General features: G+C 39.1%; 1 protein-coding gene across 1 annotated transcript; it reads left to right on the top strand.

The window, feature by feature from the left end:
- The first annotated feature begins 48154 nt into the window (after nucleotides 1-48154).
- On the top strand, nucleotides 48155-71866 carry Mtpn (myotrophin). Its single transcript, XM_090333367.1, has 4 exons — nucleotides 48155-48341; nucleotides 58518-58631; nucleotides 59412-59495; nucleotides 68729-71866. Exons 1-4 carry the CDS (start codon nucleotides 48270-48272, stop codon nucleotides 68813-68815), a joined length of 357 nt encoding a protein of 118 aa, XP_090189493.1. The 5' UTR covers nucleotides 48155-48269; the 3' UTR covers nucleotides 68816-71866.
- Nucleotides 71867-72089: the final 223 nt, after the last annotated feature.

Below are 72089 nucleotides of genomic sequence, written 5' to 3'. Positions count from 1 at the left end.
GGTGCTTCTGGGAGGAAGGCACTTTTATCTTGTGGAAAGCTATGCTCAAGAATGCTCTCCATTTCCATGTATCACCTGCTACCACTTCTGGAAATACATACTGTCACTGCCCACTGGGCCTGACCTTTGGAAAGAACCAAACGAAGAAGAAAAAATGTCCCTTCAATGATAAGTCAGGAGTTTAGCCTAGTGGTAGAGTGCTTACCTAGCATGCACGAAGACCCGGCTTTGATTCCTCAGAACCAAATGCATAGAAAAAAGCCAAAAATGGTGCTTTGGCTCAAGTGGTAGAGCTCTAGCCTTAAGAAAGCCCAAGAGCCCAAGGGCAGTGCCCAAGCACTGAGTTCAAGGCCCAGGACTGGCAAAAAAAAATGATGAGTCAAAGACAACAAAATCTTTGAATAACTACTAGTTAAGCATTCATAATCCAAAAACTAAAATCTGAAACTTGAAGCAATCCAAAGTCTAAAATGATTTTGGCACTGACTATGGCGTTCTGTGTTGTAGGTTTTTGCATGGATAGTCAAATGAAAAAAACCTATTCCAATATTCCAAAATCCGGACTGTTTCTGATCCCAAGCATTTCATGTAAATAATACTCTTACATATGGTTTGAATATAAAAACTTTATTGTTATCTGTCTTTTGTAACCCTCTTTTATACTTAGCTTCATACATTCTCAATATATACTTGCTGGTGGAATTATCTGGTAAAAGGCTCTATTATATTTTCTAGATATTCTACATATAATTCTAGAGAGATTATTCCTTTCCAAAGGAAAGAGATCCTGACAATAAACTGGGGAAGTGGTGAGTTTCATCGAAGTTGATCACCCAGTGTTTTTCCTTTGTTCTCAGATTTTTCCCCTCTGATCAATGCTTTATTAGAAGAGAACAGAGAAAAAACATGTTCTAGCTTCTGACCCTCGATGTTGAACCTCTCTTTCCTCAGGGGAAGTTAATTTCCTGCGTGGACACACTCTGCTGAGCCCTTTGCTTATGTGTAAAGCTCTCAGCATCCTGGGGATTGAATGAGATGAGAATAAGCCTTGGGCAAATGCCCTCCTAGAACAGTCCCTGAAAAAGAGCCATACCTGCATTGCAAATCCTCTTAGATTTTTTATGGGATCTGTCTTAAGGTTTGTTTGTAATTTATGAAGAATTGCAGAGCTTTCAAATTATGAAAAGCTACTGAAGTCATCTAGTTTGTCCCTTTTCAAATTGATACTAAGTCCTTTCCAGCTCATTGGGTACATTCAACAAATCAGATGTTTGTCTGGTCAGAGTTATGCATTGAATGTCTAGAAACTCATTACTACTTCTTTGAAATTTTTGCATGATCATCCTAAATGTGTGACATAACAATATGTGACAAGATTCACTGGGTTGTTTCCAGTGGTCTCTTCAATCATATCTCCAAACATTGTTTTTCCTGTGTATCTATTTTTTTTCTTTCTCTGTGTAAGTGGTTTTGCTGTTGTTGCTGCTGATGCTCCTGTTTGTTCATTGTTTGGTTTGGGTTTGCTTCAGGCTTACTTGGCAAGTATTCTACCTACCATTTGACCCATATCCACTCCTTCGTTCAGATAGGATTCCTTTCACTCCCAAAACATGGCATGGAAAGGATAAAACCTTCACCATCATCTCCTGCCTCATCTTCACCACCCAAGAGGCAGGAGACTAAAGGAGATGCCCCTTGAAAAACTAAGCACCATGGAAGAAACAGGATATCATAGCCAGAAGGTGAAAGTATCTTGATGAAGGATCCAGATGTCAACTTGGTAGTGAAGGCTATTATAAACAACCTCACCTACTCCCCAACACATTCATTCACAAAAATCTCACACATACATGTACATTTCCAATCAACTTCCAGTACATAACATCACTTGCATCCACAGTCAACAACTTAGAATTATGAGAGTATGAAAATAAAGCTTTCAACATAAATAGAACTTTGAAACCAATAGCCCCACTCTTGAAAGAAAATCTTAAAGAAATGTAGACAACTACATGACATTCAGGGCAAAAAAAAAAAGGAAAAAAAAACCTACAATTAATATCATAAGAGAGCGTATATAAAGCATCTGTAAAAAAAAGGAACAGGACGATAATTTCTTTAATCAAACAACAAGCAGGAACTCTTGACAAATTAAAAAGATGAAACACTTAATAAAGGGAATAGAAAATGAAGTTAAAAGAAATCTCCCCAAAAGTAAAGAGTCAGGAAACTGAAAACAGAAAATTAGAGAAACCATATAGATAAACAGCTCTTGGAACATCCAAAAAGCAGGCCCACTACCTGAGGTCTGGAGTTCTAAAAAGGAACAAAGAACTAGATGAGTGAATATTGTAATACAAGTAATATTAAAAGAAGGTTTGAACTGAATGCCAATGATTCACTCCCGTAATACTAGCTACTCAGGAGGTTGAGATCCGAGTATCTCAGTTGAAAGCCAATCTGAACAGGAGAATGAGCAAGAGCCTTATCTCTAATTAGCCAGCAAAAAATAAAAAGCCAAAGTGGAGCCCTGGCTCAAGTTGTAAAGCACTAGCCTTGAATACAGAAGCTCAGGACAGTGTCCAAGCCCTGAGTTCAAGGCCCAGCTCCCACCCTCCTCTTAAAAAAAAAAACTGTTTGCAAAATTTCAAGAGTCAAAGGTCCAGCACATACCCATTGCAATAAATTTTCTTTAAAGCTGCTAATCATATATAATCATGGAGATGAGACACTGGGTATTACAGGATATCACTTCATTCAGTAGAATAGCATGTGAAAAAAATTATAATCCTAGAATAGCATTGGGTTCAACTATAAACAAGGAAGATATCCTCATCATAATGTAAGTTCTAGCAACAGATTTAACCAAGCTTTGTAGCTACTTTTAAGAAGTAGTGGACTGTGGGAAATGGAGCAGAAGGAAGAGGTGGCTCTATCATCATAACAGGAAATCAACAACTACTGACTCAAACAATCACAAAGCAGCAGCAAAGACATATTGTTTAGATATGTGAAAAAAATATATCAAGGAATACCCTAAATTGCTGAAAGTAGATGCCTCTAGAACCATTATAATAACATATACACTGTATATTAATCTGGATTCTTTTCATGGCAAGACTCAGAAATGCCAAACTAGCTTGAGCAGAAAGAGGAATCCATTCATTTATGCAGCTTTAAAAAAAATAAACATAGGTCAAGAGATCTGCATTTGAATTTTTAAATAATATTCATGCAATGTCTACAACAAATTGTTTTCTTCCCTGAGTTGGCTTAATTTTTCAAGCAAGCTTGCCTGAGAAGAAGAAAGAACAATTCTGGTTTATAGACCTTGAGTACGCAGATTCTGAAGAAATGAGAACTTTTGATCCTGGTAGTTCCAATGAAAAAAATCCCAGCCCAGGCTCTCACTTATCTGTGATTAGTCATGTTTCTATTATAAAGGCAATCTTTTTGATTTTACAATTGGTCAGGTGTGCATCATTTTCTAATCCCTGGGGCCAGGAAGGCAGGAAGTACCAGCTCCATCTGAACAAAGTAAACTAAGTAGCTGGGTTCAACTTCTTTCATAAGGACGTTAAGGGTATGTGATAGCTTAGTTTCTATGTCAAGTTGGACAAGCCACAGAAACCAATGGTTCATTTAAATGTTATTCTAGCTGTTTTAGTAAAGGCACTTTTAAACACAAGATTAACAAGTAGATTACTCTCTATAAGCACAACTCATCAAATCAGTTGAAACCATTCTCTGCAGATTTTGGATTTACCAACCTTCACAATCACAGGAGCTAAATCCTCAAATCTCTCTCTCTCTTTCTGTCTCAGTATCTGTGACTGTCTCTTTGTGTGTGTGTGTGTGTGTGTGTGTGTGTGTGTGTGCGCGCGCGCGCGCGCGCATGTGAGCTTTGGACAGATTGATGATAAGAAAAAAGCCTTCCCATTGCTAGGTTCGTTAGGATAGTAGGTAAACAAGTCTAGTATCACTGCCTTCAGTGGGCCCAGGAGCCCATAAATTCTTAACAACAGATATTTATGCAAGGGCAAAAGCATGATTCATTTAAAGTAATTAAGTATTTAGCTTAGAAATGCCTGTTTTCTATTTTATTTCAAACATGGAAGATAAAGTCGATTGAGGGACTTTCACCAGACCAGGAAATAGACACACTAAAACATGACTCATGGATGACCAGAAGCCTATAAATAGCAAAGAACGGCAGCTTAGCGCAGCAAAGGCTGATGTCACTGTGGTTCCCCTTCGACTTCTCAGTCAGTGAGTAAGGCTGATGCAGAGGCTTCAGAGAACTCGCAACGACTGTGCTTTCCTTACTCTCTAGAACCTCGTTACTGTTGGGATTTCTTTGGCTTGGAAACAGGATCCTTTAAACCACCGTCTCCATCCTTGCAAGGAAGAGAACTGGAGGCATATTTCTCCCCACATCTTTGGGCAATACCCACTCCAATTTCAGTAGACAGCCTTAAAGCTCATCCCCATCTCTAATACAAGGGGTACACAATGAACTTGCTGTTGGAAAGATCATCAATCTCCTACTCACTATTTTTAAATTATCTTTAAGGAATTGTACAAAGGAATTGTATGTAATAAAGCAGTTTATAAACACAGTGCATCTCAATCCATGCCACCCCTTTCAACATTCTCACCCATCCCTCCTACCCCTTTTCTTAATTTTGTAGAATACACATTGGATTGTTGACTGCCATTCTCCCTCTTCTCCTCCTAATTTGTCTTCTGTCTACATATTCCCTTTACCCCACCCCTTTCAAGCATCTGCTTCCTGATGTTTATTTGGTTGAACTTTGACTTTGCCTTTCTAAGAAATTCCATGTGAATTCTCTTTTGAATGTGCCACATTTCAGTTAATACATGTGTGTACACTTGCATACCACCTAATGCATTCATTTATAAGTTTATAAGCAAATCATTGCTTCCACATATGAGGGAAAACATGCATCCTTTGTCTGGCCCTGACTTATTTTGCTCAACATAATTTTGTTCCAGGTCCTTCCATTTCTTTACAAATGATACAATCTTATTCTTTCACAATAATCTTAATACTATATACAAGCTGCCTTTTGCCAAGGCTCACAATTTGGGTAGAGAGAAGGGGCAATTTCAGACATTTTAAGCTACTGGATTTCTAGCCACTTCACCTTGCAGTCCAGTCCATATTTTAAAAAATAAAACAGTGTTGGGCTGGGAGTTTGGCCTAATGGTAGAGTGCTTGCCTACCATGCACAAAGACCCGGGTTCCATTCCTCAGTACCACATACATAGAAAAAAGCTGGAAGTGGTGCTGAGGCTCAAGTGGTAGAGCTCTAGGCTTGAGAAAGTCCAAGGACAGTGCTCAGGCCCTGAGTTCAAGCCCAGGACTGGCAAAAAAAAAAACAGTGTTGACAAACTTATGACATGCCAACCACACCCTCAACAGAGCTAGTTCCTCATAAAACTACTGTCCTCAAGAAAGAAGAGCATAAGCACTGGATATTTCAAACAATGCTTGAGTGAAACATGCTTCTTATAAATAAAGCATATATAAGGAGCTGAGAGAATGACAAGGCAGGTCATAAAAATTGGCACAACACACCTATCTAATTTGAAAGTCATTTTCCAATGCTGAACAAAAATGCAAAGGACTCACTTAAAATGCAGTTGCATTGTTTACAAAATCACTACTCATTCTAGTGATCAATTGGTCAAAATAAATAGATCATACTGTAAATTAAAATGTGAGCAAGAAAGATGCAAAATGAAGTATAGAATATTAAACAAAAGATAATAAATTGGTGAGCCAAGAGTCCTGAAAATAAACAATATCAAACAAAAGAACATCCTCCAAAAATTAAGCAGCAAAAGAACATAGATCAACAAAGGACAGTAAAACAAAGCATAATCAAATGAGACGTGCCTGTAGTCAAAAAAAAAAGTGTCAGATGCCAGCAGCTCATGCCTGCAATCCTAGTTATTCAGAAGGCTGAGATCTGAGGATCAGCTCATGAGACTCTTCAATTAATCAGCAAAAAGCTAGAAGTAGAGATGTTGCTCAAGTGGTAAAGTACCAGCTTTGAGTGAAGAGGCTCAAGGACAGCACTTAGGCTCTGAGTTCATTCCTCAGTACAACACAAAGAAAGTAAGGGAGGGAAAAGGAGAGGGGGAGAGAGAGAAAGGGAGGGAGAAAGGACAGAATGAAGGGAGGGAGAGAGGGAGATCAGAAAGAAAATAAAATTACAAAGAATTTTAATAATTCAGAAGTCCTATGAAGATAAGTAGGGTCCCTGAAGGTGTCTGCAACAGTTTCACAGGACTTGCTATTCCTATATAGGCACAATGGATTCTCTTTATTACAGGTTCCTTTTCTGTGATTCCAACTATCTGCAATCAACTATTAAATGGAAAATTCCAGAAACAAACATTTCCAGTAGTGTTTCCTTCTCGGTAGCATGCTGAGCCCTCGTGTAGTTCCACCCCATCCCTGCTGGATGTCAATCATCCCTCTGCCCAGCATGCCTACGCAGCCTGCACTCTCTGCACAGTGGTCCACTCAGCCGTCAGACCTGTGAGTACTACAGTGCTTGTGTACAGGCAATCCTATTGTACTTAATAATGTTCCCAAAACCCAAGAGTAATGCTGTTGGCAATTGGGATATCACTTTTAAATGCAATGATGAAAGTTACCAACCCAATAAAGAAATTGAAAAGATGAAGAGAGAAAAAAACAATACATGACTGGGAATTTGGCCTAGTGGTAGAGCGTTGTCTAGCATGCATAAAGACCTAGGTTTGATTCTACAGTACCACATACATAGAAAAGCTGGAAATGGTGCTGTGGCTGTGGTGGAGTCCTAGCAGTGAGGAAAAGCCCGAGGACAGTACTCAGGCCCTGAGTTCAAGCCCCAGGATTGGCAAAAAAAATAGAGGTTGCTATGATCTATGGGGAAAAAAATAAGAAAGCACAGCATACAGAATATTAAGCACTATCCACAGTCTCGGGCATTTGTTAAAGGACTCAGAACATAATCCTCTGTGGATAAAGGAGAAGTACTGCATTTCTAAACAGATGCAGGTGGTCCACAGAGTACCTAAAAGGAAAGACTGTATGGCCTCATCCCCTATTAATAGTCAGAATCAAAAACATCACCACATGAACAGCACATTGCACCAGAGCCAACGAACTTACCAGTAGACTGTTTAGAGAAGAAAATCAAGCCACTGGTAAGTGACTTGGCTAAAGTTCTAAGGCCCTTGAAGGCTAGGTTTTCAGCATGAAACAGTTTGAGAACAACAGGCAGAGAGAAATCTCCAGCCCTGTGGAATGTATGCTAACAGTGTCATCAGTCAGCCTTTCCTCTCAAAACACCTCACTAATTTGAGACTCTTTCTCAACATACATTCTAGACTACGTGGTATCTCAAGACAGAATCCATGCCCTTCCTGCCTAAATATGGTAGCCCAAGGTCATCCATCACACATTGCAGTAGACAAGAGCCAAGCCCAGCAGCATTAAGGTATTAAGCAGTGTTTTATAAACTTAAGTCTGTGGATTGCTTCCCTCAGAATCTCTAGGAATGCAAGCAAGATCATCATCTAATTCCTGGACCATATCACAAACCTAACAAGTCAGAATCTTTGAGATTTGGCCTAGCATGTCAGTTGTGGGGCTTAAACTTGGGGCCTGGGACCTGTCCCTGAGCTTTTGTGCCCAAGGCTAATAATGCTCTACCACTTCAGACACAGCACCAACACCACTCCTGGTTTTTTAGTAGTTAATTGGAGGTAAGAGTCTCACAGGGATTTTTCTACCCAGGCTAGCTAGCTTCAGAGTGTGATCCTCAGATCTCAGCCTCCTGAGTAGCTAGGATTCAAGGTGTGAGCCACCAGTGCCTGGCTGGAATTTGCTTTTTGGAACAAGCAATCCTTCCCTCATCTCAAGGGACCAGTCTGGTCACTAACACAAGAGATTTACTGATTTCCAAAGAGAATAAGGGTACATTGAGGTCAAACAGCTGAGAATGCCTACTCGAAGCAGGAACTGACAGTGGTAGAAAGCAAAGATAAAGCAATAGTGGAGCCACAAGAAAAACCACAGAACCACAGGAGCAATGCCTTGGATCTCTGTATTTGCTGTACTCAGGACAGAGTCTCCTCTTCCCCACAGTCATGATTCTACAGCTGTTAGAAGCACAGTATTGTGACAGGTTACTGGTCCTTGTTAATTGAATTGTAAATCCTGTTTCAACTGTTTAAAAAAAAAAATCAAGGGCACTAAAATGCAGGCATCTCTGAGGTAGAGCAGAGCAGCTGTCTTGATGTTGAAAGAACACAGCACCCCAACAGAGTCCACACAGAAGGAAAGCAAACAGTCTCCTGGAAGTAGAAAGGGGAGTCATTAGTCTGACAGAGTGCAGTTAACCTGCATGTACCCTTCAAGTTTCATCAGTGATCAGCGGTGGAAGACTACACAGAAGGCCACGCTGTCACAAATCTTCAATCCTGTGCTCAATTCTACGTTTCTCCTGAAGACCTGAGAGTCTCCCAAACTTTTTTTTTAAGAGAAAACTTACTTTTGCCATTTTATTATGAATGTTTTAATTGATAATCATAACGACCTATTTATGGGACACGGTAATATTTTGATATAGCCAAACTTTTTTTAATTAAAGAATTTAACATTGATTTTTACAGCGTATTTCAAATGTCATGTTTAACGAACAAGTATTCAAGAAGGGAATCTCTATATACAATCTCCGGCACATAAATTTTAGAACATAATTAAAATTAAGCTGAGGGTTTGTATGTCATAGATCCATACTAATATATGTAATAAAACATTATGTCTGAGGCCAGGAGTTTGGCCTAGTGGTTAAAGTGCTTGCCTAGCATGCATGAAGACCCAGATTCGATTCCTCGGTACCACATATAGAAAAAAGCCGGAAGTGGTGCTGAGGCTCAAGTGGTAGAGCTCTAGCCTTGAGAAAGTCCAAGGACAGTGCTCAGACCCTGAGCTCAAGCCCAGGACTGGCAAAAAAAAAAAAAAAAACCAACATTATGTCTATAGCGTATATAGCCCATCATAGATTTTTTTATGTCTATGTAGTTATGTTTATATCTCCAGGATCATGTCCATAACTTTGGGTACCTGAATATTGAATCATAACTCTTATATTGTTTGGATCTAATATCCACATATTAAGGATACCATGCACCTTTTGTTCTGTTCTTGACTTATCTCACACAACATGATTCTCTCTAATTTCATCCACTTCCCAGTGATTGCCATTATTTTCTCTTATCTGTGGGCTATGTAGAATTCCATTGCATATATAGATCACATTTTTTGTATCCATTCATTTGTAGTAGGGGTTGTTTTCATTGCTTGGCTACTGTGAATAGTGCAGAGGTGAACATGGCTGAGAAGGTGTCCTTTAAACCACAGCATTTGATTTTTTAAGCCCATTTATTGTCTTATTTCAAAAGAGGACAATTTTTAAGGTCACATCTCTAGAAGGCTTTTGAGAGTGTAACCTGTTATGCCTGTCCACAAAAACATACCTTTGCTTCGCATACCAATTCGTGTGAGGGATTCAAATAAAGAACAGTCACAAGGCTGACAAATGGTAGTCTCTTGCTAGTTAGTAAGGGGAACCTTCTTTAATCTTACTTTAAGTTTCCATGGGACCTCATCAGTATAACACACATGACCCTTCCCCACACACCCTCCCAGCAGGCAAAGAACTCTGAGCCTATCCTCCATCTTCCCAGTGCTACAGAAAGGGCTATAATTTAGTATTCCTGCCTAGAATAGGGCAGGAAAATCTCCAGAATTTTGAAGAAAAAAGCAGAAATAACAATATAATACTAATATAGAGCATTTGGGATACTATCTGCCAGATTCTTTTTTTTTTTTTTTTTTTTTTTTTTTTTTGGCCAGTCCTGGGCTTGAGCTCAGGGCCTGAGCACTGTCCTTGGATTTTTTTCAAGGACAGAACTCTACCACTTGAGTCTCAGCACCACTTCGGAGTTTTTTCTATGTATGTGGTGCCGAGGAACTGAAACCAGGTCTTTGTACATGCTAGGCAAGCACTCTACCACTAGGCCAAACTCCTGGCCCAGATTCTTTTGTTTGTTTGTTTTTGCCAGTCCTGGGCTTGGGCTCAGGGCCTTAGCACTGTCCTTGGGCTTTCTCAAAGCTAGAGCTCTACCACTTGAGCCACAGCACCACTTCTGGCTTTTTTCTATGTATGTGGTACCGAGGAATAGAACCTGGGTCTTCATACATGCTATCTGCCATATATTCTTTATCTCTGTTTTTTTTGTAAATTAAGTATATGAATAACACAGAGAGTATTTCACACATGCATACAAACTTTGATCAATCAAACCCCTCTGTGCTCTCCCTCTTCTCCATGCATCCTCTCCATATTTTCAACAGATATCAATGGGTGTCATTCTATCTTTATACACAGACACAATGCATTTCTTTATTACTCACTACCCGTCATTCTCTTTTTCTGTCTCTGTCATATGGGTAGGTAGGTAGGTAAGCAGACAGACAGATAGATAATATGACCTTTGTCCTAAACCTTGCTTACTTCATTTTAACTTGATAATCTCCAATTCCATCCATTTCCATATGAATAACATAATTTTATTTCATGATAGTGTAAGTATGTATATATGCATATATATACATGCTGTTTTCCCTATCTTTGTCTTAATTGGTTTAGAACTCTATAGAAAGGAAGCTGAATCTATTAGCTTCCCTTAATTCTCCAACATTAGATTTGTGTTTGGTTTAAGAAAGAGATGGTGCAAGTCCTGGTCATAGAAATTGAGGGCTCCTCTTAGCCCCCACTGATTAGGACTAAGGGGTAGAATAGCTTGCTAACATGGCTACTTTGTATTATTTCAGAGTGGTTATTTGTATGAAATGAAAAACAAAAATGTATAGTATTATTTTTAGGCATGTCTAACTGTGTGGGTCAGGCTTCTTACTGGATGTAGCCTCAGTTTGTGTTCTGAGTGACTGAAGAATGGATCTACCCTGCCAACCATGTCTTCAACGTTTGACATTTTCTCACCTACCACACCTCGCCCAGCCCCTTCGGACAAACTTCTCTTCTTTATCCTTCAAGACTAAATCCAAATTCCACTTTATCCTGATCTTTTCCCACAATATTAAATGCTTCTTTATGTGACTAGTATCTTATTTATTCTATTAATTCAATCATTAATTTTTTCCCATGTCATTCAACTTCTTGAACGCCACTCCCTTAGACTAAGAATCCTGGAAATCCTAGCTGCCTTCTTTGTAATACTCACCTTGTAACTTGTGATCAAGAATGAGAAATTGGTGACAGAAAGAGAGACCAATGAGAAGAAGAGTCCATTAGACTTAGGGACTGCAAGTCAGACAGAAGCAAGAAGAAGCAGAAAAAAAGAGAGGCTAGAAAAGAGAACAGAAGGGCAGAGAACAAGAAAGGAAGAAATAAGTAGCATAGGTGTTAATATGTGAATAAACCCTAACATGATTATAAATGAGTGGCTCTATTGTGCTGCAAGGAGCACAATGGCAAATGACACTGATTTAAGAAGCCAAGTTCTTATCTAGATTCTAAACAGAACTGCCTTCCTACTGCTAGTCAGGGTAAGGGGGGAGAGAGAATTTACATGTTGCAAGTAGTCATGAACCCTCTCCTGCTTGGAAGCTTTCTATTCTAATTGTGCTTTGAATAAATGACTTATCTGCTTTCTAATAGCTTTTCTCAGTCCTTCTAAAATTGTCCTATATTTTACGCAAATAAGAAAAGAATCTAAACAGAAACATTTTGAATGTGACCTCTAAACCAGATTGCTTGGCTGCCTGAATGTGGACCTTTAAGGAGAGAGTTTAAGCCTGGAAATGTGCACCATAAGGCACTTTGTCTGTAGGCATGCCATAAATCTGTAAGATGAACTGTGAGTCATCCCTGTAGGTGTTAGTATGTGATTATGTAAGCATCGCCGATAATGAAAAAATTACTAGAAGTGTGGCAATGAATAAATAAAAGCAGATCCATAAAAGTGTGTTATCTCTGAATTGTAATTAAAAATGGATTCTATATGTAGAAGCAATTTATAATGTTAACTTACTGCATCTTTCAGAGGGCCATCATGTGCCAACTTTGAGAAACATAAGGCAAAACATAGTCCTATAAATTGAAGTAGGTAAGTAGACATTCTCCTCTTTACAATATTTTCTATCAATGAATTGTATTGGTTCTCCACAATGACACAGAACTACACACACCGTTTGCCAAATTCATGGGTTGAAAATAAAAGAAGTCCCTGGAGCCTCTGTGGAAGCACTGCAGTGAGCTTGTACTTCAAACTTGAGTTCAAGGACGTCCTCACCAGCTTGACAGGGGTTCTTAGTTAAGGAGTCATGGATAGGCATTGTCAAGTCCACTAACACATAACACATGCATGGAAACATGTGTTCATAGCATGTAACATACATTTTTCCATGCAAGAATTGTGCAGCTTGTTTTAGATACACAAAGGAATCTGTAATCAAAAATGAAACTAGAAACCCCTGCTGTTTCCCTAAATATCATTACAAAAAAATTTTCTTTCACAAATTGAAGTATCCAAATTGAAGAGCTTGGCATCTCTGGTGAATATTATACTTCATAAAACAAAAGGATTAAAGATTTTAAGTTAATTAAAAAGAGTGGAGAAAAGAAATAGACAGAGAGAGAAAGGAAGGAAGGAAGGAAGGCGAGACCTTATAGCTACTGGCATAAAATTGTAGTATAGCCTAGGAAACAAAACAAGTTCTAATGATTACAACTCAACATAGGTTTGCTCTAACACCTGGGCTTGAAATTCATTATAAGTTCATGCCAGAGCAATGCATAACCATCTCCCTGCTATGTTTATTCTTTGGGAGAAAAATAAACAAAATTTTAGCCATTGAAAGGAAAAAAATCTATGAAACAGAGTTTTGTTAGTTCTGCAATAAATTCCAGGAAACATACTTTTCTTTTAAGGAAACATGCTAGCATCAGCCAAAAGACAATGTAAGGATAATTTTGCAGTAATTCTGGAATACTATTGCATAACACCAGTTTGATTTCAACCATTGCAGGTTTCAGGGACTGCTACAAATATACATTTACCAGCTGGGTGCTGATAGAACTGAGACACGTTAGAGCCCAGCCAGGAAGGCCTAGATCATGAACCCCTAGCTCCAGATCTGGGCAAGGTGGAAGCATAAAATGAAAGATGAGAAATGAAGGAGCCAAAATACGTATTAATTGACAGTTTATGTTATCATAAGACACATGTTCAACTGTAGGATCTTAGTGATGAACTTTTTTAAAGAGTCAAAAGTTACACACAGCTGGAAAGTGGTGGCTCACACCTGTAATTCTAGTTACTCAGGAGGCTAAGATTTAAAACTTATGGTTTGAAGTCAGCCTCGGCAAGAAAATCTATGACATTTTTTTTCTCCAATATACCACCAGCTAGAAGTAGAGCTGTGACTCAAGTGGTTAAGCACTAGCCTTGAGTAAAATAACCTCAGGGACAGACCGCTCCACAATTCTGAGTTCAAGTCCCAGCACACACACAAAAAGCAAAGTGACACAGATTTTTGATTCTGTGGTAGTTTGGCTTCCCTAACCCAACCCTGTGCTTTCTCATGGCCCAACTGTATACTTTAAGAACATACAAAAGTGTGCATTTCTTCCTTTCCCTTTATCTTCTCTATATCAATCTCATCATCAAATTTTTCACTCTAATCTTTTACAAAGTATTAGAACAATTGTGGCTTGAGATGTAACTCTGTGGCAGAAAACCTACGGAGCAAGGCCTTGGGTTTGACTGCCGGCATCACAGAAAAAGTAAAATAATTTTATGCTGCTTTTGGATCAATGTGATAATTGATTTTTATTACCCATTGCCATTCTCTCACAGATATAACTATTTTCGTAGATAATAAAAATTATAAGTACATTAAAGAATCTGGGATTTGGGGCTATATTGCTTCTTTGATTATTATAGGATTTTGTATGTAAATTTCTTTATTGCTGAAACTGAGACTGCACTTAAAAGTCAGCCAGAAGCTTTTATCTGACATTCTGAAAATGAGTGATAGACCATCACCAAATTGGTTATACTCATCACTTTCCAGTCAGCTTTGAAAATTCTCTGATGTAGTGTCAAAAACCTGGCATTTTCTGATATCTTTAATTACTTGACCTGGTGCAGTATATGCATTGGCATATGCATTCTTTCTTTGCCTCGCTGCCATACTATAGTGTCTGTGAATACAAATACTTCTGTTGGTATTTTACAATTACAATAAACTTAATAAAATGGTATCAGTATACCACACTACCAATGGTGCTAAGCCAACCAAGATGAACATTTAATATTCTGTGCCTGATCAAGTTGCACCATTCATTTGGGCCAACAAATAGCAACTTGTAAAGTTCCCTGGCTGGAACGTGCAAAAGCACTTGAAATACTTTAAACATTCCTGATTTCAGTAATGTCAATATTGCAACCACACCAATGTTCAGTTTTTCCTTAATGAGATATAGCATAATAAACTAACTTTAATAGATGTAGCATAATAGAATTCAGTGGTTTAATTTATTTAATCCAAATTCAAACATAAGCTATAGCTCTTGTGTCCATGATCTAAGTGAGGAAACTGAGGTGGTAATAGGATTTGGTTTTTTTTCCCCCCAAATGTACCTAGCTAAAAAACAACAGAGCCAGCATGTCACATGCCACAGGTGTCTCATGCCTGTAATCCTAGCTACACAGGAGGCTGAGATCTGAGGATCATGGTTCAAAGCCAGCCCTGGCAAAACAAAGCCAATACAAAGCCATGAGACTCTTATCTCCAATTAATCACTAGAAAAAGGGAAGTGCGGCTGTTGCTCAGGGTAGGGCAGCAGCCTTGAGCTGAGAGCGCCCAGGCCAGAGTTCAAGCCCCATGACCAAAAAGAAAAAAAAGAAAGAAAATCAACAGAGCCTGGTACATTCAAATGATTCTCTATTAATTGTCATATACATTAAGAATTGAGATATGATTCATTAATAGGAATGATTTATATATTATCATTTTTGCTGTTTAAGTGAATTTTTCCAACAATGTGTCACCAATATATAACATGTATATACTGTACAAGTCAAGATGACTTTTTTTGTGGGAGTCATGGAGCTTGAACTTGGCCTGGGTACTGTCAGCTCAAGGCTACCACCCTACCCTTGAACCACAGCCCCACTTCCCTTTTTTAGTGATTAATTGGAGATAAGAGTCTCGCGGCTTTGTATTGCCTTGGCTGGCTTTGAACCGTGATCCTCAGATCCTCAGATCTTCAGCTCAAGGCTACCGCCCTACCTTTGAGCCAAGCCCCACTTCTCATTTTCTAGAGGTTAAGTAGAGATAAGAGTCTCAGGTTCTTTTGTGCCCGGGCTGGCTTTGAACCTTGATCCTCAGATCTCAGCCTCCTGAGTAGATAGGATTACAGGCGTGAGCCAGGCTAAAGTTTTTTGTTGTTTTTGTTTTGTTTTGTTTTGCCAGTCCTGGGACTTGCTCAAGGCTAATGCTCTGCCATTTAAGCCTCATGGCCACTTTCAGCTTTTTCTGTTTATGTGGTATCAAAGAATCGAACCCAGGGCTTCATGCATGCTAGGTGAGCACTTTACCACTAGGCTCCACTCCCAGCATGTCCAGATGATTTCTGACCCAAAATTGGATAATGAAGAGGTGTGTCTGCTTGGTTTTCTCATTGTTAGGAAATGACCTCAAACAATGCAAGAGAAAAGAATGTGTGGTTAGGGTTCTATGAAGACCTTGGTCCATTTCCACTAGCCCAAAGGAGACTAGCTTCCCCAACCCAGATAGTGAGGCTTCTCTTTCCTTGCAGGCAGGATTTGGTGAACAGGACCTTATTATAATCATGGAGATATGCTGCTCTAGTATAGTGGTCGTTTTCACAGTTAAAGAAAGACACTTAAAAAAAAAAAAGTACCAGTCTGCCACTTTGTCGACATTTTTGAAAACCAGGTGATTCAATTCCATGTGAAAGACATTCTCCCTACACCATTTTCTTATCAAAAACAGGACATTGAGGCCAAGGAAAATGGGTACAAATAATGCTATTCATTATTATTGTACTAAAACTGATGCAAACAGGACATACTCTTGTCTTAATAACTTCTCTACCCTATTAGCTGCCCTAGGCCTTACTGTATTTCCATGATGTCCAAATAGGCAAATAAGCCATTGACTTTGTTTCTTTGGGTCTTCATTTCTTTATGAAGAAAAATGCCATATAGAATTTTTGTCAAGGTAATCTCTCTTATGTTAATCTAAAACTCAGGAGAGGTCTAACAGGAAGAAAGTAGACTTTACTCCCCTACCAGATATCACCAGGATCTAAACTCAAACATCACAACACTACTACTTCCCACTGTGGTTTATAGTTGTCTTTTACGTGCAAAGAGCAAACCTTTTGCCTATTGGATAACAGCAAATAAATCAAGCTCACAATTAATGTTCTAGTCACAGCATGAGGCTCAGAGCATTCAGTTCTCTGATCCCGAGGAACACAGCCAAAAGGCCTCTTTGCCTTTCCAAAGCCTGTGGTCATGTTTCTTTAATAGATTATTTAATGAATTGACCAAGAGCCCCATTATTATTGTTCAGAGAACTAACAGAAGATATGAAAACCTCTATTTGTGAGTGTTAACTGTGCCTGCCTTGTTTCTCATTCCTTCCATTATTTTCAGGCCCTGGTGTTCATCATGTGGCTTCTATATTAAAATCAGCCACTCTGGTTGATTTACCCTTTTCTTTCTCTCATTTATATTTTGGTTCATCTGCACTATAAACATTTATTGAGTTCCCAACTACAAACTAGGTCCTGCTAAGTATTTATGTGTTACTAACTCACTTTAAGCACTGAAATCATTTCAGAGAGACACTCATTTTATTGAAGAACAACCAAGACATTCAGTTCTGCTCATCCCCAGAATTCCAGTTGGCTTCTAAATTCCCTTTGGGGTATCTTTAGACTGCAGTCTAGATCTGACTCTCCTGAAGTCATTATCGCTGCTGTTCTTGCCTCTGCACTGGAGGATGATGGGTTCAGGCATTGGTCAAATCTGGTTCAAATTAGATTCAAACAACTCTTATATGTCCTCCTGTTCTCCATTTGTTCATTGATTAAGAATGGCACAATCATATCAACCTCATAAGGTTGTTGGAAGAAGCAAAGAGTTATTGTAGTACCAGCACATAAACAGGCAGTTGGTAAATATTAGGTAAATGTGAGTCCTTCCTTTCTTAGTTATGGGGTTCCCTGTTGTGTGTTCAATCACTGCCTGTTTAGGGATACCCGTAGGATGCCAGACCTGGTACTACACTGAGGACATGAAAAAGCACTGACGATGTGAACATCAAAATCACAGCAGACATCCCTCCTAGAGTTTCTACTGTCTACACAAATAAATATAAGGACATGAGGCATTTTTCACTGTTAGAGCAGAACAGAAAAGGTAGTTCCAAAATGTCTAAATAAGAAGGCAATGGGAATGGAATGGAAAGTTGCACCCAGGCTGCGTTTGCAAAGGAAGCTAGCTGTTTACGGAGAATGTGCGGAGGTGGAGAGCGAACTTGGATGTGTGGAGGAGGAGGAACTGTGACGCAAAGCCACGTCCCACATGCACACCAGCCATGTCTCTGCAGAGAATACCACCTTCTGCCTGCAACACCCCCTGTCGCCTATCAGAATGGGGAAGGCCATTGCAGCCCTTCTCCCTGACACTCCCTTCTTCCAGACTGACTCCCAGAAGGCAACTAATACCCTGCAGATGAAACTTCTTATCTCTGGAAGACAGGACTCCGAAAACAGCCTTTCTTCAGCTTGTTTTGTACAAGATTCTTTGCCTTCTACCCACATTTCCAGGGCTGCTCTAGCCCCCCATCTTCATTTTGTTTTGGTGACAAAAACATTCTTTTTTAGTTCTCTTTCTTTAAATTTTCCAGTTTAGAAGGGAATTAATTTAATGGAAATAACTGTATCTATTTACTTGGTTTCAGGTCCCCAAATACATTTCACACACTTTGTTTCATTGATAGCCTGATGATGTAGGGATTATTACTGTTAGTATATGATGGTTTAAAAATAATCTAATCTTAAGGCTGGGACATACCTCTGTAGCAAACTGCTTGCCTAGCAAGTGCAATGGCCTGGGTTCAATCCAGTGGGGGCGGGGTGGAATAAACATTAACATGTCAGAAATGTCTTTAACTCAAAATGCTTTTCCCATTAGCATGGGATTTTAGAATTATCACAAATATTCTGCAGATGAGTTCATAAATTTAATAGGACATCAGAACAAATGGTGCAGCTAGATGCTGGTGGCTGGCTCCTGTAATCCTCACTACCCAAGAGGCAGCTCTAAAGACTGTGGTTTAAAGCCAGCCAAGGCAGAAAAGTCCCTATGAGATTCTTATCTCCAATTAACCACCCAAAAACTACAAGTGGTAATATAGCTAGAATTCTAGCCTTGAGCATGAAGAAGTTCGGGGACAGTACCCAGACCCTGAGTTCAAGCCCCACAACCAACCAAAAAAAAAAAAGATGGAACTGTAAAGAACAATAAAACAAAACCAAACCAAAGCATAATAAAATGAAATGTGCCTGAGTTTTAAAATAAATAGAAATTATATTGAAAGAATATCACAATCAGATGTCTCATGGCTCATACCTGTAATCCTAGCTACTCAGGGGGCTTAGATCTGAGGATTATGATTTGAAGCCCACCTTGGCAGAAAAATATGTAAGACTCTTACCTTCAATTAACCAACAAACAGCTAGAAATGGAGCAGTGGCTCAAGTAATTGAGTGCTAGCCTTTAGCAAAACAAGAGCTAAGGGAAAACACCCAGGCAATTAGTTCAACTCCTAGAACTGGCACAAAAATAAAATAAAATAAAGCATGCAGCTAAGTGCTTGTCTTAACTACTTAGGAGACTGAGACATGAGCATCTCAGCTGGAAGCCAGCCCAATCAAGAAAGGCATTCTTATCTCCAGCTAACCCCCAGAAAACTGTAAGTGGGGCTATGGCTAAAAGTAGAGGAGCACTAGCCTGAGGGAAAAAGCTCAGGGGCAGTGCCCAGGCTCTGAGTCAAGCCCCACAACCAAAAAATGCAAAAATAAAACAACATACAATTGCTTGGCCATCACATGCACTGGAATTGCCTTTCTTTGTCTTTTATTTGATGCTTATTCTTAAATTATGCATCTTCTCATCTACAAAAGCAGTGGAGTCCATTTTGAAAAGTAGCATCTCAACTAATTTGTTCTGTTCAATGGAGCTGGCTGTTTAGTCATATATTTTCTTCTTCCCTTCCATCCTCAAAGAACTAAGGAATGAACCCAGGGCCACTCTCATGCCAGGCACCATTCTACCACTCAAGTCACTCCATCAGCCCTTAGCCATATATTTTCTTAAACATGAGTAGGTCAGAGGACAAAAGTAATATAATTCAATTATTACTGTATACATCAACTTTTTGTGTCTGCACTGTATTTTTTTTTTACTGACAAAGCCTTTTTCCCCTGGTGTCAGCATCCTTTGTGTGATATAGCTTTAGAAGAGAATTGTATTCTCCTCTGACTCATATATCACAAAATTACTAGCAAAGATCCAATTCTCAATTACAAGCACAAAAATAGCCCCACATTTTAGCATATAGAGAGCCCATCCATTTCCAATAACTATTCTCCAACGCTGATGTGCTTCATCAAAACAAAGCATTAAAAAACACTGCAAGTTCCCCCGACATCATATTTAAGAGGTACTATTTTTCATTTAGATCTTGAATTTATGCCTCCTACCATAAAAATCAATAGTTATCCGTTTTTAAAGCCATTTTTTAAACTTTTATCTGCATTTATTTGATGGCAAATTTAGTTGTGTGCTCTAAGTTTTTGTGTCTTTTCTTCTAGGATACTGCTTCCTTCTGCATAGCTTCCTCTTGTAGTTTTTGAACAGTATGTGCCTTTTCCTTGAAGATGAACTCAGTGTGGCAGGGGGATCTCACATGCAAACTCATCTGACCCCAAGCCAGCAGATGGCACAGTTTGTGCACCTAAATATATTGTTCCCCAAATGCATTTGATGACTACACAATCTACATCTAACCCCAGAAGTTCAGTATTACTCTGTATTGGGGAACATGTGCTGGAAAAAAAAAACTTAAAAAATCATTCCTTTGGGGCCAACAATCTTGAATCCAAGTCCTACTGTCTGATCGAGGCACAACAACCAGCTCCACCATTGTAATCCTAGAGTAGCAAAGTATCCCAGTAGTAGAAGTAGTAGTAGTAGTAGATATTAATCATACAAGCAGAGACTTGAACTGTCTATACACGTATCCAGTGTACCCCATGAGCCTCACTCTAGCACTCTCTTTTTCCCATCTTCCCTTCTAAAACAATTTCCATAGGTTTTATTGTTCTGTTTTGTTACATGCGAACAGACTATTTCAATCATATTCGTCTCTGTTGACGTTCTCTGATTTCCTGCTCCTCTTCCTGTTGGTACTCACTCACCCCCAACAGAGCTTGTTTTACTTTCCTGACGTTCTTTGTTTTTAGTAGGTATTACTTACATCAGGGGTTTCAGATGTGCATATATTACATTTCAATCAGGATAGTCCACTGTATTCTTTTCTCTTTCCCACCTCAAACCACTATTGATCAACAGCTTTCATTGTTTCCTCACACCACATATTATTGCAATGTATTTTTGAAATTACTCAACCACCACCTTTATTTTTCCTTTTCTTGGTTTCATCCCTCTAAACAGCCCCATAGTGAGAATCATGATATGTATATGTGTGTATGTATATATGTATATAAATGTGGGTATACATGCTAATTTCAAAGGCATTCATTCTTTAAAAAGGGTCTTCTTTGTGAATTGAGCTAAAGAAACAGAAAGAAAACTCAAATCAATAAATTAGAGACGAAAAGAGAATATCACAGCAAATACCAAAGAAATTCAAAGGCTCATGAGGGCTTCAACACAGGAATGGATAAGACACAGTCAACCCATAATAGTGCCCGAGTCACCCATTCTACAAATCTATCTACAAAGCTTTAAATCTGTAATATTTGCTTTTGTGAGTTCAGGTTGTGTTCAAGCTAAGGTAAGTAACTCTGAGACTTCAACAGAATATTTTGTTCATCACAGTAATAGCTACCCATAGGAGATTATACCTGGGTAAAAGTAAGTTTCTGTTTTACTACTATAGCTAAAGTCTAAGTGACAAGGGGGACATATAGATACAAGGAAGTCTGTATTGGAACAATGCTACTCAACCCTTAATATCAGAAATTATACTTCAGACTGACTTTCCCTTTGTGGTCACAGGTGTTTCTGGAGATTAAATAAAAAGAATTCACCAGCTGCCAGTGGCTCATGCCTGTAATCCTAGCTACTCAAGAGGCTGAAATCTGTAGATATTAGTTCAAAGCCAGCCCAAGCACTAAAAACTAAAGTCCCTAAAGCCTTTGAGACTCTTATCTCCAATTAATCACCAGAAGACTGGAAGTGGCACTGTGGTTCAAGGGATAAAGCGCTAGCCTAGAGCTAAAGAGCTCAGGGACAGCACCCAGGCCCAGAGTTGAAGTCCCACAACTGACAATAAATAAATAAATAAATAATAGAATTCCCTGAGACAAAACTTATCTTTAGCCAGGAACTGGTGGTTCATGTTTGTAATCCTACTCAGGAGGCTAAGATCTGAGGATCAAAGTTTGAAGCCAGCCTGGGCAGAAAATCTGTGAGACTCTTATTTCCAATAAACCACCAAAAGGCTGGAAGTAGAGCTGTGGCTCAGATGGTAGAGAATGAACGTTGTGCATAAAATCTCGAAGACAGTATCCAGGCCCTATGTTCAAGCCCCAAAACTTGCACCAACAAACAATAATACTAAGATTTGTCTACATCTCTGGGTAAGTTAAATTAGGTTTTCTCTCTTTCATGTTCCCTTAAACCATTTGAGCTTCTAAGTTTTCATAAATTCCTTTGTCATTGAGTTTCTCACTATAATATTTTTTCGCCATTCCTGGGGCTTGAACTCAGGGCCTGAGCACTGTCCTTGGGCTTTATCCTCAAAGCTAGCACTCTACCACTTGAGCCACAGCACCACTTCTGGCTTTTTCTATGTATGTGGTACCAAGGAATCAAACCCAGGTCTTCGTGCGTGCTAGGCAAGCACTCTACCACTAGGCCAAACTCGTCACCCTCTTACTATAATTTTAACTTTGTAGTTTAATGAACTGACTGATACCTAGGTTCTAAAGATGTAAATATCTCAGTATTGATCCCCTCTTAGCATGCTGTCTTCCCATTTCCTACCTACCTAGTATTTGTCCTGACAATTACATTATTAAGTCAAAGTTCCAGGAGAGGATACTATTTAATTCCACTGATGTTTGTGACTTGAAACAAATGCAGTAATTGGCTTAATAGAGAAGCAGTAGCCAATTATATTATTCATATATAATATTGTCAAAATGTATACTATATCAACTGCTTCATTAACATGCCAGTTTCTACATTGTAAGTGTTCATGTTTACATGTCCTTTCAATCATACATCTGTTTTACACTCTTTTTAGAAATGATTTGTTTAATTGATTTCCTGTATTCTATTGAACTAGACTGAACACATCAGCAGAAAGCTCACAGGAACTGTTCTGATACCTGAGGTTAAGGAAACTGGAAGAACTGTACTTCTGATGTTTATTAAAAAACAGTTTTCATATGAATTTTAAAGAGAATTATCTGAAGAGCTGCAGAAGTTTCGTTTCTGGGGGAATGAGGCCTTATTAAAAGAAGGAAGCGAGTGACAGAGTCGTGAAGAAACCATTTAAAAGGACCTCTGAATTAAAATGCAATTGAGGTCACAGCAGACTTCAGATCGCTGTCCAAGTGTTTCTTGTAACCGTGTCATCCCCTCTCGGGCCCCTCAGCTCCGCTTGTTCTCCTTTGTGAAGTTGCTCAGAGGTAAATCCATCTTCACATCTCACTAAAATGTGGGTATCAAGAAACACCCAAGTATTTCAGTATTTTTCTTTCTTTGTGCTTAAAAAGCTTTACTATTTTTTTTTCTTTTTTCTGATCCTGGGCTTAAACTCTGAGCCTAGGCACTGTCTCTGAGCTCCTTTTTGTTCAAGGCTAGGACCCCACCACTAAGAGCCATAGCACCACTTCTGGTTTTTCCTGTGATTAATCGAAGGTAAGAGTCTCATGGACTTCCCTGTCCTTGCTGGCTTCAAAGAGCTTTACTTTAAAAAAAATTACAGGCAAATCAGGTGTTGATGGCTCACGCCTGGAATCCTAGCTACTCAGGAGGCTGAAATGGTAGGAACACGATTCAAAGCCAGCCCAAGCAGGAAATTCTGTGAGACTCTATCTCCAGTTAATCACAGAAAAAGCCAGAAGTAGCATTGGGCTCAAGTGGTAGAGTGCAAGCCTTAAGCAAAAGGAGCCCAGGGACTGCACCCAGGCCCAGAGTTCAAGCCCCAGAACCAGAATAAACAAATAAATAAATATTATATGCAACACTTAACACTTAAGAAAGAGGAAATACAAAACCTTGATTACCAAATAGAAAGAGAAAAAGGAAACAAGCTCACTCACAGGGCTTGCACATAACAAGTTGGTCCTAGCATCAGTACTCCTCATGTTAACAACCAATGTTGTTTTTCCTGTACCTATCATTTATTCGAGGACATCTCAGGCGTGGGATTTGTTTTTGTTGTTTTATTATATATATATTTCATTTTTGTGCAGGTCCTACAGCTTGAACTCAGGGTATAATCATTGTTCCTGAGCTATTTTTACTCTACCATTTGAGCCACATCTCCATTTCTGTTTTTTTGGTTGGTTTGGTTTGGTTTGGTTGCTAACGAACAGGAGATAAGAGTTTCACGGACTTTCCTGACCCAGCTAGCTTCAAATCACAATCCTTAGATGTCAGCCTCCTGAGTAGCTAGGATGACAACTGTGAGCCACTGGCACCTAAGTACTGTGCAGTTATTTAATCTGCATGGACAACTGGAGATAAGAACGGGTGGGAAATGAAGTCATAATGTAAAATTAATAAAATTGAGGGCCGGGAGTTTGGCCTAGTGGTAGAGTGCTTGCCTAGCATGCACAAAGACCTGGGTTTGATTCCTCAGTACCACATACATTAAAAAAAAAAAGCCAGAAGTAGTGCTGTGGCTCAAGTGGTAGAGCTCTGGCACTGAGAAAACCCAAGGACAGTGCTCAGACCCTGAGTGCAAGCTCCAGGACTGGTTAAAAAAAAAAAAATGAGGGAAGGAGTTGGGTTGAGAGGGATGGCGAAAATACAATGACATCAGTAATAAAATGATTTGTTGAATGCTGACTCCTTTGTACAACTACATAAAGATAATAAAAGTATAATTTAAGAAGAAAACTCCAGGAGTGAAAATTAAAAATGATTTCCAAGTTCTAAAATAGCAATTCCAAGTTAAACGAGGGAAAAAAGTAATACCAAATAATTGTCATGAAACAATTATTATTTCCCTAATTGTTATCTATCACAAGAATTTTTCTGCTACGTAAACTTATGCACATATGTATTTATAAATATATATGATTAATAAATTTCAGTTGACAGTGATGTTCTGTTAACTTCTGTTCATATTTATAGTTCAGTGTTCAATGAGGTTATGCGCTAACAACTTAGAGAATTAGTAGAAGTGTTATAAATACATCTATAATGATGTGTAGTACTAGTGTCCAAATATAGGGCAAGTTACAGGCTTGTGATATTTAGAATTTTCAATGCATGGGGTTCCATTTTGACCTTTACTGTTTGATTATAACCTACCCAACTAATTCCAGCTGGGTACTCCAGTGTCTCTGACTCCTCACAACGCTTACCACATCCCTCTGATAACACATGGTCTAATCTAAGAAGAGGAATATTCATTGAAATATTTTTAGAATACTGTACATAGCTATAGCTTTGGGTACATAATATCCATTCTTCCAGCAGGGGGCTCTCTCACTTTAGAAGTATCAGATGGGAAAAGTTTCTATGGGTTGTTCATTCATTCATTATTCATTCACCAAAATATTCCTGTGTTCCCTGAGAAATCGTATATCATTTTCTGGGGGTGCAATATACAAGTCTGTTCTCTCAGAAATTAGGATCTAGTGTCTGATTTTTTTTTTTACAATCTTCACTGAAATCTTCATTTTTTTTCTAAGCAAAGTTGTGATTACTAGGACATTAATTAGTAGCGGAATAATTTGGGTTGCTGAGGAAGCAAATACTTTGGCAAAGGCTTTGAGCCTTTGAGTTCTGTTCTCTGGGCTCTGAGAAATATATTCCGTTCTGCAACTAGAAGAGAAATTGTCTCAGTTCCTTCTGCAGCCTCTCCTGAGCTCCAGCTAATGCTAGATTCCAAGAAGAATGATTAAACAAGAGCTGGAGCTTTCTGTACCAATGGTTTCAAGTTTCTAGGCTTAGAATCTGTTCAGGGAAGAGCAATGGAGAAATTTGAAGCAATATTCAAAATGTAGAAACTAAAATCACCCCTAGTGCAATGGTGGTACAAGAATAAATTCTAAGGTGACATTGTCTAAGAAGCATTGTAGTCATTATATGACTTACAGGATTAGAACCCCTTTGTACAACTCCTTAATAATAATTTTAGAGGGAAACAAGAATAACTTCCAGACAAATCAGAACTTTTCAGATCCCATAGGTTTCCTCCCAAATGAAAATGTTGTCACTGTGATGTACATTCTCAAAACATGTAGTGCCTTCTTCCACAAATGTTAAATGTCAGTGAGATGTTTTACAGAGCCCTGAAGCATTGACATTTGGATATATTTAAAAGGTAAAAATGTGACAGGAAATTCCAGTCTTCCCTTTTATTTTCCAGCTCAGACAAGGGCCCCATCCCATGATGCCTACGACTGAGGGGATACCCAACAATCTCATTTCACTGACTAGATGCCTACAGCCCAGGCAGAGGAACTTGAGCTTCTCCACATCACACAGAACTTCTCGAGGCATCTTTCATTTTTTTCTTTAGTATTCATTCATTTGTTGGTTTGCTTGGCAGGCTTATTTCTTACATGGTGCAAAATACTAGCATCTTGGAATTAAAATGAATCCTTGGAAATCATCAATCCAATCTTCTTCCCAAAGTGAAGTCCACTTCAATTAGCACCCCTAAAAGAACAGCATCAAAGCAATGGCAGAATGACTGCCCCTATCCCTCAAAGGCTTCTACTTCTACAAGCTGTTGTCAACATTATTTTTTTTAAAAATCTGTAGTACGGGGGCTGGGAGTTTGCCCTAGTGGTAGCGTGCTTGCCTAGCATGCACGAAGACCCGGATTAGATTCCTTGGTACCACATACATAGAAAACGCCAGAAATGGTGCTGAGGCTCAAGTGGTAGAGCTCTAGCCTTGAGAAAGTCCAAGGACAGTGCTCAGGCCCTGAGCTCAAGCCCAGGACTGGCAAAAAAAAATCTGTAGTAGGCCCAGAGATAGCTTCTCATTGCTTCTGGTTCCATTGTCTGTATCTATATAGAGTTGTACTGCAATCATTTTAGGAGAATCATCACAAATCCCAATAGTCTCACCAGGGAATAGTGGTACATTCTTATATTCTTAAAAGTGAGGAGGCTCACTGTATGGAAAGATCATAGGTTTTAGACCAGCAGAGGTTACATAGTGAGATGCTGCCTCAGGAATAAAAAAGAATAAATAGAAATAAAATAGAAAACAATTTTAAAAAGAAATAAAACAGGAACCAAAGTAAATCCTAGTTTTCCTTGCCAAGCTGAACATCTTCCATTTTTCATCCATTCTGCTAGTACTATACATGATTTTTCTTGGTATCTACAATTACTGTCTATCCCTACATTAAATACAGTGCCAGATGTGGTGTTTTCACAGGTTCATCTGGCCAACATTGAGTGCAGTGGGATATACCAATAGAGTAAATTGCGTCTATTCCTCAGAAAACAAATTTTACCTCTGCATAAGAAAACAAACTATTCTACTCATGAGAAACTAAAATCAAAATAGCCTCTCTTGCCCTTTCAATCTGTGGAAGGCTTTTTCCAAATTAAGCAATGGTCAGATCTAGACAATAAGGATAGTATTTCAAAACTATAAGACTTGAAAACAAATCAGGACAATTCATTTATATGATAACAATACTAAACAGCCCAGAAATTTCAAAGCTCTAGGTACTGTCTCCAGGTTTACTAGATCTGTATACTCAGAGATTCCATGCTTTCCAAGATTCCTCACAGCCAGAAAGCATATACACTACAGAACCTAAAGATACAGCCATAAGGGATCTTTGCACTCCAAGCAAGAGCATACTAAGGTATCTACCAACAAATCAACAAATGTTAATCACCTCAATTGAAAACTGTATGGATGTCTCTATGGAAATTAATTCATTTTTCTTTTTCCTTTTTTATTGTTGCTCTTGTTATCCTTCTGGGCACTGTTTCTGAGCATTTTTTGCTCAAAGCTGGTGCTCTACCACTTAAACCACAGCTCTACTTCTGGCTTTTTGGTAATTTGTTTGAGATAACAATCTCACACTTTCCTGCCCAAGCTGGCTTCAAACTACCATCCTCAGATCTCATCCCTCTGAGTAGATAGGATTACAGGCACGAGCCAATTTGGCTGCAAAACAATTCTTTAAAAATACCCATCATGGGCCGGGAGTTCGGCCTAGTGGTAGAGTACTTGCCGAGCATGCACAAAGACCCTGGTTCAATTCCTCCGTACCACATATATAGAAAGAAGCCAGAAATGGTGCTGTGGCTCAAGTGGTAGAGCTCTATCCTTGAGAAAAGCCCAAGTACAGCAGTCAGGCCCTGAGTTCAAGCCCCAGGACTGGCAAAAAATAAATAAATAAATAAATAAATACCCAGCACAACAATTTCCACATAATGTCCAGCTCCTAAAATGATTAGCCAATGAACCTAGGTGAAAAAACTAACCAATTGATTAATTTTGAGGACCAACTGATTGATGGCTAATTAAATAGCTCATCAGTCACTCAAAACAGCTTCAAATTGTAAAGCAAAAAGTCAAGCTCTTCAAATCCTTAGAATAAAACATCATTTCCTAACAACATACACTGACATTCTTCAGCAAAATTTCAGCCAGAAACCAGGCCCATGACCACTTCTTGTCAGCTTATCAGTGAAGTCTTAAACATTTACAACAATTATATTTACTAGGTCGCAAGTAAGTTGATTTACTGAAATACGACTTGAATCAGTATCCTAAGAAAATTTAGAAAGCACATATACTAAATCGTATATCACTTTGGTTTTAAACTTGTTCAGTGTACTAAAATCCTCTCTTAATGCAAAAACCATTAAAACGTTGTGTGCACACTCAATTTACTTTCTTTGAAGGCATATACTTCATGCAACCTGTTAGGTAATTCATATCCATTGTCTTCTTTTGCCTTCATCCTCCAAATCTTTTCATGTAGGCACTTTATATTCATCTGCATTATGAAAATGAGGAAACGGTAATTTTTTTTTGCCAGTCCTAAGGCTTGAACTCAAGGCCTGGGCACTGTCCTTAGGCTTTTTCCTCAAGGTTAGCGCTCTGCCACTTGAGCCACAGCACCATTTCCAGCTTTTCTATGTATGTGGTACTGAGGAATCAAGCCCAGGTCTTCGAGCATGCTAAGCAAGCACTCTACCATTAGGCTAAACTGTATTTTAGAAAACAAATGTACTTTTTCCTAGTTCATTTAGTTAGGAGATGGCATACCTGGGATTTGAGCCCAAGACTGCATCCAACATTTATACTAAGCGCTCTGCTCTAGAAGATCCAGATTATGCTGTGCCTTCTACTCTGAAGGTTAAAAACATCTAGCCATGAGCTGGGTGTGGGTGCAGTGGCTCAAACCTGTCATCCTAGCTACTCAGGAGGCTGAGATCTTAGAATCCCAGTTCAAAGCCAGCCCATGCATGAAAGTCAGTGAGACTCTAATCTCCAATTGACCACCAGAAAACTGGAGGCAATGCTCTGGCTTAAAGTGATTGAGCACTAACTAGCCTTGAGCAAAAGAGCTCAGGTACAGCACTCAGGTCCTGAGTTCAAGCCCCATGTCTGACCCCCCAAAAAAGACGAAGTCTAGCCTGGGAGGGACACCCTTTGACAATTTCTCCTCAAACTCGATTCAAATCTATTCACTTTCCTGAACAAAGCCAGAAAAACTTTTGTACATTCAGTTAAAAGAAAACTGATTCTAAACAGTTTCACCAGTACTATTACAGGTGTGAAACTCTTATCGACTCTCCTCTGGAATGAAACTAATAACAGTATCACTTACCAGTGTTGTTCCAACTATTGAACAAAAATAGTATGTGGGAAAAAATGGTGTACAATCCTATACAAATGTTATTATGTTTTCCATTTATTTATGGCATTTTGTGTTTATCTAATAAGATGTAAGTAACCATGTAGAATATATTTCATATTACCACTTCTATTTTTTTATTTTGGCTAAGCCTTAAACATCCAGTTTTAACAGTGACAGAATTTTCAAATGCTAATTTTCATCGTTTTCTGAACATACAATAAAACTGTTTAGACTGTATTGCTTCCACCATTATATTATACTTATTCCAACAAGTAGAGAGACAATGAATTTAGCTAAGACTGATTTCAGATTAACCTCTCTAACATAAAGCACTTCATTTTTATAATGTATGCAGACCAGGTAATAAGCGTGGAAGGATGTAATTGCATTTTAAGATATATTTGTTTTCAATTGAGATTTCAGAGTAATGGGGAAGACTAAATTGTATTATTTCAAATGACTTCAATCAAGTTAAACTCTCAGCCTCAGTAATAGATTAGGAAATAGACGTGTAGTCACAGAAAGTGAAAAATGAATTTTTTAGAAGCATTGGACCTTAAACTCCTATCATTGCTCTTTAAGCCATAATGGAAACAACTTGCTTATTACTGAAAGATCATCAATCATATTTTATAGTATTTTATATATAATTAGATGTGCTATTATTATAGTAATTTTAAACATAAGTTTTAATTCAGTTTTCTTTTTTTACAGGAAAAAATAAAATACATGTATTCATATAGATGCTAGCTTAGAATGGAATTTCTTCCATCCTATAACTTATTATCATCATATTTGAAAAACATACATGTTGGGCAAACACTTTAATTTAGACCTGCAAAACCTACTGGGACCCTACAAACTCTGACCCACAGGTATGCCTCACCCACCTCTTTTGACTGAACCATAACTTTGGACTTTCCTTTGTCCACAATCTGCCTTTATTTATGGCTCCACCCCCACATTTCCCCATTCCTACATTCCTCTTCAACTCTAGCTTCATGTCAGTTGTTCAACTTGTACATCCACTTAAGTAGTTATAGAGCAAACACCTTCCTTCATGGAATGGAGAAAACCAGCCGATGGGGTATTAGACATCTTTTTTTTTTTCAAAAGAAACACTTTGTCTTTGACAATATTGTCAAACCCAACACTACTGGCTATGACAATAAATAGTCTTTGACTACTTCTTGTCCAAAAGCAGAGATACCAGGTGGTTCAACTTGTACATTCACTTAAGTATCTATAGAGCAAACACCTTCCTTCATGGAATGGAGAAAACTGGCTGATGGGGTATTAGACATTTTTTTTTTCAAAAGAAACACTTCGTCTTTGACAATATTGTCAAACCCAACACTATTGGCTATGACAATAGTCTTTGACTATTTCCTGTCCAAAAGCAGAGATACCAGGTGGTCTTAGAGAAATGATTTGTACATGTGTTCATTCATTCAGAGGTGATGTAGCCAAGTTCACCACTGTAACCTGGCAGAAAGAAAGTAGATTCTAGAGCAACATTCTATTCCTAACTCTGCTCTCACATCAGGATTAGATGTGGAAATTTAGGTGACTTACTTAATTTCTAGGCCTGTTTCTACATCTTCAAAATATGGAGAATCATCACACCTATCTTGTAGAATTATCGTGAGAAGTCATTGAATTAGCATGCCTGAAGTATTTAAAGAGTCCCTGGCAAATTGTGTTTGTCCAGTATGTTTCCTGTTATTATTACTGACATTTGTTTGGTTTTCATTCACTAACATCTCACTGATCTCTGCAAGTATTGTTACGTATGGCATTATAGTACAACACTGAGAAAAGTAAACAACAAATAACCAGACTTTGTAGAACCCTCAGAGATAACCACTAATAAAACAATCCCACAAATACATTTAAATATATGTATACATACAAATGATACAGATACATAAGTGATAACTAAACCCCTAAAAATCTTGGACCTAGCCACTAAGTTTCTGCATGCCTGCACTTCCTCCCCTTTTCCCAGACAGGAAGGAACGAACTGGATTACGTGGCCATGATTATGTAATCTTGTTATGACTATGTAAACTAGTCTTGACTTGCTCATCTGAGGTGTCTGCACCCTATTTCCAAGCCAAGGCCTTAACACCCACAATTCCTCAGTGTTGCTTCTGAACTGTTCTTTTGACCATCAAATCCCATTCCTAATTTGAGCATGGGAGCACCACTCCTTGAAGGCCCTTCCTCTCTCCAGATTGATTTGAACTAGCAATCCCGGCGGCTTCTGTTACTTGGGTAGCAATTGAATCCTGGCATATTGGTCCAGTTTCCTCTTCCGTGCTTGCTCCTGTAGTTCTCCTCTATTTTAGGATACATACTAACTGTTTCTGGTCCAATACTTAAATGCAACCTCTCCTACTTGCCTCCATATGGGCTTTTCCAAGTGCTCCATCTCTCCTAATCTTTGTTATACCATCTGTAAAGTGGGAACAAAAATGTCTATGCCACAAAGCCAACCAGCACTCAGTAAATAAATTCAGGCCAAATGCATTGGCTCATACCTGTAATCCTAGCTACATATGTGTTAGATCACAATTCAAGGCTATCCTGGACATAAAAAATGGTAAGACTCTTTCTGAAAAAAAAACAAACTGGACTGGAAGTGGTAGAATATATACTTCACAAGTACAAGGCCCTGAGTCCAGACACCAGTGTCACACACATACACACACACACACACACACACACACACACACCCTCACTCAATATGCCAGGTATCATTGCTTACACAGCTGTAATCACAGCTCCTTGGAAAATACAGATCAGAGAATTGGAATTTGAGGCCAGCCTGGCCAAGTTAGTAGAATCCTATCTCAAAGAACAAATGTGGCATGGTAGCACATGTCTATAATCCAAGCTGTGTTAGAGGTATAAATAAGAGGCTCGAAGTCCAAGACTGGCCCAGGCAAAAACATGAGGCCCTATCTGAAAAATAGCTAGCACAAAAGGGCTAGAAGTATGGCTCAAATGGCAGAGAATTGCCTAGAAAATGCAAAGCCCTGGGCTCAATTTTCATATACTGCCAAAAAAAATAAATGAATAACAATAATAAATGCATCATCTACTGATTCAATGATTCATTAACAATATTTATCCTCAAATATGAAAGATACTTCTTCATCAAGTGCTGATCTCTAAACACTGGGGGTGAAGGTACATAAATTATGTCTTCATTTGTATATCTTATGTTCTACTGACAAAGACAACTAAGAAATAAAATAGTACAAACTACAATGAGAACTCCAGAGGAAACAATCAAATTCTGGAGGTAGAACAACATCAGGGACTTGTAGTTAGAGTAATCAAGAAAGAAAGAGAAAATGGGGCTGCCGGAAAGACAAACATGAGCAAAGGTCCTGAAAAACCTGTAGAGTCAGAGCCTGGCAAGCCCAGGGGTAAGGAGACATCAGATAAGATTGAGAGGTAAACTTTGGGGTATCCTAGTGAATGGTTTAGAATTTGCTCTTTAATTCCTCCTTCCCCAACTCCCACTTCCAGGCACTAGTTTTGTGTTTAGAATATTAGACCACTGCTGCTGGTGCATAACAATCTCATAGATGTCATGCTGGAAATTATCTTATTGTTACTAACCTTGTTGTTTCTGTAATAATGTTAAGAGACAGATGGGTTCTACATCATTCATACTCTGATTTCTTCCTTCTCTTTCAATATTGACAACTCCCAGGGCTTTCCCTAGAGAAGTCCTTCAGTCCTAAGGATAGATGTGGCATTTGTATAATAATATGTTCTAGATTTAATCTCTGGTTCTGATCTTACTGAGTTCCTGGATAAGTAGGATACCTGCTTTGCCTATCACATAGGTGTCTAATGGGTGTCTTGAATGTTACACAACAGGAAGCAAACCGTTCATTTTTGCCTCACCCACAACTTGTTCTTTCTCCAGTTTTTCCTACTCTTACCACCATACAACCTTGTCTTGTCAATAATACAGCAAAGCCAGGACCCCTATCTGTCTACTGAAACGAGCTCTTAAATAATCTACCCATTTTCCTAAAAAGCAATTATTTTCATTAAAGCATCCTTACTAATTCAAATGAACTGGGGATAGTGTGAAGATGGATCACACTGTGTGATTCTGCTACATGCAGAAATTGTGGAAACTGGCTTGTCACAAGACATACATGATCATCCAAGCCCCTCACCTTCGCCCCCACCCAGCTCCTTCACTTCCCCCTCCGACTCCACATTCTCTCTGGATGACTCAACTCCAGCCACAATGACTTGGACCACAGCACAAGTCTCCACTTCCTATCTGCATGCATTGTGCTCCCTCATTAAGCATGCACCAGCCCCAGGTCCTCATAGACCTGAAATTCCCGGCTCCCCTCCCCCTGCTCTTGCTTTCATATACTTCCCCATCAGAGAAAACTTTCTCTCTCTCCCTCTCTCTCCCTCTCTCTGTCTCTCTCTCCAGTATTTCCTACCTGGTTGGCACTCTACCAGCTGGGTCATGACTCCAGCCTGGCTTCCTGCTGATTAATAGATAAGAATCTAGAGGGCTTCCCTCACCCCCAATAATGGCTTCAAAGCGTAAGCTTCCAAACTCAGCCTCCTGAGTGGCTAGGGTTATAGGTGTGAGCCACCAGTGCCCAGCCTAACTTATTTTTTAATATTTTTTTATTTCAATGTATAGAGGGGTTACAGTTATATTCACCAGATAGAAGGTGCATTACTTCTCAGATATCCCTTCTTACGTTTTTGTCTCCATTTTCCTCCCCTTACCCCCTCCCCTTATTTTTCTCCCTCTTCAAATAAACAAGTAAACATCTATATCATATACCAGGTAACAAAGTGGGATACTGTAACAATATGAGATTAACCAAAGGGCAACACAAGAAAAGAGGAAAACAAAATACATTAAGAATAACAGTCACTTAAAATTAAGCTCTTGTTTCCATGTCCTGGAGGTCCATTAATTTGGCCTCACCCTATATGGCCTTATGTATTTAGGGTTTGAGCTATTGTAATCCTCTGTTAGGAGAGTTCTAGATGTGTACTAATTATTACAGATGAGAGAAACCATTGAGCCTATGTTCCTTGGGGTCTGGCTTACTTCACTTAATATGATTTTTTTCCAAGTCTTTCCTAACTTCTCATTTTAAAGGAGCCTTTCCAACGCCCATCATTCTCTTCAGTTACCACTGCCCCAGGAGACCATCCCAGGATGACAGAAATATCCTATCATCAGTACTCCTCCACACAGTTGCCACATGTGGCAACTCAGGTCTCAAAATGTGACTACTCCAGCTGAGGAACTGAGTTCTTATTCCTCAATTTAGTTAATTTTTAAATTTGAATACCTATATATAGAGAACAGAATGTCTCTACGGCAATACTGTATTTTATTCTCCTCAGAATACATACGATCCCCTAAAGTCATCACATCCATTTCTGGCATAAGTCCCATATGGACAGGGATTTGGTCTATAGGCCTACTGGCCTCATAGGAAGTATTGCTTAGATTATTCATTTCCACATAATGAATAATGACTACAAACTTAGTAGCACATTTCTCTTACTTCACAGTTGCTGTGGGAAGGAACCCTGAGCATCGCTTAGCAGGGCTTAGCTTCAGTGGGTCTCACAGGCCTGCAATCAAGCCAAAGCTGGATTCTCATCTGGAAGCTTGACAGGGGAAGGCTCAGCTTCCAAGCTCATGTGGTTGTTGGCTGAGTTCTTCAAGGGCTATCAGAACCATGGTCTTCCATTCCTTCCTGACCATTGGCCAGAAGCTGCTTTTGGTTTCTTGCCTCTCCAATATGGTAGCTCCTTGTATGGTAGCTTGCTTTATCAAAATGTACCAGACAACAAGGAAATAGTTTGTTAGCCAGATAAAACTTATAGCCTTGTATAAACTAATCGCAAAAGCACATAACCTTTGCCTCATTCTATTGGTTCAAATAAGTCACTAGGCCAGCTCATGTTGCAAATGGCAATCAGGCATAGTTCAAGGGCATGAATATAAGGAAGCAGAGATCGTGAGAGGTTATTTTATTTTATTTTTTATGGAATAACTTGTTTTATTGTAATGTATAGAGGGGTGATAGTTAAATTCGTCAGGTAGTAGGTACATTACTTCTCACACATTGATACCCCTTCCCAGGTGAGAGGTTATTTTTAAGAGCCTGCCTGTCATGGGATCTTCTCACATGTGCTGCATAAGTGAATGAAGACCCTGCTCTACCCTGGCTGAGAAGTTATGCCTATGTAGTGTCTTTATTTCTCACTATGGAAGGTTAAAGTTTCTTTTGTCAAAATTATGAAGGAATAAATAGAGAATATATCCCAACAGAATCTAAAATATTACGAGAACAATTCATAAATGTGTCCTAGCAAACTAGGCAATTATTTACTGGATATATAACTATTCTTTGAAATCGAGATGCCCAAATTCAGCCCCCAGCTCGGCAGTTTTGCCAGGCATGTACTAAAGAAGTTAACACGTGGTGTGACCATAGACACTGAGCCTGGCATAAGCGATTATTGCTATTATTTCTCCTTTTTGATGAAATTTAGTGTTAGAAAACTTTTTTTTTGCTTCTATTGCTGTTCATCATTCTGACAAATAATTTTGTCACTCTGAGTTTGTAGTTAAAGACAACTAACTCCAATTGGCTCATACTGAAAATGGAATGTATTAAAAAATAAAAAGGGAGGTGGATCCCCAAACCACTGATGGAGGCTGCTGCGATGCTGATAACGATTCCCAAAACCAGCAGGAAGGATCCCCTGATCTACCATTGCCACCATCTCCTCTGAACCCCAGACACTACGGCTTGTTCCAGCAACACCCCGGTCCCCGCTACTGCTCATGGCCGGCCATCCTAAACAAGTCTCTTTCTACCTCCCCTTCAAAATGAAGTTCTCACAACCTCTGTGTTCTAGATTCTCACATGGCTCCATTAGACTACTGGAATCTAGGTGTCAGACAACTTAAACCAGAGAAGCAAGTATTATGTTACTGTATTCTCCCTGTGGCTGCAGATAGCCTTTCTTCCTTCCAAGATTCTTTAGAAGAGAAATTTCAATATCATCAGATGGCAAATGTCCACTGCAGTAGCCTGTCATGATTTTGCCTTGAGGAACATGTTATGTTTTCAAATCCACATATTAAAAATTCAGTAACTTCTTGCAGAGAAGTTCTCGCAAGTATTTGCATGCTTTCTTATATTCCTCCCAAGGAACAAATGGTAATTTTGGAGCTGAAATAAAAGAACAGACAAAATAGCCGGGTGCTGGTAGCTCATGCCTGCACCAGAGGTTGAAATCTGAAGACTACGGTTCAAAGCCAGCCCTGGCTTCCAGAAAACTGGAAGTAGCACTGTGGCTCAAGAATGCTAGCCTTCAGCTGAAGAGCTCTGGGACAGTACCCACTCCTAGAGTTCAAGCCCCACAACTGACAAAAATAAAAACAAAAAGTAGTTGAAATACTGTTTGACTGATTTATTTGGTATTCTTTTTTTCACTAATGTATTTTCCTTCACCAGCATGTAAATCATTGTTTATTACATTCATTACATTTTCCTACCAAGCCTCATTCCTGCTAGCAGTCACAAACCTTTCACTCTTCATTCGTGTTTTAAACACTTGTACAGATGAGTGTTCAGACACAAGTATATGTTTTTATTGGTATAATTACTCTTGGTGTTGAGATTTTAAATCCTCTCGTTACTTTGAAAGAAAGTTGTTTCTATCTGTGACATCTTTAGAAAAGGTCCAGATTCCTGCTGTTTGTGATATTTAAAGTTTGTTTTTCTAGGAGGCACTCCTGAGAGTATCTCAGAAACTTCAGAATGTGTAACTCTGACCTTTGTGATTAGAACTCGTGAGTTTCATACAGAATCACAGCTCCCTCACACACCAGAGAAGGAGCCTCTGACACCAAGGTCAAGGCCAAATGGTTCAACAAGCAAATCATATCATTTTACATGCCTACCAAAGCTACATTTATTGTAAAAGTTGAAAACTCAACAGATTCCTGCTCTGAGTAAGACTCTACTGCCAGTATTGCAAGAATGTGGATTTTTTTTCTCCAAAATCTTTTCCTTTGAGACCATAATTTCCCTTTTATTTTTTCCTGATACAAGCATACATGACCACATTAGTTTTTAAAAACATGTTCTCCTTCAGCTTCCACATACATAGATGCAACCAACCCTTGATTAACAATACTCAAAATTTATACTGGAAAACGAGCTCACATCTAAAATCCCTAGCGACTCAGGAGGCTGAAAACTGCGTGCTACAGTTCAAAGTCCACTTGGGCAGGACAGCCTCTGAGATTCTTATCTCCAAAAGCCAGAAATGGAGCTTTGGATCAGGTAGTAGAGCACTGTCCTTGTTCAAAAGTTCAAGGACAGCTCCCAGAACCTGAATTCAAGCCCCAGGACTATCATATTAAAAACAAACAAACAAACAAACCCTGTTTCTGTACTAAATATGTACAGACGTTTTGTTATTTCGGAAATAATACAGATGAACAATTATATAGCCATGCTATTTCCCAGAATTGATTGGAGCATCCATGCAGAGTCCTGAAAGTAATCACCAACAAATACTGACAGACAACTGCACGTCCTAACAGTGTGAGGAGACATTTTTGAGATACGATCTATAAACAGGTAGACAAACTTGAAGCACTCACTGTTGGTGACAGAATTCAGTTTGGTTTACCTTAAACCATGGTTCTCAACAATTGTCTGACCTTGGCGGGGGCGGGGGATTGGCCATGGCCTGAGACTCCTGCAGCTGACATGACTGGAGGTGGAGAAGGCAGCATTCCAGGTGGTTACAGGGCCAGGGAATTATCAAATGCCTGAGCAGAGGCATGACAATTCCCCACAAGTAAAACTTATCACACAGCAAATAATCATACTAGGATTGAAAGCTCCCTCCAGCTTTCCTTTCTCATTCCAAAGTCCCTTCCCTTCTTGATCTAAAAACATCCTTTCTGGCTCTCAGGTCTTTAATGAAACAAGATTCTATCTGTGTAGATACCCAGAACTCATCCTCAGGCTTGGCCTAAGTGATTAACCCTGACTTTTGAAACACCTGTTATTTTTGCCAGTTCTGGGGTTTGAACTCAGGGTCTGAGCTCTGTCCTTGGGCTTTCTCAGGGCTAGAGCTCTACCACTTGAGCCACAGCACCACTTCCTGCTTTTTCTAAGTATGTGGTACCAGGGAATTGAACAGGGATCTTCATGCATGCTAGGCAAGCACTCTACCACAAGGCCAAACTCCCAGCCCCTGAAACACATTTATTCAATGGCGTGCTCTGGAATCTGGAAGCTTAGCAAACTTTTAACTCCTATTCTCACCACACCATGCAAAACTGCCCCTTTTCTACACAGTATCATCCCAAAGACAAGATAGTCATTTAACATGTTCACCTCCAGCATATGTGGCCTTAGAAAGTCCAGAACCCTCCCTGCTTCATATCTACATCTGCAAAATGACAAATCAACCTCAAAGGAAAGGATTGTTGTTCAGACAAAATCATACAAGAAAATGCAATCATCTATAAAACAATACACTTGTTTTTATCATTATTCTTACACACACACACACCATCACCACCATTTTCTTTCCACTGTGGTTAATATACCTATGTTTCTGTTGATAAACATGTAAGTTAAATATTGTTATTGGCTCCAGAATCAGTACTTTGTAACTTCATTATGTACTGTTCATGTTATATAATCCCATCCACATACACAGCAAATGTCCAACTGACTAGAAAGTTATTACAGTACAATTACACACTCCCCACATGTATCAGTGAAAAAAAAAGTAGGAAGTTCATAATTTATCTATTTAGTATGGAGAGAGAAAAACAAAATGAATCATTGTAAAAAATTATATTTTCTCAAAAGAACAACATCATGATTTGTAGCTGAGCCAAAATTTTACCTCAAATAAATCAGAGAAGAACAAACAAAACAGAGCAAACTTCTCTAATCTTTAAAGCAAACATTTTGTTTCATTCTGGTTATGCATAATCAATATAAATGTAGAGTACACATTGATGCACATTTTTGTGAGGCTTAACATTTATAAGATATTTTGATTAATGACTTGGATAATTTGTGTCTGAAAAGAAAACAATTCTTGGAAGCCTGAATTACCATCTCGGTTTTCTCATAATGAATTTCTTTTAAACTGAAAGATGTAGTCAAACTCAGCCAAGCTCGGTGGCTCACGCCTGTAATCCCAGCTACTCAGGAGCTGAGATCTGAGGATCAAGGTTCAAAACCAACCCGGGCACAAAAGGACCTGAAACTCTTACCTCCAATTAACCTCTAGAAAATGGAGAAGTGGAGCTTGGCTCACAAGTAGGGCAATAGCCTTGAGCTGAAGAGCTCAGGGACAGCGCCCAGGCTGAGTTCAAGCCCTAAGACCTACAAAAGGAAGAAGGAGGAGGAGGAGAAGGAGGAAGAGGAGGAGGAGGAGGAGGAGGAGGAGGAGGAGGAGCAGGAGGAGGAGGAGCAGGAGGAGGAGGAGAAGTCAAATTCTCACTATACAGTGAAACCCAAACTCTTCCAGCATAGGGTTCACTTGTAGAATAGAAACATAATTGAGTTTTCTCAAGGAAATCTACTTCCCCATTGCTCTTGTATTCCAGCACCACACAGGAAAACAAACCACAAAAGGATGGATATGGGGAAGTGAATGGCATAAATAACAATCACAGTCCTTTGGTTTTGTATATAGAAGGTATGAGTTGACTGTTGATGAAGAAACAGGCCATGATCAAGTCTGCTCTTCACCCCATATTGATCGCCTCAGCTTCTTCTCAGCCAGTAAGTAACACAAAACACTGCTTCAAAGACTACGGGATGAATTCATCCATTTGAACAAAATGCATTAACTCCTCCATTATACACATTAGTGTCTATGTTTGTTTATGCTTCCTTATAACCCATCTATTGATTTTTCTAGTATGTGGTTCCTTTGCCCTGGATCTATTCAATAAGTAAATAAGAAGGAAATCTACTCCAAATTATCATGGTCAAAAATGTGTACTGGTGAAAAGATTTTGATGAGTGAACCTTGAATGGAAAAATTCCTTTTTCTCCAGCTACAAGCACGTGTTTGAAAATCATTCCTGTAACCCCTCTGTACATCACCCTGACAATAAAATTAAATTTTAAATAAATAAAAAGTAGATTTGCTGGAACTCCACTAGGAAATATCTTGAACTATACAAGGAAGGAAGGAAGGAAGGAAGGAAGGAAGGAAGGAAGGAAGGAAGGAAGGAAGGAAGGAAGGAAGGAAGGAAGGAACAAATTTGTAGAGCTTCAATTGGACTATCGTTCATAAAAGATACACAGAATACTCTGAAAGGCTCTATGCATCAAAGCCATGATGTTTCATCATCCATAACTCAAAAATCTCACCAGAATTGCATGACTTTTGATCAGGGCATTCTTTGCAGAGAAAACAAATGGTAAGATTTTTCAGTATGAAAGCTGATGTTCTCTGCTCTTGTTTTATAATCCTTGGATTTGCAAACACTAGCCACTCTTTGTAGTGCCCAGCACTCTACAAACGTTGAGGAATTTCTCAGTGATAAGTACTGATTACATTTCTTTTTTTAAATTTTTTATTGTCAGGGTAATGTCTAGAGGGGTTACAGTTACATTTGCCAGACAGTAGATATATTACTTCTCACTCATAGATACCCCTTCTCATGTGAGTACATTTCTTGTTGGACATTGTTATCACCTCCATGTTTTTCTCCCACTTTCCCTCCCCAACAATTCTACTTTTTAGAAGCTACGTTAAGAAACGGCTATTTCTTTGTGTCCAGGTGTATTTAACTTGCTTCCAGGTGTAGCAAATCTCAAGGGAGTTCAAATGTTTAGTTAGCTACTCAAGCGTATGTATCATTAAAAATTGAATATTGATTCGTTTTATTTATGTTTTGGACTGGTTTTGCTGTTGTGAACAGGAAAAAAATAGTAAAAATAAATAACATAGCAAAAGTTTTAACGAACAAGATTCTAAATATAACATCTTCTCAATATAATTTTAGTTGAATATATTCTAAAATGTAAAGGATTTTCTGTCACCATGAAACTTAATTTAGGGGAGAACATGTTTTATAAAGAAAAGGTTTAAATTTGCATAATTCTAAACCATGAATTGTGATTGTTGAATTCTTTTGTTCACCGTGATAGTAGTTTGCAATTGTTGTGGAAAATAAATAGGGAAATTACAGCCAAAAAAAAGAAAGAAAGAAAGAAAGAAAGAAAGAAAGAAAGAAAGAAAGAAAGAAAGAAAGTCCTTCCTTGGGACTTGTCAATTTGTTTGAGAGGTCTTTGGTTTTGCTACAGACCTAACTCAATATGGCAGGCTTTACCAGCTACCTCTTCATCCTCATTCCATCAGTTTGATGTTTCTAAGGGTCCATTTCAGCAGTGGCTGTCATCTGTAGCAACTCAACATTTGCCCTTTCAATTATAAGTTCAAGAATGTGAAGATTAAAATTTCAGAAATTGCTCATCTCAATTTAAGAAAATGGAAGTCTTTGAAAAAAATACATTAAGTGAAGTAAATCAGACCCAGAGAAACAAAAGTTGCATCGTTTCCATTATTTGTGGTAGCTAAAATGAGTCTATAAACCTATAAGTAAGCAAGTCAGGTTACAAATGGATAAATGGAAGTATAGTAGACTCTATGGAGAGCTCAAACAGTGTAATTTTGTAGAGAGAGTCAAAGTCCAGCAAAATAAGCATCAGGAATGGGTACTTGTGGGGAATGGGTAAGAAGAAAAAGACAGATGAATGGGGTGGAGGGAGAAGAACTCATGCTATCTACCACAAAGGTAAAAAAAAGAGAAAGAAACTCTGAGTTAAAGAGGGATAACAATATTGAGGGGATAAAGTTGATCAACATACATTGTATTCATAATCTGCTTTGTTATATGGCACCTCCTTTGTAAAACTAAAGATAATAAAAATTAAAAAATAAAATGTGATATTATTCTTGAAAAATCAACTAAATAGAAATAAATTTCCTTTAAAAAAATAATAAAAAGTGAGGCACTGGCGGCTCACTTATGTAATCCTAGCTACTCAGTAGGCTGAGGTCTGTCTGAGGATCATGGTTCAAAGTCAGGCCAGTCTGGAAAGTCTGTGAGACTCATATCTCTAATTAACCACCAGAAAACTGGTAGTGGTGCTGTGTGGCTCAAAGTGGTAGAGAGTTAGCTTTGAGTGAAAAAGCTCAGGGACATTGTGTAGGCCCTGAATTCAGGCCCCACAACTGAAAAAAAAAAAAAAAGAGAGAATTGCCTTTAATTCAGGTACTGACAATGGTGAATAATATCCAACTTTTTGCTTATTGTTTTGTAGATGCAATCTCAGAGATTTTTTTTCTGCCCAGAGTGGCATTAAACTACAATCCTCTAGATCTCAGACTCCTGAGAGGCTAGGATTATAAGTGTAAGCAACCAGTGTTCTGCTAAGAACTTATTCTTAATAATTACATTTTTCTCAAATCTTAAACCATCATCAGACTTGAATAAAAGTCACTGAAATGTTTTCTATAAAGTTATATTACACTGACCAATTAGTACAGCTATGTCTTCCTCATTATTCTTTTACTCTTTAACTTCCAATTGAATTGACCACACATATGTGTATGTGTGGGGGTATAATTAGAATTTGTTTAGAACCGTATAAGAGAATTTCAAAAAGTACAGGGAAGAAAGCAAGAAATCAACTTCAATCTCACAGTAGAGAACATCATGATGAATATTTGATGAATTTTGATCCCTTCCAGTATTCTTCTAAGTGTCTATGTACATGTAAGACACTCATAAAATTGTTATTTTATGTTTTTCTGTCAGTAGTTACCTAAGGAAAGGGAAGGAAGTGCAAGGAGATCACCTTTTACTTTTTATTCTATGTGCAATGATGTTTTCTGAAAACATTAAACACGAGCATGCACTCATATTCATCTTATAAAAGGAAACTAGAAGGACAGGGTACTAGCTAAAACTATTGTGGTTATCTTTATAGTTATTCTTGTTGTATAGTTGGATACATCTCAAAATTCCTCCCTTTTGATGAATATTTTGAATATGATTTAGTTGATGCCTTGACCCACAGTTGTGCTAAGGTAAGGTGACTTGTCCATTCAAAAATGACTTGATAAGGCAAAAAGTGAAAACTCACTATCCACTCAGTAACTCAGTATTTACTGAGTACTTACTATGAGCCAGATATCACAATAAATATTGAATGTGTATTTTATAGCAAAATGGGCATTATTTTTTCCATACCGAGGCCATATTACAGAATGTTTATATTCCCCAAATTCATCTGTTGAAACCTCAGTCCCCAATGTGCTAGTGTTTGACGATGTGATTCTGGATGGCAGTTAGGTCAAGAGGTAGAATAGCTCATGATGGTATCGATGATAAAATAGACGTGGCTGTATGTGATGGCGTACATAGTTAATATCAGCCAAGTAAAGGCAGAAGGACTGGGCTACTGTAGCCGGGGCTACAAAGGGAAATCCTGTGGAAGAAAAGAAAAAGAAAGGCAGGAAAAAAAAGAAGAGAGGAAGGGAGAAAGTTAAGAAGAGAAGATGGGAGGACGAAGGGAAGAAGAGGAAGAAATACAACAGAACTTTCGCTCTCGTTTTCTCTCTCACTCTCTCCCTCTGTGTCTACTTCCTTCCCCTACCTGGCCCTACTCACCTTCTCTTTGTCTCTCCTCTGTACCATGCAAGAAAATCTCACCAGAATTCAACCATTCTAAAACCAGATGGCTTCCCAGTCTACAAAACTGTAATAAATAAATTGCTATGTGGGCCACGCAATCTGTGATATTCTTGTAAATAAAATACTACATATGTGTATAAACCATAGTCTGCCATCCAACTTTTTAATACAAGAGGAAGACAATAAGCAGTTTTATTAGTCAGGACTGGCTGGGTTATTCCATTAAACACAAGACCCCCCCTCTAATTTTAGGGTGTTAAATACAAGACTATATAATTTAATAGTAGACTAGGGACCACTGTCACTCAAAGTGTAGAAGAATGGGACAGAGGCAAAAATCATTAGTCCATAACAATTCAGGAATGCTGTCCAGACAGGCATTATGTGGACCTTCTCCATGAGACTGGAGAATATCCCTTGATCAGGCCCCAGTGCTGGTCCACAGTTCTCTCTATTGCTTTACAAGATTCTTTATTACCACCCTACTTGTTCTGATTGGCGTTCAAACCACTTTCTCAGGTGACTTCCTATCTCCAGAAGAAAGAGGCCCAAGGTCATTTCAAGTCTTTCTATAGTTTTATCTAAATATGGCTGATAGATATTTCATGCTCACTGTCAGAAGTTTAGTCAGCTTCTTCCACTTCTAGTTCAAGCTGGCTCCATGTGCCATAATCCCAGCAATGGCCATTTCTTTTTCTCCATATATTTTTATTGTAATTAATAGAAGGGTTACATTATATTCACAAGATAGAAGGTGCAGTCTTAGTCCCTATTTCCCTCCCCCCACCCCCGCCCCTCATCTTGTTTTCCCCCCTTCCCTATCCGATTTCAAATAACCAAATACTCGTATACACAATATATCAGATAACAAGGTAAAATACTGTAACAATATGAGATAACCAAGAAACAACAAAAGAGATAAGAGATAACATAGTACATTAAGGACAACAATCACTCATTATATGGCTTTTGTTTCTATATCCTAGAGGTCCTTTCATTTAGCATCATACTATATGGCCTTATGTATGTAGGTTTTGCTCTATTGCAAATCTCTGCTAGGAGAGCCCAAGGTTTCTACTGATCATGACAAATGAGGGAAACCATTGAGCCTATGTTCCTTTGAGTCTGGCTTACTTCACTTAATATGATTTTTTTCTAAGTCTTTCCATTTCCTTACAAATGGGGTGATGTTTTTCTTTCTGACAGCAGCATAGAATTCCAATGGGTCTTGTTGAGCCACTCATCAACTGAGGGGCATCTGGGTTGGCTCCATATCTTTGCTATGTAAATAGTGCTGCAATGAACATCATTGTGCTAGTGGATTTAGTATGTCCTTGTTTCTGGACCATTGGGTAAATGCCAAGTAGTGGAATTTCTGGGTCATAGGGGAGTTCTATGTTTAGTCCTTTGAGGAACTGCTATACTGCTTTCCATAGTGGTTGAATGAGTTTGCACTCCCACAACAGTGTAGTAGTGATCCCTCCTGGCCACATCCCCTCCAGCACCTGTTGTCATTAGATTTCTTGACCATGGCTATTCTAACTAGAGTGAGGTGGAATGTTAGCTTTGTTTTGATTTGCATTTCTTTTATGGCCAGAGATGTTGAGAAGTTGTTCATGTGTCTATAGGCCATTCTTATTTCTTCTTCAGAGAAGACTCTCTTTAAGTCTTTGGGCCATCTTTTAATGGGAATGGTTATTTCTTTGGAGATTGGTTTGGATTGATTCAATTTTTTTTGAGCTGTTGATATATTTTAGATGAGGCCTTTGTTGTATGGTTAGTGAAGATCTTCTCCCACTCTGTAGGCTTTCTAGTTAGTTTGCTAGCTATGTCCTTTGCCATACAAAAGCTCTGCAGTTTAATGCAGCCCACTTATCCAGCCTTTCTCTGATTTCTTTTGTTTCTGGGTCCTTATTAAGAAAGTTTCGACCTATGCCAAGGAGACCTAGTGTATCTCCTATTCCTTCTTGTAAAGTTTTCAGTGTATTTGCTTTTACATCCAGGTCTTTGATAGTGATGGCAATTTCTAAAACAAAACTGCCTTCTTCCTCCTTCTTTCCCTCCCTTCTTCCCTTTCTCCATTTCTTTTCTTTCTTCTCTTCCTTCCTTTCTTTATTCCTTCCCTTCTCCTTCTCCTTCTCCTTCCTCCCTTCTTTCCTTCCTTCCTTTGAACTTATCAGTTTTTGTCATGGGAAAAACTACTTTCTCTGATAGTTTTGACTGAACACCACTTGAATGTAAGGGTTTGTTCCTTCCCCAAGGTCTGAGGTTCTTGTAGCAGAGGAAAAACACAAGCTTGGAAGGGTCTTTCATTAACAAGCCCCAGCAGGACTCATAATAGTGCTCATAACTAGCAGGCCAAAATTAGTTACATGAAGTTACCCAACAACCAGGAAGCCACTGTAATGTTAAAACAATTAAAGTATTTGTGACTGTTGCTGGGAGGGGGAAAATAAGCTGTAAATTCCGATTGGAAAACCTCAAGTGGGTAGTCTTGGCCTTCTCTAAGAAGAGGTAACATTTCAAAGGTCAGAACGAATGGGCAAAAATGAAAGAACAGCTATGTGGGTGTGGTGACATAAGCCTGTAATCTCAGCACTGGGGAGGTTGAGGTAGTAGACTTCTGAGTCTGAGGCCAACCTGGGCTGTCCTTCATATCTTACTTCAAAAAACTAAGGTATGTGGGGTATGGCTCAGCCTGGTTGGCTAGCATGTGCAAGGCCCTGGGTTTGATTCTAAGCACTGAAAAACAAAAACTTTTTAAGAGTATTCTGGACAGGAAATAATCGTTAGGTAAGGATCCTAAAGTGATGTTTGCACAGTTTTTCTGAAACTGAAAGAAGGCAAGCTACCTAAGAACTAAAGAAAGTAGATCACAGCAAACAGGATTTTATCCTAAGTAAGTCAGTGGTATGTCTCAGCACAAGACATGCAGATTTATGTTTTAAAAGGGTAACTCTCTACGTGGGGAATTACCTGGAAAATAAAAGAAAGGCTAGCCAGACAGAGTTGAGCGAGGCATGTGAGGATGTGTAAAGTGTGGGCAGTATTAAAGACCACAGAAGTGAACCAAGTGAAGACGCATTTCAAATGACTTACTGATGGATTGGGGAAAATTTTTCAAAGGTCAAGAATGGCAGGATCTATTAGGACTCCATGTTTCTTGTTTTAATGACAGGGTGGCCATGATGTCATCTTAGAGAACAGGGACATAGAAGGAATCCACTTGCTTTAAAATCTGCAGAAGACAAGGTTCTTCTTTGAATGCATGACGTTCAAGACATTCCCATGGGTAAATATAGCCAAACCTGGTACAATTTCAATTTTTTTTAACAATTTTGAGACTGAAATTTTTAAAATGGATTGAAAAGGGAGGCAGGGCAGTAAGTAATGTAAAGCAAATACTTCTGGATATTTTTAGGTAGATTTTGTTTTACATTTTCCCATCCTTAGTGGTGTAAAACCACCCAGGTCCCACTTGACATACCCTTCTATCTCCCTAAACCCGCCCCCGGCCTCTCCTAACTCCCCTCCCACCTCCTGTCACTCTGCCAGGGGGTCCCGCCCACTCCTCCCCCTCTACCCTAGTTTGGGCCCTCTCAGCCACTGCACATGCGCACAAGTGCCGTTCACGGGCCCTGGCATGGGGGGGCGGGGCTGGAAGGAAGAGGAAGTCGGGGGCGGGCCCTAGCTGGGAGTGAACCGGAAGTGTAAGCATTCCAGCTTCTCCTCTGCCAGGCGGAACCTGCTGTGCTGGGCCCGGTGGCAGCAAAAGAACTTTCCGTTTCCTGCCCCGACGGCCGCCGCCGCCGCCGCCTCCGCCCGTTCTCCCGCTGGTAGCTTCTCCCACCGAGTCTTCTTCTCCTCCTCCTCCTGCCGGCCTTGCGGCCCCGGCCTCCCGCTCGCCCGGCGGAATCCGCTCGCTTCCTCCACCGCCTCCTCATTTTCAGCCGGGCCTACTGTGTCCGCCCCGCCGCGGCGATGTGCGACAAGGAGTTCATGTGGGCCCTGAAGAACGGGGACTTGGACGAGGTGAAGGACTACGTGGCCAAGGTGAGCGGGGGAGGCGGGGGTGGGCGCGGGGGCGGGTGGAGACGCGGGGGGAGGGGCGGGCGCGGGGTGGGGGTGGGGCGGTGGGGGGTGAGCCGGGACGGGGCTGCGGGACGGGAGTGGGGGGGGGATGGGAACTGGGACGGAGGGCGGGGCGGGTGGGGGCCCCAGCTGGGGGTCCTCCTGTCTGGGGGCGACCCTGGTGACCCCACGGACAGAGAGCAGGACGCGCGGGGCCGCTGGGCCCCGTCGTGCGGCGCCGTCCGGCCTTCCCTGAGCCCCCCGCCCCCGCGGGAGAGGTGCCGGCCCCGGCGCCGTGGAGAGTTTCCCCGTGGACCCCTGACGGTCGGCATCCTGGGCCCTCGTCCTCGCCAAGAGTGGCAGCAATCTTGTCGTCGAATGAACCGTGTGACTCCATCTCGGGCTTGACAGTGATTGAAAGGGAACACAGCCTCATCAGAGGGGGGACTTTCTTTTCCTTTTAGGCCTGGGTGGGAATTTAAGGAATTTATTGGAGGTGGGGGGCGGGGGGGGGAGGACCGAAATAGCAATAGTTTTAGATTCTGAAACTCACTGTCACTTGACTGGGAAGTGTTAATTTTGGGTGTGGCCTGTTTCGCTCCTGCACATCCACCACCACCACCACCACCACCAAAAACGTTCAAGTATAAAGTTGGCAGTTGGCAGCTAGAGTGTTTGGGTAATCTTCAGGGTTTTTTGTTTTTTTTTTTTTCAACCAGATTGTTCCACGTGTGGAGTAAGTAATACTGCCCTTTTAGTCAAAGTATATTTTGGTGTAAAATCGTGATTAAGAAAACCCAAAATAAAAAAAAAAAATTAAAAAAAAAAAACAATCCACTTTGATGTACTAACAAAAAAAAGTTCTACCTTGCCTTTAGGTCCTGAAATTTTTCCTTTTTGTTTCCTTCTTTGAGTCGTAAGAGAAGTTAATGTTCTTACCACTTGAAAAGTGGGAGCTTTTTTTTTTTTAAATACCTTCCCAAAGAGTATAATTTTATGATATAACTGTGAAGAGTTTCTTGCTCACCTTCTGGAAGTGTGAAAACTGGGTGTAGATTTCAATTATTCAAAGGATCTCCTGAATGCTACTTCACAGGTCTGTGTTAGGAGACAAGTAAGAAGAAACAGGGTTTCTAAAAACTTGCAGGATTGTTGTCAAGGCCAGCTGCTGGTCATTTTTCTCTGGTTGAATGAAATGAAAATATGGACTTCATCTGCTTAGTTATTTGCAGTAGAAGTTTAGGGCTGGTGGCCTACTAGTTACTGCTTTTGCAGCTAATAGTAGATTGAAACCTGAATTATTTTGTATTTTAGTGGAGGGGAAAAAAATATTTGGAGTACCAGTAGACATAGTGGGTCACTGTAGTTCTCTGCAGCCAGTGCTTTTGGTTTGCCTGTTGTGTCACTTAGGTTATTTGAAATACAAAAAGTAAAGTTGGTATGTACTCATTGAATTTCAGCTACAATAATAGCACAGTTGAAAGTCTATCTGTTCTTGTCTCCATCCATTCTGACATAGGACCTCGTGACCCAGTTGTTCATTCAAACCAGATTTCTGAGGGTTTTCAAGACTACCTCTTTAGTGTCTCCTGCCTATACTTTATTCTGAATTCTTACATTATCACCTAAGATGAGTTTCTCTTGCTATGCAGCCTGAACTACATTCTCCTTGACTGTAGTTGTGTCCTCACCCCATGCCTATTCTCCATGCCTTCCAAGTCAGTTTATACAGGTAATTTGTATAACCTCTATATAATGTAAATCAGAGAATTTTCTTTTTGTTTTGGTTTTTCAAGCCAATCTTTTACCCTACCTTTAAATTACCCTGTTATTTGTCCTTACCTATTTGAAAAAAGTTCCTTTTTCCTTTTATGTCCTAAGTCATTAGGATCTGGTCTGGTCCTGCTTCTGTGAACACTCTGTTCTAGACCTTCTACAGTGCTCATATAGCAGATATTCCCATGTACTTTTGCACCTTCCTTCACTACACATTAATACCTAGCTTCTAGGCTACTCTTAGCATAAATACTATCTATTCCAGATCTTCCTCCTTTTTTACTGTTTGACATAACAAAATGCTTATAGGCTCACAAGTATAATAATCCCAGCACCTCAGGAGGCTGAGGTCTAAAGATAAAAATATTCAAAGCCAGCCTGGGCAAATTCTCAACAGAGTCATCCCCAATTAACCAGCAAAAGTAAACCAACCACAAATAGAGGGTGGCTCAAGCTATAGAGAGCCAGCCTGAGTGAGAAAGCTAAACTAGAGCACAAAGCCTTGAGTTCAAGGCCCAGCATCAACATGCAACCTATGTTTCTGTTAAGAAATTATTTTTATTGCCATGTGCCAGTAGCTCTTGGATCCTACCTACTCTGTGGGCTGAGATCAGAGGGTTGAGGTTCAAAGCCAGCCTTGACAAACAAATCTGAGAAACTCTTTTAATCTGTACTTAACCAGCAGAAAGCCAGAACTGGAGGTATGGATGATTCTATTGGTAGAGCACCAACCCGGAGCAGAAAAAGCTAAGCAAGAGCCCAAGGCCCACCCTGAATTCACACCCTAGTATCAGCATATATACACAAAAGAATTTTTTTCTTAAGTATTTGGCAAACTTTTCTAGTTATATAAGGATAAATGCCACTGGCTGGTTAATTTATATTACCAGGTTATAGTAAGCGCTGTGCTTTTACCTGTTTCATTTGCATTTTATCCGGCCATTTCAGCAGTCCTAGTTTTAAAGATAAAGCTTAAAAGAGTTAATAATTTGACAGTGTCACAAGGTGAGTAGCTTGAGGTACTGAGATTTAAAACCAGCCTTTCTGAATCTAAAACCTAAATACGTCTTTAAAAAAAACTACAAGTCTGCATTGAAATATATTAGCTGGTTTCTTAACTGAAAGTGGCTTAAAGTAATAAGCATATTAGAAAAGCCAGGCACTGGTGGCCGAAATCTCAAAGGGTTGTACTTAGTAGTCATGGAGGACAGAAAAGTCGGAAAAACTCCCATCTCCAAAATAATCATCCAAAGCCAGGCTAGAAGCAAGCCTCAAGTGGTGAAGTAACAGCCAAACAAGGACAAGGGCCTAGTTCACCAAAGAAGAAAAGAGTAGGGGGAGGGGGAGTCTCACAAGAAACAGTTACAACAGTTTAATTCAAATTATGAAGACAGAAAGTAGCTACCTTTTTTTTTTTTTTTTTTTTTGGAATAAGCTGGGAGTTGGTAGTTTATATCTATAGACTCCTAGGCTGATATCTGAAGATTACAGTTTGAAGCCAGCTAGTGCAGAAAAGTCTGAGAGTATTATCTCCAGTTAAACAGCTAAAAGCCAGAAGTGGAGGTATGACTTAAGTGGTAGGGTGCCAGCTTTAAATAGAAAAAACAATTGAGAGAACAAAGCTCTGCGCTCAAAATCCCAACACCTACACCCCGCCCCCGAAATTAAGTGTAACCAATACCTGCTAATGCCCAATATGCCTGCCTCTGTGCGTGATTGCTTGACAGCTTGTGAAACTTTTTATTTATCATCATAATTTTGCCTTACACTTTCTTTGTTTAAAATGTGATCCTACACCATACAGCAAGCCTTGTATTAGGAAGAAGCAAGTAATTATTGAGATTCTTGTTTAAATTAAACATACTTTTAAAAAGTTTTATGTTCTTAACATTACTCAACTTGAGTCTTGCAAGGCAGTCTATAGGTGTTCTCACCGCTATGCAATTAATATTACCAACTCCATTTTAGAGATAAAGAAAGGTGGCAAAGATGAACTAATTTGCCAGGGATCATAAAGCTTATATTTGAACTCAGATCCATGGATTCTGAAGGAGTTTCAGAACTCCTTTATATTAATCATTTTACCCACCTTTTTTTTTTTTTTGTGCCAGTCCTGGGGCTTGAACTCAGGGCCTGACCACTGTCTTTGGGCTTTCCTCAAGGCTTGAGCCACAGCACCACTTCCAGCTTTTCCGTGTATGTGGTGCTGAGGAATCAAACTGGGTCTTTGTGCATGCTAGGCACTCTACCACTAGACCAAACTCTCACCATCACTTTACCCACTCTTTTTTTTTTTTCACACAGCGCCCAAAAAAGAAAGGGAAAGAAAGGTGTTCCTTGTGAAAGGCACCAAGATCTTTTTTTTTTTTTTTTTTTTTTTTGCCAGTCCTGGGCTTGAAGCACTGTCCTTGGACTTTCTCAAGGCTAGAGCTCTACCACTTGAGCCTCAGCACCACTTCCGGCTTTTTTCTATATGTGGTATCGAGGAATCGAACCCAGGTCTTCATGCATACTAGGCAAGCGCTTTAACCGCTAGGCCAAACTCCCGGCCCTTTACCCACTCTTGACCTTCACTTTTCAGCAGTGCCAGATAATTCAAAGAGTAAGATACTAATTGTGCATGTCAATGTTAAAAATTAAATACCAGGGCCCAAGATGATATTGGTCCACTGAGACTAAAAATTGAAGATGCTTATGCATTGAATTGATAAGTAGCCCTTTAGAATTCCTAGCAGAGCTAATAAATGTACTTACTTGTTTACACATTCTTTCTTTCACTTGCTGTGCAATAGTATACATTAGGTCTCAAACTTCCCCTTCTCTGTTTCCTTTTCCTCTTCAACCCCCATCATAATTACATCTGCCTTTGACACTCAAATAAGTTTGAAAAGTAACTATTGTGCACCAATTGAGAGGATAGAATCTCTTGAACCTCGGAAAGGTATCAACTCTTTGGAAATTGCAACACTTACTGTAATCATTTCTCACTTTACTAATACAATAGTCCATTTAAAAGCAGTCCTGATTCAGTCTTGTCTTTTATTTTTCCTTTTTATTTTTCATTTTAAAATTATCAGATTATCATTAAAAGAAATTATCACTTGCTTGCATGGCAGCTGGATTGGAGGCCAAATATGAAAGTTAGTATCATTATTGATATTTTTGTCTTTTCTTTTTTGGTGCTGAGGATCGAATGCAGGACATTATACCTGCTAGGTAAAGCACCTTGCCACCAAGCTACATCCCAGCCCAGTGTTATCTCACATAGGTACCCTCAGTAGACATGAATATGTAATAGAAGGTTTTTCTTTACATTGGAACATGTAGTTGCTCAAATGTATTTTGCTTTAGGATTTTAAAGAGTCTTCTCTTGGCATAGGTATTAAATGTTTTCTAATAGGTAACTGGACTTTTTTTAATATGTAGATTTGTACAAGCCCTGAATAATAAAGTAAATGTTTTTCTGGGGCTTGCAAATTTATTCCTATTTTTGTATCTTGACTTCAGTTATTTTGTTTTAAACAGGCTGTGACTTGGCTGTTCTTCCCCTTTCTAATCTTTATTCTAAAGTCAATCATGAAATAAGAATGTAATTTGTTAAGTCACATTCTGTTAAATCACATCTGTTATGCCTGACATATGGGGAGTACAGTAATGCTTAGCTATTGTTCATAACCACAAATTTGTTTAGAAACAACTTTAAAGATTGCCTGGTCTAACTAATTTATTTTGTAGATAAGAAAAAATGGGATCAGAAAGGTCTTGACAATTGGAGCTAGGAAGTTTATTCTGTTCTCCTTATCTTGAAATTATTTTTACTACCACAATATTTTGTTTTCTAATAAAGCATGTGATACTTGCTATTAACTATCCTGGCATAATCTTTCTGGCTTTACTTCACCTGTTTGGTAAGTTTTTGCTCGAATCAGTCACTTCTTCATTTCTAAAATAAAACCCACCTGAGCTACACTAACTTGTTAAGAGGTTTACTTAGTTCTAGCTCCTTGGGAACTCATCTTGGCTCAATTGTAGTGAAGGCCTTGTTTGGTGTACCACATCAGAGCCCATGCAAGTGGGAGCAAGTAATCACAAAGCCAGACAAAAGGAGGGGGGAGCACAGACTTAGAACATTACCACTTTAGAGAACTACCTAATTCCTTCTGAAGGACAGCAAGAACCACCACACTGGTTCAAGCTTTCAGTACATGGGTCCTAGGTCTTAAACTCAGAAGACCTGGACACTATTGTGAGCTTTTTTGCTCAAGGCAATAGCACTCTGATACCACTTGAGCCACCACTGAAGATGAAAAAAAAGTCTCACAGACTTTCTTGCCCGTGCTGTGTTCTAGCCACAATCCTCAGATCCTAGCCTCCTGTTGAAGCAATATTTTTTGTAACTATAAGGCCAGCTTCCACTTGTAACTGTTCTGATGCTCATTTTGGAATTTTATGATTTTTTGACATACATCTGACTTAAAAAGCTTTCTTGTCCTGTAAAAATTGTGAATTGTCTGTACTTTTTCATTAGCATTAGTGAAAAAAGTATTAAAACCTACACTTGATACCACATTATTTATCACATTATAAAATTACCAATATGACTGGAATTCTTCCTGCAAACTTAACTCCTTATAAAACACTATTGTTGGTTGTTACAAAGTTTTCTCTAGAAAGATTTTTTTTCTTTTTTGCCAGGCCTGAGCACTGTCCTGGGGCTTTCTCAAGGCTAGCACCCTACCACCTGAGCCACAGCACCACTTCTAGCTTTTTTCTGTGTATGTGGTACCGAGGAATCAAACCGGGGCCTTTGTGCATGGTAGGCAAGCACTCTACCAGCAGGCCAAACCAAACACCTGGCCCCTCTGGAAAGATTTTTAAACTGAAGGGGATTTCTAGAAAAACTTCCCAGGCATCAAAATATCTGCCAAAAATGTTCCAGAATTTCCTCCCCAACTCTGCTGCCAATCCCATGACTGTCTTAGTTTCCAATAGCATTTATAAAAGAAAAGGCTAGCTACTTAGCAGTTTTCACTGGTTCATTCATAGTTGAGCAGATATCATTTGAACATCTACAGTGTTAGATGAGCCATTGTGTTAGATGAGCATAAAAACAATTGGAATAATACTTCTGAAGATTAGTTTTTTTTAGAGGTGTAAGTATATAGGAAAATACCAAGTAAGATAGTTGTAAGGTTTCTAAATTATTTTCCTTAATAAAGTTAAAACTTACAAAGCAACTAATAGATTTTAAGAAAACACACAGCTATGTTTAAAAAATAGGATGCTAGAAAATAAAAGTGGGTTGATTTTTGCATTTCTCTGATCTTCCTGTTAAGTCGTTTGTTTTCTGTTATAAAGTTCCAAAGTTATCAAAGGGTGTGAATTTGTTACTATGTTGTAATTTAATACTGTTTTGCTTGTCACCAGTACAGTGATACATGATTCTTTGCAGTTGCCACTTGAAATGTGGTTGCTAACTGGAGGGGGGAGGATGAGGAGAAATGAGGGAAGGAATGTTGAGGCAAAGAGGAGAAAAATGGCCTTGGCATTCTTCCCAGAGAAAACCTACTATCTCAAAAATACTAAGTACTGAGATCTTGACTCATATCTAGCTAAATGAGGTAAATGGGAACATGACTCTGGTACAGATTCATGCATTTAATACATTTGCTGCTTTCTCTTGTCAGGTGTCCAGTACGTATATCCTATGAGTCTATATGAATATATCCCATATGCTAATTTAGTCTACTGTTTGTCAGTCACTTTGCAGGGCTTTGGTCTCTTGTACAGTACAATATGTACTTTGACCCTAGAACTCAATTGCATGGATGAGTACACATCTTGAAGATCAAAGGAAGAGAATTATTTGTTTCTTTTCTCTTGAAGAATAGCCTAAAAACAGTTCTCAGCAGTGTCAGGTACCCATTTCATTTAGAAATAGTACAAAGAATGCTTTTCAAAGTGCATGTTTATTATTCCCATAAACTTAATCCAGTGCAGTGGAGGTCTGTAGGAAATCGCCCTTTTGAAATATATTTCAAATATACTGGAATTGAAGAGGAAGTGTTTAACTATTTCAAATATGTCCCGTATTTGTGAACATGTTTATATTCTATAGTAACGTGAGTTTAAGGGAGACGGATTGAAAAAGATGAAGTCTATGAATTGTGGCCATCTTTTAAAACCAGATACTTTCATAAGAATATCTCACTAAAGCTTGGGTTTTCTCAGTCACTGTTGCTTTCCACTTACGATTCTTTTTTTTTTTTGTGCCAGTCCTGGGCCTTGAGCCCAGTGCCAGAGCACTTTCCTTGGGCTTTCTCAAGACTAGAACTCTACCACTTGAGCCAAAGCACCACTCCTGGCTTTTTTCTATGTATGTGTTACTGAGGAATCGAACCTGGATCTTCGTGCATGCTAAGCAAGCACTTTAAGCACTAGGCCAAACTCCCGGCCCAGCCATTTATGATTCTTTTGAGTACTCTTTTTATACCCACAAATGCCTGGTTCTCTAATCTAGAATGGGGTTAGGTGAAATTGTAGATATTCTGGCTATTATAGCCAGATTCCTTTAATTCTTAAAATACATACATGTACCAAAAAAAAATTGGAGGTTAACACAGCCACTGTTTTTGTAGTTTGTTTTGCCATGAGGAAACCTAAGGCCCACCATGCATAATAATCAGCTTGGAGTGGGAGTATCAGTAACAACTGGAGCCTAGCACCAGAAAGGAAAGGAGCCTCCAGCCCAAGGACCATATAAGCTCCATAAAATCACTGAGTACGTGACAAAACAACAGCTATATTTCTTATAAGCTGCCTGCTCTTGTTGGCTTATATTGATAATTTTGTATGGCCTGTGAATGATATTAAAAATGTTCAAATCAAGCTGGGCACTGGTTACTCACATACCTGTAATCCTAGCTACTCGGGAGGCTGAGATCTAAGGATATCAGGGATTAAAGCCATCTCGGGCACAAAAGTCCATGAGATTCTTTATTCCAGTTAACCACCGGAAAACGGGAAGTGGCTCATGAGGTAACGTGGTGGCCTTGAGCTAAAGAGCTCAGGGACAGTGCCCAGGCCCAGAGTTCAAGCCCCACGTCCATCTGACAAAAAAAAAATCCAAATCACCTTTGGTTGCAAAAAGGCTCTTCATCCTGTCTGGTGTTTTTTTTCTATGATTTAATACTGTCTCTAGGTAAAAGTCAAACTTAAATGGACAATGAGAAGTTAGGTGAGATTAAGTGACTAGGGAAATAGCACTGGACAGAGGAGGGCTTCTTCTCAGGGTTCATGATGCTTAAAGGGACTCTTTTCTCACAGTATCTTATTTTTAAATAACAGCGCTGATCTCACAGTGGGTCTCATATCTTATCCCGTCTCCTATTTTCTATAATTCTGTATGGAATTAGTGTAGGTCTTCCATAGGTATTTGGTAGAATTTGGCAGTGAACATTTGGGGCCTGGAAAGTTCTTAGTTTGAAGGTGATCTGTAGAGCCTGATATTGACACTTTGCCTTCGTTCGTTTACGTGTTAAATTTGGTAGAATTTGGCAGTGAACATTTGGGGCCTGGAAGGTTCTTAGTATGAAGGTGATCTGTAGAGCCTGATACTGACACTTTGCCTTCTTTCTTTTCTTCCTGTTTACGTGCTAAAGATGTTGTCAGTTGTGTTTGCTTGAGTCGATTTTTCTCCATATTTTTCTGTTTGTTTGCTGCTCTGATCTTTCTCCTGCTTGCTTTGCCTGTGTTTTATTGTTTTTGTTTTGCTTTATTGTTTTGCCAGTCCTGGAGCTTGAATTCAGGCCCTGAGCACTGTCCTTGGACTTTTTCAAAGCTAGTACTCTACCACTTGAGCCACAGCACCAGGTTTGGCTTTTTTCTATGTATGTGGTATCAAGGAATCAAACCTGGGTCTTCGTGCATGCTAGGCAAATACTATCCCCCTAGGCCACGTTCCCAGCCCCTGCCTGTTTTTTTTTTAAAATCTGATTTTTCTTAATGAAAGATGGCTAACTTGTCCTTTTACTTTTCTAATGTAAACATTTAGTTCAGTAAACTTCTGAAGTCTTCGCAAAATCCCTACATGTGAGAATCTTATTTTCTACCAGTCACAAGGGCCTTGTAGAACAGTTACTTTTGTTAAACAAAAAATGTAAGAAAAAGCTTAAACACTGATTAAATCTGTTTAACTTAGGACCCAAATTACAGTTATACCGTGTTATTTATTATGTGACTTTTACCTCATTTTTGTTCATTTGAATTTGCAAGAAATATTGCTTCATGAAAGTCAATGTCTTAAAAATGTCAGATTCCCACTCCCTTTCTTGAGACTTCCATCAATCTAAATATTGTTTTTCTTTGACGTCTCGTAACAAGGGAGAAGACGTCAACCGGACACTAGAAGGTGGAAGGAAGCCTCTTCACTATGCAGCAGATTGTGGACAGCTTGAAATTCTGGAATTTCTGCTGCTGAAAGGAGCAGATATTAATGTATGTATAAGGCCTACAAGCATACAGAAGAGCAGTGCAGTATTTTAAATAAGACAGTCTTAAATTGGTCCAAAATGATAACCATATTGTAAGTTCAGTTGGGGTTTTAAAACTGAACCAAACAGAATGACTTGTTGAAGCTGATAAACTGAGGATTTAGTCCTTCCCTTTTGGCCATAGCTCTTAATGACCACAGCTCTTAATGACCACTGTTTAGGTAGCTTAGGTCGTTCAGTGGTGCATAGGACTTGAAGTCAAATGTCTCCATTTAATCTGAAGAATAAGGTAAAGATAGACGAGCAAGTGAGGAGACAGCAGTCTTACCTCCTGACTTTAGCCTTCTGTATCTTCTGTCTTGGTTTTGGAATTAGTAATCTGGATAGCAGGAGAGATGTACTTTGTACAATTTGTGTCACCTGGCATAGTTGTGCTTTTCTTATCTGTGCCCCTGCCTATGTTTGGCTCCCGACTGTGCATCTATAATCACATTGGCATTTCTATGATCGTGAAACACTTAGGCTCACTCTATGGTAGAGTAGGCACATAATAAGTGAGATAGATTTGAGCTGGGGTCAGAGTTCCACTCCACTCCACTGACTCCCACAGAAACATTGCTTGTGGATTTGTGCTTTTTGCTAAGTCTTGAGAGTCTACAAATTTATCTCTTTGGACTAATTTTGGTATAGAAAGACAAGTAGGTACTTACAAATTTTGAAATGTTGGTAAGTTGTTGAATTAGATCTAAAAAGATCTTGTAAAACTTTTTTTGTCATTTCATAGGCTCCAGATAAACACCATATTACCCCTCTTCTGTCTGCTGTCTATGAGGGTCATGTTTCCTGTGTGAAATTGCTTCTTTCAAAGGTGAGGTCAACTGCTCATTTTTTTATTGCTTTGTTCCCCTCATTAATTTTATAAGCTAACTATTTGCTTGTTTTTTAAATTATATATAGCTACAAAGACAGTAAGCTAGAGGCATTATCCAAAACTTAAAATTTAGAACAGTGACTTAAAGTAGCCAGTCTAGAGCTGGGAGTTTGGCCTAGTGGTAGAGTGCTTGACTAGCATGCATAAAGACCTGGGTTTGATTCCTCAGTACCATATACAAAGAAAAAAGCCGGCTCAAGTGGTAGAATGCTAGCCTTGAGGAAAAAGCCCAAGGACAATGTTCAGGCCCTGAATCCAAGGCCCAGGACTGGCAAAAAAAAAAAAGAAAGAAAAGAAAAATAGTTGGCCTAACGAGAAGTGGCTCAGACCTATAATCCCAACTACTGACCAGGTAAAAAGCAAAGGATCTCAGTTTGAGGCCACTTCAGGCAAAATGTTAAGCAGACTCCATCTCAATGAATAAGCCAGACAAAGTGTGATCCTAGCAATATGCAGGAGACCATAGGGAGGATGATCAGTCTAGGCCAGGCCCAAGCAGCAGTGGAAGGCATCCAAAAACTGAAGCAAAAAGAATGCAGTGGTATGCAAGACATAAAACCTTGAGTTTTTTAAAACCACAGTAGGGCATGGATATATGTGTAGTATATTTACATGTAAATATACTTATATGCAGCCTTGCTACAATAGTTATTACACTATAGAAAGAATTGGAAAAGAAATAGCACATTTATCTCAACGCTGGAAAAAAAGGATTCTAAAAGTGTTTATTTCATGCCCTTTACAACAGAGAACTTTTTGTTTTGTTTCTGCTGTACTTGGTTTCATTTTTAAGCTCAAATCCTGGATTTCTTTAAGTGTTTTTTGTTGTTTTGTATTCTGGGTACATATCAACAGCTGTTTTTAGATGCTACATATGATACTGCTACAGAATGCTAAAATAATACAGGCCTCTGCAAAGCACAAATAAGTGGAAATAAAGTAATGAATGCTGCATCTGTGCAGGTTAGGCTCACAAAGATTTCCAGTCACTGTGTCATTGTCCAACTTCATCCCTGGAGAAATATTTCTTGCTTACTGTATCAAACTCTTGTTGCCAGAGGCTACAAGTATTGATTCACAGTTCATGAAAGATTTATTAGTTGGGGCTGTGTGTTTTGTAGGTACCTAAATCTTGTTGAAACACATTTAAACAGTCAAGCCTTTTGCTGATTCATGTAACTGTTCAGTTGAGGCACAGCTTGACCCTGGACTTGAGCCACCAACTGTGACTTCTTTTTGTCTACCAACTCCCTTCTTCTGGCACTGCATCAGCTTATCTTCAGCTAAGCATACGCGCACTTTTTTTCTCACGTATGGAAGCTAGATTTAGCTGGCAACTTAGGACAAGTAAAATACAGTTTAGGTGGTATGCAAGTATATATAAATGTATTAACTGAAGTATGATAGATTTGAGGTAGCACTCAAATAGTATAATTGCTTAGAAAAGCAAAGTCAAGCCGGGAGTTTGGCCTAGTGGTAGAGTGCTTGCCTAGCATGCAGGAAGACCTGGGTTCAATTCCTCGGTACCACATACATAGAAAAAAGCCAGAAGTGGTGCTGAGGCTCAAGTGGTAGTGCTCTAGCATTGAGAAAGCCCACGGACAGTGCTCAGGCCCTGATCTCAAGCAAAAAAAAAAGAAAAAAGTCAAAGCTCAACAAAATAAACATGAGAAAGCAGGGGCAGGTGGTGTCAGCAGGAAAGAGACAGAATGAAGAGGAGAAGAAAAGGAGAAGAGTGGGGGAAGCATTCAGTGTATATCTTAGAAAAATAAGAAGAGTAAGGGAAGGGAATGGGTGGGGGGATAAGTGAGAATGTGGAAGGGGTCGTATTGATCAAGATGCATTGTATTCATAGAGTATTTGTGGCAACTCCTTTGTACCACTACTTAAAGATAGTTTTAAAAAGAACTATGTCTTTCCCTGACCTTTTCTATTTATCCATTGGTATTTATTTATTTGTTTTTGCCAGTTCTGAGGCCAGTCAGCCTCAGGGCCTGACCACTGTTCTTGGGCTTTCTCAGGGCTAGAGAGCTACCACTTGACTCACAGCACCACTTCTGACTGTTTTCTATGTATGTAGTACCAAGGAATCAAATCTTGGTCTTCGTGCATGCTAAGCAAGCACTCTACTACTAAACTCCTGGCCGGGTCTTTATTTTATTAAAAGCTTGTGGGACTCTTAATTTAGAATTATTTACTATATGCCCTACCTCTAAGTCTGTTCTTTCCTTTTAACCATATATTGACCTATAGATCAAAACATTTTTTTCTTTCTAGTAATATTTCTCCTTCTAGAAAAGAAAGACATTATTGTAATGCTGTAGGGGGCCCAAACCACTGTTGTATATTCTTTGTTCTCAAAACATAATGCTTCAGTTAATTGAGAGCTTGTGGCTTTAAGTTTCCATTGTATTTTACATTAAAGAATTGTTTAAAAGCCAGTTAACTGGCATAGTCATTAAGCTTAATGTGTCATCCTATAAAGTCCTCTCTAAGTATGTGCTGTTCCTCAGTTATTGAATTGTCTTACCTTTTAACTAGCTTACTTTTTATTGCTTTCACTACATCAGTAAAGCATGAGAAATTAGCAAAATTAATAAGAGATGAGAAATAATCAGGTAACTGAACGGGTTATAAGAAAAGTACATTCTAAGAGGCATCCTAGAAATTGAACATAAACTACTAGTGAAAAGGAGAAGCGTGTAAGCTTGTGTAACTGGTGTCCATAAGAGAAGAATGGCAGCTAACACCACAGCAGTCAGAAAACAATGCATATTCCCAACTATTATGCAACTCGAATTTAAGTGACTCACAGCTATTTCAGAGCACTCATAAGCTAATTCATTCCTCAGTAGTTGAGACGCAAAAAGTCAGGCTGCTAAGAAAATACTAAAACCCATCAAATCTGATGATCTTGATGATGTTTATGTATCCTCTGTTATATTTTTGTTGTTCCAGTCTTAATAGGGAAATTCTAGCATTATTAAGTCTCCAAGTAAATGTAGCTTGAGCTGAAGATCAGATATAAGGAAAGACTAGAACAAGTCAGTTCTATCTGCAGCAGAAGCAGATAGTAAGTGCCATTTTCACCTACCTCTGGGCAAATCTGAGCAGCTCCATGAAGCCTCAAACCCACATGTTATGGTTGTTTAGACCTGTTAGTTTTAAATAATCTTAAGGACTGACAACCTTTTAAGACTTCACTGACTCTGCTTCTGTGATTGTGTTGAGAAGAGACTGCATCATAGGGACCTAAAACTAACCCTGTAGTGACTGAAGAGCCAGTTGTTAGTTGATAAGCTCCACAAATCTTATATATGTTTCCACCCATTTAGCTCTCTCTTTAGGCCTCATTATTTTAGATCATTTCTGTTAGTGATCTATACTGTGTTGTGATGCCAGATATCCCCAAGTTAAGTTTGCAGTTTTGCTTCTGTCTAGCTCTGTGGCTTTGAGCAAGTTCCTTAACATCATAGCCTAAGCTTTGCTTCTATAACCTGAGGCCTGTAATTTACTCATAGAGTTGGTACAATTAAATAGCTCACAGCTAAATGATACTTCTAATGTAGAAATACTATTTTAAGTGCTTTACATCAATTAACATCTTCCAACCATCCCAATGTTAAATAGGTATTTTAAGCCCTCTTTATCATTAGGAAAACTGTCCAGATTATATATCTGATAAGATTAATTTTTTGCTGCTTTAATGAAACACCACAGACTGGGATAATGAATAGTGACTAGGAATTGATTTGGTTCATGGTTCTGGACATTAGGAAATCCAAGAGCGTGGTCAGTATCTGGCAGAGGCCTTTGAGCTACTTCATTTCATGTCAGAAGGCAAAAGGGAGCAAGGTGGTGGGTAAGAAAGAACAAGAAAAGTTGAACTTGTTTTGATAACAAGTCCACTTTGACAGAACTCACTCCCCACTAATAACAGTAATCCATTATGACCTGATAACCACTTTGGCTCCACCTCCCAATTGAGGATTAAGTTTGTAGCACATTTTCAACCATAACAGGATACCTGGGTATTCACATTCTGTCAGTTTAGCTCCAGAGCCATGACTTAGCCAAATCCTTAATGAGATAGTATATATATTAAAGCTTGCTAAATAGCACATTATCAAGTCTTACTGAATACTAAGCCCAGTCAGGAGGATGTACCTCTAAGGGAACTCTTGTTATAGGAATGGGGGTTCCCTGAAAACACACACTTCAGGAAGTAAAAATAGCTTTGTTTCAAAACTGGAAAAACTTTCATAATAGCTCAGTATCTGAATGTCCTTGAAGAGAAGTATTTTACAGACTTATTTGCACTTTATTTCATCTTCATATTTCCACGTTTAAAAAACGCAGTAGAGGTTTGTTAGCATTAGCATTGCAGTTTTACAAAGAATTAACACAACAATAAGATATACCTGTTATACTACAACTGAAAATGAACTATAGTCACTATGTCCAAGTAAGAAATGAAATGAATAAAGTGTATCACAGTGCCCCTATGTATATGTGGTTTCTATATGTTAGTATTCCATTAAGTGAATAAGTTGGAATGACTACCTGAAAAACTTTTGATGTACCTGCCTCTTAGTTATTCGGAGCCAGGCATAAATATCTCAAACCTACAATCATAGCTACTCAGGAAGTTTACATCTAAAGATTGTAGCTCATAGCCAGCCTGGGCAGAAAAAGCCCATGAAGCTGGGCATGGTGGCTCACGTCAGTAATGCTAACGACTCAGGAGGCTGAGATCTGAGGTTCACAGTTCAAAGCCAGCCCACAGGCACTAAAGAACATGAGACTCTTATCTCCAGTTCATCACTAGAAAGAGGGAAGTGGAGCTAAGGCTCAAGTGGTGAGCTGAAAAGCTCAGGGACAATGCCCAGGCCCAGAGTTGAAGCCCCATGATCCACAAAAAAAAAAAAAGGAAAGGGAGGAAGGAAGCCCAGGAAACTCCTTCAAATAACCACCAAAAAACAGGAAGTGGATTGCCTCCGGAGGTAAAGGGCCAGCCTTGAAAGACAATCTAAGGGAGAGTATGAGGCACTGAGTTCAAGCACCAGCACACACATATGCACACACGCACATCCACAATAATCAATTTGTAAATTTTTAGGAAAGAACAGATGAGACAGTGGCAGCAGCACTTCACAGCTGGGTAGATGAGGGTTTCAGCCAGTGCTGTGGTGAGCCTGTGCTGTTTCCTAGTGCATAGTGAGCACATGGAGAGGCAGAGCAGTGCAGAGAGAGCTTAGCCATGAAGTTGGAAAGTCTGGATTTAAAACCTGGTTCTAAGTAGCCAGTGTGCCACTCACTGTATCTCAACCAGTGAGGTTAATGCTTTAGGATTACTTGGAGAATCAGAAAGTAATAGTTGTTCCTCTGCTTTCAGGACAGTACTTGTGACTGTGACAGATTTGCATGTGATTGTTTCCTCTCTCCCAGCTAGATTGCAGCATAAGATGTCTCATTCTCAGTGCATGCGAACAGTAGTCAACAAACATTTTCTGTGAAGGACCAGATAGGGGTCTTTTGTGCCATATGGTCTCTTGTCATAACAACTCATCTCTGCCACCATAGTACAAAAGCAGCCATACACCACATGTAAAATAAGTGGATATGACTGTGATCCAGTAACAGTTTATTTTGCAGCACTACATAATAGAAACTCCACAGATATTTGTCGAATCAGCTTGTAAATATAATGTCATTTAAAGTGTTCTTCAGCTTCAAAGTTGTCAGCAGATGAGATGAGACCTCGTGTGTGTGCAAAGTAACACCTTTGGGGAGAGAGCTCATTTTTTTTTAATTTTATTGGTTTATTGTAATTAATAAAAGGGTTACATGATATTTGCCAGATAGAAGGTGCAGTAATTCACATACATTGATACCCTTTCACATGTCTTGGTACCCATTACCCTCCCCCCCACCCCCCCCACTTTGTTTTCCCCCCTTCCCTATCAAATTTCAAATAACCAAATACAAATAAATTCAATATATCAGATAACAAAGTGAGATACTATAACAGTATGAGATACCCAAGGGACAGCAAAGGAGATGAGAGATAACATAGTACATTAAGGACAACAATCATTTGTTATATGGCTTTTGTTTCAGTATCCTGGCGGTCCTTTCAATTAGCTTCATACTATATGGCCTTATGTATCAAAGTTTTGGAGAGCTCATTTTCTAGAGCTGAATACAAAAGAGTAGATGGTACACAAATACATATGCCTTAGGATTAAAAGTACTGTGGGAAAAAAATAGAAAACTAGTTTGGTGCTTATAAAAGTATTTTAACTAAAAATTATCAGGGGGAAAAAAAGAAAAATATCTTTTTACTAATAAAAGTATTTTAACTATTTTGAATAGAAAATTTCTTGAGAAAATACATACATTTCTCTTAAGAATAAGCAAGATACACCTCACCCTTTCCCAAAGATTTATCTACGTTAGGCACTCTGGGGTCTATGGGACTTTCTGGGATTCTTAATAACTGAGTTCATTGCTAAACTTTTAACAGTAATTTGATTTGCTTTTTTTCTTGCTCCATTCTTTGTCAAAGTCAAACCTCTTTCTTGTTTGTTTGTTTGTTTGTTATGGGGCTTGATCTCTAGCTTGAGCTCTTTAGCTCAAAGCTAGGGTTCTACCATTTGAGCCACAGTGCCACTTTCAATTTTGTTGGTTAATTGGAGATAAGAGGCACACGGACTTTAGTGCCCAGGCTGGCTTTGATCCCCTATCCTCAGATCTCAGCCTCCTGAGTTACTAGGACTATAGGCGTGAGCCACCGACGCCTGTTTTTAGACCTCTTATGTATTACCACTGTTCAGTGTAACAAGCCTTTTCTCCTCTTGTTTGCTATTTCTGATTTTATTTGGGCTGCAAGAATTCAGTTTGATCTATAAATTGCTGAGAGACAACTGCAGCTAACTTCTGTGCTATAAAGAATTTAAACCACAGAAAGCTGTTTCTGTGCTTAAAATCATTAAAGTTTTAGATTTGCTTCCTACTTCAAATATACATGAGGTTGCTGAAACCTTGATACATATGTCATCAGCTACAGCCGGTCATGCCTATAATTCCAGCTGCTGATGAGGCTGAGATCTGAGGATTGATTTCCTGGCCAAGCAAGACAAATCCTCAAGACTCTAACCTCTTACCAGAAGTAGATAACCAAGTAAGAAGAGTGCCAGCCTGGAGCAAAACAGCCAAATGAGAGCAGGCTCCTGAGTTTGAAGCCCCAGTTCCAGCATACCACCTTCCCAAAAATAGTTAAAACTATATAAACATTCTGCACGAATATTCTTTGACTTGACTTTAATCCTTAGTTGCAGTCTTTGTCCTTACATTCAGTTTGTGTTTGATTCCAAATGGCCTTCTCTTCAAGTCATTTAGGGACCATGATTGCTAAATTGTTTTTCTCTCCCTAAAACAACTGATTATATTCTAAAGTCATAAAACAGCCTTATATAGAACTGTCCACTAAGGCTGTCAGTATGTGTGTGCATGTGCGTGTGCACACACACATGCACAGACTTACATGTAGAGCTACATCTGAATCTGTGTATATATCCAAGTACTAATATTTTGACTGAATTTACATATTTTGTGTTAAAGTTGTTGATGAGTAGAGCCATAGTAGGTATCTTTACCATGAAAGCTTCTTGTAAAAAATGTCACTTTATCAGTACAGGCATAAACCTTTTATTCTTAAAATGTTACTAATCCTCATCTTGGCTTGTTTGTGCATGAAATAGAATGAGTCCATTTAAGGTCAAAAGACAAGCAGGTCAATATATATTGCTGTACCTTGCCTGTATATCTTCTCAATTGGATTATAAACTACTCATCTGTAAAGATAGCATCAGTTCAGGTTTTCTTTTTAAATATTCCCTGTATTCTAAATACTATCAAGTAATACTCAGTTATTTAAAACCATAGCTTTTGAAGATGAGTAAATTACTCATAGCACCTTAAAACTTTGACTATCTGGAATGAGTTACAGGCTGTCTACATGAGCTACTTGAAACTGACCCTCACCACTTTTTGCTACCTGGAAAGTGCCTAAATCATGCTCAAAATATAGGCAAAGAAACAGTTCTGATGGGATAGAAGAACCTTCAGTGTTCTGTTTGAAACTGTGTGGGAATGAGTAGCTCATACAGAATGCTAACAGGCTCTTGGAAATGCCTTGTTGATCCATCCATCCTGTCTTCCGCAGATAGCACTATAATTGTTTTATCAAGGGCCTTTATTATGCTTACTACCTATGCAGTCAATTAAAATAAGAATGGTTACCTGGTTGGATCCCTTTGTAATGCCTTACAAGTGAAAAATGTAATAAGTTTGATCCCTGCCACCAATACATTTAGTGTTAGTAATAAAAGAAGACCATTGTGTGAAGCACCAGCCTCTTCTAACACTGTAATTGCTGGGACAGGAGTTGTATGTAATACAGTAGGAATGAAGAAGTCAAGTGTAATCTTGGAGTCAGTCATGTGTTGTCATTAAGAACCACATAGGTAACTTTCTAAAGCTGCTGGCACAGCTGGTGAAGTTTGACAGGGAATGGAGGAACCATTCCAAAGAAAGGCAGCAACAGGAAAAGTCACAGGGATAGGAGGAGACAAAAGAATACAAGGACGTGCAGTGGACTTGGAGAGCCTGCACTGCAGGATAGGAAGGACTTAGTAAGAACTGTCACTGAAGAGGAAAGTAGGGAGCAGATTATGACTAAAATGTGTTGTCTACCTTCAAGTTTGTGTGTATATCTTTTAGGAAGGTAATTAATGTGGTCAGAGTTATGTTTTAGACCATTCAAACAGATGTGTACAGTCTGAATTGCATGATATAAGAAGTAAAAACACAGAAAGCTTACATTAAGATGCTTACATGAAGATTCTAAAAGGGGAAACTATTTGGTGGCCAGAAGCAGTGGGTTTGAAAGGAGGAAAAGAGGGTAACAAGCATGAATATTATAGATGTGCATAAAAATGGTGCAATGAAACCCAGCAAAAACGGTTAAGGTGGGGACAGGGTGGTTAAAGAGTAATACAGATAAGGTGTCATACTTTTAAATTCTCAGTGTAAACATTAATCCATGTCACACAACCTCCCCTGATACTGTCTTCTACCTACCAGAATTCATTTCCTCTCTTTTCCAGGGTGCTGATAAATCTGTGAAAGGTCCAGATGGACTGACGGCCCTTGAAGCCACTGACAACCAGGCAATCAAAGCTCTTCTCCAGTGATGGATGGATGGACTGATAACTCAGGAAGAATGACTCTCCTGTGGCCTCACACTGCTGCCTGTCTGTCTGTCACTCTATCTGCCAGCTTCTTCAGCTAAATACTTTCAAGAGTGGTGAGGGGAGAGAGAAATTCATAACAAATCAAACTATCAGAAAAGGAAAACAAAACAAAACATGTTTTGGAGGAGGGGGGAATGATCGGGCTTTTACTGGGATTCCTGATCCAGCCAGCCTCGTTCTATTTCTAACAAAATATACAACTCACGCCCAAGGGGAGAGCACAGAGCCTACCAGGCTCATTTGGCCCTTACAGCTCCCTAGCTAATTTGTTAATTAGATTGTGTCGAAAGTCTGCCATAGCTGCAAGCAGTAGTGGCTGCTGTGATGTAAACCTAGGGTGCTGAGATAAGCAACTAGCTATAGCCTTCTGCCTTAAGAATGCACTCTCCTGGGGGTCCTGGCTAGCTAAGAGCGCTGCCTGGGGTTGGTGACCAAACCTTTCCTCGGAGACTTTCAGCCTTGGGTGAAAGCTCACTTCAGTGAGGAGGGGCACAATCCCAAATTGCCCAACGATTGAATTTTGGATTTTCTCTCCCCTTTCACATGGATTTCATGTCTCTAGATAAAACTGACTAGTTTTATTTATAATATCTTAAATTTTAGAAGTCTAAAGGAGGAATCATTCCAGTATGCATAATTTTTTTTCTCCTGTAGATTCAGACATAGACATTTATATAACATTGAAACACTTTCATATTCCTGCTGGTAGTAAAAGAAGATTTAATAATAGAATCAGTCTGGGGAATGTAGTTCAGTGGTAGAGTGCTGTCCTAGCATAAGTAAGGCCCTAGGTTCAGTCCCTTGCACTGCAAGAAAACAAACTCCCTTGTCTAAAATAGAATCATAATAGCCATAACTATGTTCGAGCTCTATAAAAAGAGAACAGTTGTCTTAGTACCTATGGATTTTCTTCGTCTGCTATTTGAGTGACTTGGCCTCAATTATGTTTGGAGAATCAAGGAACATTCTCTGGAATGTCTCTCAGACCCTTCTTGGATTCTAATTACTTAATGCACCAAAGCTATCACTGGGGTGAAGTTTATTGTTTGGACAAATTCAGCCCCATCCCTTTAACAATGTTCTTGTTACCAGCTTTCCCTGAGTTGTTGCTAGGCTTCTGCTGCATAAATGCCAATCCTGCATAATATATTTTTGTTTCTTATGAATAATAGACTTTTTTTCTTTTGTGAATTGCATAGAGTGACAACTTCATAATCTAGTATGTGTTCTTAAAAATACAATGCCCTAAAATGGTGTTCTTGGGACCTGCAGAAAACTTAGACACATCTCCAAATGTTAAACCAGTAAAATCAATTAAAACATACAACCTTAAATTTGGTATCTTGCATTTCAGATATTAAGATCTCTTTGCTTTGCCATCCATATAAGCTTACTAGAAATATTAGGGATTTCCCTTAGCCAAGTCATGCAATAATAATTGAATGTACCTCAAATTTTTAAAGGGGTAGGGGTGGGCTAGGAACTTGTATTTAGATTATGGATAATAAAATTAATGATATTTTTAAGGCAATGTAGCATTCTACAGCAGGGTTAAACTATTATCAAGAGCAGTCAGCCTGAGTAATAAGTTTTATTGATCAGTTGCTGATTGTGTGTGTGTGTGTGTGTGTGTGTGTGTGTGTGTGTGTGTGTTTCTCATGACTCCTTTTTTATCCTGTGGCCTTTCAACTAAGCCCTGTATTTTTCCTATGTTCAAGAAAACAATCATATAACAATGGTTTAAATACTTTGATATATTTGGCTAATTCTGCTGTCTTAACTAAACATCTTGATTGGAAATGGAGGACATGCTCTGTAACTACCAAAAATAGTACACCAGAGTGTTTGGCCTCCTTGTCTCCACCTCTTGGTATAATGCTATTTAAAATGCCTGAACTTTCCACAGTTTCCACCTTTCTTTCCAGTGTCGTGTTGCAGTGGCTGCTGCAAGGAGGGCTCTGTCCTTTCATTCCTGAACTGCTCTGCGTCCTGCGGTCATTCTGGTACCGAAACCATGCAATTCTCCCTACACTCCTGTTCCTTATATTGCAGTAGAGGCTATTTTGCCGTCTTCTTTCTTGGCCATTTTGTATACCCCATCACTATGAAGCAGTTGCTTGAGGAAACAACCTGTAGAATAGGCTGACCAAGGTGGTTTAGTGTTTTGTTTTGTTTTTCTTTTTAAGCTAGGTTATTTATATTGTATTTCTGAACCACTTGGCAGATAAACATTTTGAGTAAAGGAAGCTAAGAAACATATCTGCTTTTTGGTACTACATGCATTAGCAAAAGGTTTTGTTTAGTTCTCCACTGAATCACTATTTAACATCTCAGAAAAATAAATAAAATTTGCATGTTCTGTAGTGTAGTATTAAATCCGTCATTTTGTATGCACTGTGTCAAGTACAGACAGTTTGCCGGTTTCTGGTAGTTCTAACACTCCCCTCTGCAGTTTCAGACTGGGATCTGCAGAGTTCTGATACCACACCCAGTTACCCCACCACCCACCTTCCCCACCCAGCCTGGCCGGCACGGAGGAGTAGGGGGGAAGAGCAGTGTGTGAAAGCCACACAAATTGATTTCTGCCCCCATTAATGGATTTAATCAATTTTTTTAACTTCACCTGAGCTGCAGATTTCCAAACATGCAATATTGTGTTCTCAACTGTGTATAGAAGAAGCTGGTAAGAGCGCCCTCCTACATAAATGAGCAGTTTGCAGTGTTTTGCATGCAATATTTTAAACATTAAAATCGTTCTGATTCTATTTTGTAAATGGAGGAACAATCATATCTTTCTAAGCAGTAACAGGAAGACTAGTGCTTTGTGCATTTTGATATATTTCAGTTCATTTTTCCACAATGTCATCCTTTTGACACAATTGAGTTTCTCATAAGTATCATAGTTCATGTACATCCGAATGCTAACTAATACTGTGTTTAAGTTTTGTGTTGCAAGAACAAATGGAATAAACTTGAATTGTGCTACAGCTAGCATGTCATCAGTATTTTTCTCTCACCTTTCTTTTCTAGTCTTCTCTGACAACACTAAAATTTTAGTTAGAAATTTTCATTCCTCTAAACTATGTTATCAAACTTGATAGGAAAAAAGCAGGAAGTAAAAGGAACATATTAAAGATGAAGTTTTGAAAGCCATATTAGTTATTGAAAGGCTTTTTGTTTGTGTCAGTCTCCTGATACAGATTGGCCTGGTGTA

This window comes from Megascapheus bottae, chromosome 5 (assembly GCF_031878675.1).
Source record: "Megascapheus bottae isolate mThoBot1 chromosome 5, mThoBot2.hap1, whole genome shotgun sequence".
NCBI classification, from domain to species: domain Eukaryota; kingdom Metazoa; phylum Chordata; class Mammalia; order Rodentia; family Geomyidae; genus Megascapheus; species Megascapheus bottae.
Note: the sequence above shows the minus strand (reverse complement) of the source record. Positions and strands in the feature narration are given on the sequence as shown.

Bases quoted from the DNA above. Each gene is read 5' to 3' on its own strand.
- Mtpn (XM_090333367.1), top strand. From the start codon at position 48,270: ATGTGCGACAAGGAGTTCATGTGGGCCCTGAAGAACGGGGACTTGGAC. The intron at 48,342-58,517 runs GTGAGCGGGGGA...TCTCGTAACAAG, and splicing joins TGAAGGACTACGTGGCCAAG to GGAGAAGACGTCAACCGGAC. The intron at 58,632-59,411 runs GTATGTATAAGG...GTCATTTCATAG, and splicing joins TGAAAGGAGCAGATATTAAT to GCTCCAGATAAACACCATAT.